Genomic DNA, 72,089 nt, shown 5'->3' on the forward strand with positions numbered 1-72,089 from the left:
AGTGTTTCCATATTTAATTTTAGGAATCCTGGCTTAAAAATTATGTTTGATGAACATAAACATTTCACATTATTCTTACAAAAATCTGAAATAACCACTTAATTATAGCATAACACATTTTTAATTTGAATTGTATAAGGAATTATAGAAAAAATACAAATTATACAAGATTTTGAATCAAAAATATTAAAATTATGTATGTTTCACTGTATATTAAATATTCTGTTATAGAATGTTTTAAAATGTGTATTTATAAAACTTGTACGTTGTATAAAATAAATATCACACTAAAATAGTAGTGTTTAACTAATGTAATTTTGGAAAAATTAGGCTTTATTATTATAAGTTATATGAAAAAAACTGAATGTTTACCAAATGGTTTATATTTGTTCCAACATCAAACACAGCTGACAGGATTGATTTGTTTACATTTGTATTTTCTGTTGTATATTTTTGAGTCATTGTCAAAAATTTTAAGATTTTTATTTTAAAATTATTTAAGTGACAAAATTGTATTTATTTAACTGGAAATGGAGAACAAAGAGGAGAAAGAGAATACTATTGCTGAAGACTTGGTTGTTACCAAGTATAAAATGGCTGGCAGTATTGTCAATCAAGTGTTAAAACAGTTAGTTGATAAGTGTGTGGTAGGAGCTTCTGTTCGAGAAATATGCATTTACGGGGATAAACTACTCGTTGAGGAAACAGGCAAAGTTTTCAAACGTGAAAAAGATATCAAGAAAGGTATTGCTTTTCCAACATGTATATCAGTGAACAATTGTATCAGTCACTTCAGTCCCTTGTACAGTGAGCCAGATTACATATTGAAACACAATGATGTAATTAAAATAGATCTAGGCGCTCATATTAATGGGTTCATAGCAGTTGTAGGCCATACTATAGTTCTTGGTGCCTCTCAGACTAACAAGGTGAGTGGGAAAATAGCCAATGTCATGATGGCAGCACATTACGCATCTGAGGCTGCTCTGAGATTGCTCAAAGCTGGGAATGAGACGTACACAGTAACAAAAACAGTTCAGAAGATAGCAGAAGCTTACCAGTGCAAACCTATAGAAGACATATTGAGCTATCAGTTGAAACAGTTCAACATCGATGGGGAGAAGACCATCATTCAAAACCCAAGCGATATTCACAAAAAAACATATGAAAAATTTGAATTTGCAGTACATGAAGTGTATGCTTTGGACGTTCTTATCAGTTCAGGACAAGGGGAGGGTCGAGAGATGGATACTAGAGTCTCCATATACAAGAAAACCGATGAGGCATACCAGCTGAAACTGAAAGCTTCTCGTATGTTCTACTCAGAAGTGAATCGTAAGTATGGAACTATGCCTTTTAACCTGCGGAACTTTGAGGAGGAGAAGAAAGCCAAGATGGGAGTGACAGAATGTGTCAATCACAATCTCATAGAGCCTTTCAAAGTACTCTTTGAGAAGGCCAATGAAATAGTTGCACAATTCAAGTTCACAGTACTGCTGATGGCCAATGGTCCGCATAGAATAACTGGTCTACCTTTTGACATGGGGCTTTATGAGTCAGAACTGGCTATCAACGATCCTGAGCTGAAGATACTACTAAGTTCATCGGTTAATCCGAATGTCATCAAGAAGAAGAAAAAGAAGATATGCATACCTGAAATGGAAGTACGGGATGATACAAATATTCAATAGGCTGGGAGAATATAGTATAAGCATAACTCTAATTAAATGAAAATTAAGGACAAAAAAGAAGATAGAAAATTGCTATTGTAGACATTGCTGGGGAACGACTGAAAGTTTTAAATTTAAATGTCTACACAATTTTATGGTTGTTAGATGAATCTTACTGAGTTATATTTAAGGTTAAGAATGTTCTTGGCCCTGAGCCTTTTTAAACTTGTTATGTTATATTTTTTAATGTTCAAAAAAATGTACTAAGATCCTTCTCTTTATAGTTCTATTCAAGAGCAACATTGTCTGAATGTTAAAAGTTCGACTTTTAGTTGTAAAATATTCGGTTGATGTTATTTTTGTCATTTATAACAGCGTAGTGTTATAAAAACAATAAATATTTAAATTTTTTTATACTTTGTCTTCATTAAGCTTTAATATTAAAACTCAAATCTATTAGTTAAAGTTATCCTAGAAGAGTTGATTGCAATATTATTATTTACTAAACTATGATGTAAAAATATAATAAAACTATATTTTTATTTGTTTAAAGAGATTGTGTACACTTACACTTGATACATATACTAAATTGAATACATCCAGTGTAACAGCACTGAAAAATATCACTTTCAATCTTCAGTGTTAATTTACATTTTTGAAAACTTGTCAGTAAGTACTGAACACTGTGAAAAGAATTGTCCACATATCTCAGGAACCGATAACTGATTTACTTTATAAGATAATAACATAACCTGGTTTCTGTAAATCAATAGAGGAATTTCCCCTTAGAAACAAATTGATTGTTAGTCACACTCTTGGTGGATATCAAAAGGTTAAAAATATGAAATTTTAAAGTTGTTCTTAGCTTACCACAATTATTAACACTAACAAATAAATACATTTTAAATAAGTGATATTTAACTATATACATACCCTTATAGTGGTGACTTTCAGTCTACCACTTCTAGATAAAAGATAAAATCTCATTGTCTAACAGTGCTACAACTAATATTTATGCATCAATTAATCAGATTTAAGTATGTCATATATTTAATGCATTTAACTTTATTCATACTCTCCTATTTCTATCCCCACTAAAAGTAGCATGGCTGACTATCAATGTCTCTTTTAGAAAAACTTCTGCATGCAACATGTCAAATCTAATTTCATTCTTGAGATGTCTCAGATACACAGACAGAAAATCATACAAAACAGAAATTGACAAAAAAATGCATCATAGAATTCATTCTTGTAGAAATAAAGCTTCATGCAAGATTCTACGTATGACATCTTTCTTGATGTATCTTGCTACATGATAAATTGATATTTTTTCATAAAATTAGGTTTTATATCAGTGTTTAAGTAGTGAAGCATACAAAACAAGACCCTATAAAATGATATATGTGTAGGGATAGTTAGGCTACGTCATGTACTAATGTGTCACATGTTTGAATCTCTTGTATGTGTATTAAGTTTTCTTACTAACTTATTAATTTTGATATTTTCTAGTTGCCATTATGATTACCCATATTACCAATGTAAAAATATTTGCTAATGTTCAGATCAGACAAATTCCATGGATTGGCATACATCATCTCCAAATACATAAATGAAGCCTCATGGGCAATTGCAAGTCTATATGTTAGTTTGATTTCAAGATATCATGTAGACAGACATACAGGCAGAAACAAAATTTCCAGCCCACATGAGTTATTACTAAAGCTCAACCAATATCCTTTATAATGCAAACTTCAAATAAAATGTTTAATCAATTTTAAAGATTAAATTATTAAAATGTTCTACAATTATGAAATTAAAAATATGGCATTTTAAACTTTGAAAAACTTGAAAATATTAAGCTGAAAAAACTTAAAACCGGTTTTGAATAATCAACTCTACCATCATTTCTATAGGTATGATTCAAGGTCCTCACTAAACATCAGAAATTTAGGAACTGGTTAAACCTTGCTATTAAATTAAGGAAGTAGGAGGGATGAAAGGGGAGGGGGTTAAAGACACCACGTAACTAAGTAAACATCAGGCTCAAGACTCAAGAACAAAGTTCTGAGTTGTTTATTAAGGCCCAGTTCACACGAGCAAGAATTGTGCTAGCTTATTCACGGCGGCTTGTATCTAAATATAATATGTTTATAATTCTTCTATTCGTTATCAAGTGTACGACAACTAATTATGAAAATAAAGAGTTTAGTAGATTTTGAAGTAATTATGTTAGACGGAAGAGACAAATTAGGACCTATTAGTAATTATTCGATTCTTCCGAAGACTCTAAAAATGCTCCAGTGGCGCAGATTTAACGTAATTATCAACCCTCACCAATTGGAAAATACAACTTTGTTGCAGATCCCGAGGTAGAATTAGAGCCTGTTACTCTTGAACAGGTTCAGGCCTACGTCAAGGACTAAAAATCGCGGGAAACTACCGGACTGTGTGGCGTTGGTAGCAAGGCCCTCCTAGCAACCCATGTACCCTACTGATGTTCTACCTGGTTTCAGACTTTAACGCTGAGGTTAGATTGCATCACTTCCCGTGCAGCTGGAAGTTGGCTAAAGTCATCCCCATTCCTAAGCCTAGAAGACCCGCCTGATTTCTCAGACCTTTCACCCTATATCACTCCATTTCCAAACTCTTCAAGAGCTTCCCCTGTGTCCCGAATCTCTCCCTAGCTAGAACAGTTTGGTTTTAGGCGTGAACACGCAACGAAACAACTGGTTTGAGTGGCCAACATGCTATAATGACAACGTTAACTTTAATCTACGTTCTGTTGCAGTGCTCCTTGACATCATCAAGGCGTTTGATAAGGTTTGACATGAGGGTATTGTGTACAACAAGCTGTCAGAGTTACTCCATAGTCCATCTCTTTCGCTCCTATCTCACTAGGCGCTCTTTATGCACATTTGTGGGTGGTGAGCTATTCGTACGCAATACAACTATACGCAATTCTTTTCGGGTTCCAACCTTAGGATACTTTGCGACAACGTTATCAAGGAAATTCTTCAAAACTGTTGCAACTTCAGAGAACTCTAGAATCACTCATACAGCAGCTATTGTAACGCCGTACGACGGATTCCTACAGGCGACGCTCAGCGCCTCTCCGTAGATAAACCATCATATGGGAGAGCTCGCGACCCCGGGCAGGAACGCATTTAACTAATCAACATTAATTATGTTTCAGCAATTCTCGATGCAGATTTCGAATTTGCCCATGTATCTACATTGATGTTTCAGTCCACAGTCTATAGTCAGTGGATCTAGGGTCTAGGTGTTGTACATACACGAAAGAACGTGACATCAAAATGGTTTAGTGAGTAAGAATATCACATAACCGGGACCGCTGGAGATTTCTTCAGCTTAACAAAAAGGGCATATATTTATGGAAAATTTCTTGGAGCAGGACTAAATAAACATAAACTCTTGTTCTTGCTTAATTAGGCGACTTTAAATGCCAATATTATAGATAACCTTTTTCACTGTCTCTTGGGCCAGTAATGTAATACATTTCAGGGACTGCATATGAAATAAAATACATGGGGCACACAATACTTCCACACATAATTAATTTCATTCATCTATGACTATGTGTCCGGTGTCTTGATAAACATGTTGGTAATAAAAGTCTAAATGAATTTGTCCGAAGTTTCATTCGCGTATAAAATTGACTAGCAAAAGCATACGTCTATGCAATTCTTCAAAGCTAGGCGCCACGCCGTATCTGCCGATCTGCGATCAAACGAGCAATAGTGGCATTGCCGTTTGTAGCAGTTGATAAACGATCAAATTGATCGGAAGACCTTTACTCTGCACAGTGTCGGTGATTAACTGACGCGGGTATCGAACGGGTAGCGGAAAACGGGTAGCGAGCGGGTTGTGCGAGGGTGCGCGGACACTGCGATGTGCCTTGTTCGGGGGGCGGGGGAGCTTTAAGTGGGTGGAGGGTTGGGGGGACGCTCGATACATACCTCAGTCATCCGTCCAGGCCGCCCACTACATGAGGTAAGCCCTCACACAGCTACTGTCTCCCTGGCACATTCTTGACGGCACCAATTCCTAGAATCTGATGTAGTCACATGTACCTCAAATAATACCCTCCTTTAAACCTGTGGTCATTCTCCTAGAACTGGCGTTGTTCTATATCACACCTTGTACAAATTCTGTAAAAATAGAAATATTAATTACTAGTTTGTTAAGTACCTGAACTAATTAGTTCCTAGTAAGATTTAAAATACGCATGCAGTTGTTATTTAAAACATGTATTAAAATCAATTATTGTACATTAATTAAAACGAATGTTTATTCGAAAATATTTTTGTAGCAAACATAAGAAGTGAGAATAAATTATATAGGTAGTACAAAAACTCATGCAAGAGATATGATGATAATTCTTTTAACAAAAATATGATTAAATTTACTGTTTTGAACTTGTACATGCTTGTATATATAGTAAATATTTATAAAGCCAGAACATATTATTTTATTCAAATTGTATAACTATAGTGTATAAACATAATGAGTATAAGTACATAGGCTACACTGTATCATAAGTATGTAATTCTGAAACCAATATGTATGTTACGAATGAAAAACTAGTTCGATGATTCCGTTCAACAAATTTAAACATTTATGCAGATAATTATTAATTAGTTTTACACACCTCAAGCGTTGCAATTAAACCTTTAGTATTGAAAATAACTCCTAATAAACGTACTTCCATAGTCCTAGGACTAAACTTTTATTTTAAAGTGTGAGCTACAATGCAATATTTTAATACACAATCAACATTTTAAATTTAATTAATTATATTTACAAATATGAGCTTCATGGATCGAAAAGTTTTTGTGCTGTAAGCGCGGTTCTATGTTTATTTTTTCCTACTCTCCTAACTGTCTCTGATAATCTCGGTACATGAGTGATTGACATGCACGCGAGTGATTCTTTGTTTTCATTTTTTACTTGAGATGTTCACTATTACTTCTTTAACACAGTTTCATGACAACTTAGGGCACCTATCCTGTATAGGGTCCTATCTGGATTTTTTGTATTTGCATTTTAGCTTTATATGAGAAAAAAGGCTCTATGAAATAAAGGGTAGGCTATACAACCATTTACAGACATTTTATGTGTTGATTGAAAATTTAAATACTGATTCGTTCTTTCGATCAGATGTTTTTAAGAACGTCCCAATCCCTGAATACACTCATGCAGTAAGGCGAGCTTTTTTTTAAAACCTATATTCAAGGTTAGGCAAACACAGAGGAAATGCTTTTTATATCAGTGATACATTCATTTAGTTCAATGTCTCCTTGAAGGATGGTGTCATCCATGCACTTCATCATTTCTCGGGTTGAAATGAGATGGAGCGAAGGCTTTTAGAACAATTGTTTTCATAAATATGTTGGTCTTAAAATAACTGATAAAGAGACAAAGTTGCTGCCATTATCCCATTTAAAGGGAAATTTACCTTCAATTTAGAACTGTCACTGAGTCCATACATTTTAGCGGCCTTATTACTGCGGGGCTGGAGTTTAGTTTTCTCGTTCAATGATTGATCTTTTTTAATCTAATAGAATTTCAAACCAAAGCTGTTAGTAGAGTTGGAATGTCCAAGAGGACACATAAGATAATTCTCTACATCTAACTAATCACAGCAATAACAACTAATTATCAGCTGAATGGAATGGCAGGTTTATGGATTTTTGAAAAGCCATGTACGGGACTTTGGAATTAGGGAGGAGTTAATTTAAGAAATGTCCTTTGTGAGTTTTGGTTACTTGGCGCTCAAAGTCATCGGTTAGATACGGTACTTGTTTTGCATAGTATGAGAACATTTTCCAAAGTTCAAAGTTTCGCAATTTCTTTTATACGTCACCGAGTCTAGTACAGCAGTAGTGTGTTCTTTCTCCGATTGTAAGATTTTTCTGTAAGATCTTCCCCAACGTCCGATTTAACCCGAATTTCCACTTGATAATATTTGCATTTATAAGAGAACTTTTCTCGGTGATGTTTTGATCGCCTCACAACGAACCGGTCGTTCTATTCCTGAGATAATTGGGAAACAGCCAACTCGATTCCTGTCACAAAGTCCAGAGCCTCAATTGATTTATGGGATGGGTCATGGAAAATTTCAACCCTTTGGGTAAAACAACAGTTTCTGTTTCACTTACGAGTAATATCCTAGACAGTGAATTTCCAATATTATGCGTACTGTTTGCACCCGTTCTTTCTTATCGGGAGAGTAATATTTGTAAGTCTGATTTTTTAATTTGGAAATTTTCTTTTTCTTATACAATTATTAAACATTTTTACATGTATTTTCAATGTTTTGAAAGATAGAAATATTATTGCAACACATATTAGTGCGTTTATTCATTGTAATTACATTAATCACAATGTTTATTCCTAAAAAATTCGCATTTAATTAAATGCTGATTTGTAAGACTTTTTTAAGTGGTGGTAATCAAATCTCTTTAAATGACAACTAAATAACGCAGAAGAGAAGAAGTTGTTATACTAGCTTTACTTTATAAAAGGCACTGAGAAAACCTGTTAGCATAAATTCAAATTCAAATTAAAGTATGTTTATTTCATATGACAACTACAGGTTGTATGACAAAGTCACTACTTTTCACAATTCACATTCAAAGAAATTACAATAGTTTAACTGACAGGTTGGCACATCCGTAATATAGATGAAGAAACGGTAAACTGGCACCTGATTAACATAAGTACTCCAAGTGAAGCCATAATTTATGTTGACCACCAAATATTTAATACATTTATCATAAAGAATGTCTGTTGTACAACTAAAAATTAAAATTTTAGTTTGTAGGTGAAGTTGATTTGATTGTTTAGAAAATTCCATAGAAATAGTTTTTTTATTCTTAAACGCAAATTTAAGCAAGTTAATAACTTGACATATTTTGAGTTAAGACAAAAGTATTGTGGATTTTTAACTCACCAAGTACACCAGAAAAGCAATATCATTAGCATAAATAACCAGATGCTTATCTGAATGGAACAGGCAAGCTGTTTAGATACAGACTGTTCAGTACTGAATCCAGAATCGATCCCTGAGGAACACGAAAGGTGACTGGGGCCCCAGATGAAATCTTGTCTTCGAATTGCATATACTGCTTTCATTTATATAGGACATATAATACTGCACTGCGAACTAGCTTGAGTCCCCCAGACTATCAATAAGATGTGGTGGGTTACACTTATTCGAATGTTTTCGTCAGATTTACTATGGATCCTACCGCCCGCCTTTTTTGTCTATTTCATTCACAATTTCTGTAATAAACCATCCCATTGCAAAGCTACCTTCAATTAATTACGTGTTGCAGTATAAATTTTAAAAAATCAAGAGACGTTTCCGCTTGGATATTTATAAAGGTTAAGAAACAAGAAAATAAATTTGAAGATTTTATTAAATGTGGATTTTTGAGATATAGGACTAGATGAGTCTAGCCACATACTATGGTCATCCTTGTGCACTGGGATAATAGCTAGCTGATCGCACATAGATTGGTTTGACAACACTACTTCGAGTACCATCAATCCCTAAGGATGTATAATTTCCGTATATCAACACTTTTTCCTTTCAAATTTATGGTTAGAAGTTGTAAAGAAGGTGTGAAATCTGTTTTTTAGTTCTCTTCAGACAACAATAACAAAACCGTGGCTATATGGACACACTTTATTAAGTACCAAACATGGCAACAACAGAAAATGAACAATCATTTTACAACTCTAGTTAAGATATATTTTAAATGTTTATTAGCTTACGGTAAGTATACGGAAAAATTGAAATGCCGGCGCCAGTTACCGCGATAACGTGACATCAGACCACGTGAAGAGATGATTTCCTGCTGAGGGGCATGGGAAATAATTTTGTTCTGGATCAAAAGGTAGGACAGAATAAATACAGGAGGTGCTTTCTACGAGTAGTAATGTTCATCGTTTATCTCAAGGATGGTAGGCTAGTGTACGTACCAGAGTTTACGTTATGATACCAGGCGACCTTCCTTTTTTAAATTAACTATAATCAGTTTTGAAGAGGCAGGATAGAATGAAGTGCAGTGATGTGGTTTTCTGTCAAAATCCATAACTTACCTTATGGGTGGCAAAACTAATTCCCTGCTCATATTATGGTTGTAGGGCAACTTCTATGATTGAGAGCAAATACGGTAGGCTTTGGAGCGGCGAAATAGGGAGGGAAATTCCTTGAATATTAGTACTTATCTTAGATTTAACTGGAAACTTCACTTTTCATGTAATGTTTTAGATCACTTACCTCTAGGTATTTCGTCATGGAGCAACTATATCGGATGTAGTATAACGAATTTGCCGATCTGCGTTTTTTCCAATGTCCCTCACTTAAAGGAAATGAAGATAATCAATTTAGTGACCTAAAATGACATAGGGAGACTTCTTTAAGAATATATGTCGTAACGTATTACAATTTATTATTGGGCGGTATACTGTATAGGGGAAGTAAGATCCATCTCTAAGAACTGAGAAAGGATGATTTGCAGGGATGGTAATTTCTGTAGTCACAACTTTCCTCCAGGACGGTAGATAATAACACAGTGTGAAGTCCTATTGAAATCCAAATGCATTTAGTTCTGAAACAACTATAAGAGTACAGAGACGGAACTTTACTCCAATTTTCATAAATTTCTATAGGAATGCTCGGAAATAATTCGCCGAAAATAGTATTACTCTGGTTGACTTCCGTGTTATAAGCCAGCTAGCTGTATATAGTATAATCGTATAACCCATAATTGCTATGTGGAAGAAGATTACAAAAATGGAGTTGTCTTCTAACGTCCAACACTTATCTGAAGAATAATGATGGTAATAAATATTTTAATTTTCATGTTATGATTCCGCGTGACCTCACATTAGGGAGCGAAATATATCCGTTTTGTAGCAGCAAAAGAGTATGTAGTAAGAATGTGGGTTATTAGCGGTTTTCTTGCAACGTTCATCATTTACCCAAGAGATTGTAGCGAACATTTCTCTTTTCATATTAAGGTTGCAGATGTCTTTACGGTGGAATGCATGATAAATCTTTCCTAAAACAGGGGTATAGAATTAAAATTTTAAAGAATTTTCTCCCAAAGACCATCTCTAATATCAGGAATACTATGGATATTTCAAAGTTATGGGTTTGTTCCAAACTACACACTATTGGTTGCCAAGAGTAGTCCAACCTGAGAAAGCAAACTAGGATAGATTTCAAAATGTGGAATTCCAACAATTCCGATCATTTACCTCATAGATTGCAGAGAATAATGTTCTATTTATTTTATTGATCAGGAAATTATAATAAGATTAGATATAATGGTGTACAGAGACGAGGTTTTCCCCAGTATTATAACATCTCAGGTTTATCAAGAAATAATTATCCTTTTAGCATGATAAAAAGGTATTTTATAAAAAATTAAAATATTTATTACCATCATTATTCTTCAGATAAGTGTTGGACGTTAGAAGACAACTCCATTTTTGTAATCTACCTTAACAATTCTTGTTTTTAAGCCCGAGACCGGTTTCGATGTCAAAATACCATTATCAGTCAGGTTTTAGAAACATAAATGATTTTATATATCCTTTGCAGGGTCACCAATGATGTTAAAATAGACTTGAAATAAAACACACACATGCACAAACATAAAATACATGAAAACTTGAAGTGTATGTTTAATGGTTAGCCAATTATACTTAACCTCACTGATATCAGTTATGCAGGCAGACTGATATCAATTGTTGAAATTGATACATTGTTTAATGAATACATTTGTTTCATTCTTCTTCTTATCACGTTATTTCCTGTGTGTTGTCTACTTGAATTTAAATATCTAAGATAATGTTGTTTTCGCCACTAAAATAGAATCGTCCCTCAGAAGCTAGAGACAAAAAAGAGATAGGCCTACAATGCAGACATTAATATTTCTTCTGTGACTATGAGTAATTGATATATTAATAGTAATCGAAAAATGTTTACTGTTAAAATCAGAGGTTCTGATAATATAACGTTTCAAGGCTGCATGAAACTCGTCCTTGAACAACACTACAGGACGAGTAGTTAAGAATTACTTGTAAAACAAGGCAGGAGTACACCACACCAAGTGTTGCGTAACAGGCTATTCTATAGATATTCCATCCTCGAGATGTCTGCAGACATACGTACAGACAGACAATTAGAGAGAAAAGAAATTTTTACATCCCCAATTCGACAGCCGAGAAAATTTTCCAGATTTTTGTGATTCTTTAGGATAATGCGTGTTACTCAGATAGTAATACGAGGTCCAATCAAAAAGTATCCGACCTCGTCGTGTATCGCGGCTTCTGCTGCCAATAATGAGATAAGATTTGTTGCGACAATAGTTCCTACTATGATAAGGAAAGGCACAAAGTCTTATCTTGATCCCCCGACTGGTTCGCCGGAGACGGGTCAGTAATGTACTGATAAGTCAAGTGTGCGTATCGGTTTTCTCTAACTGTGAAGATGACGGAAAAAGTGGAACAACGTTATTGCATTAAATTTTGCGTGAAACTCGGAGAAAAAACAAAGTGAGACCATTCGGAAAATTCAGCTAGCATTCGAAAATGAGGCAATGAGTGTTACGCAGATTAAAGAGTGGTATAAGCGTTTCAAAAGTGGTCGAACCTCGGCAGAAAGTGACGCGCGTTCGGGCCGACCAAAAACAAGTCGAACTCCGGAAATCATCGAGAAAGCAAAAGTTTTGATCTGTGAAAATCGTCGAATGACTGTGGAGGAAAGTAAGTACTGAGTTAGATGTCAGTTTCGGATCAGCTGAAGCAATTTTAACGGATGACTTGGGATTGCGCCGGGTAGCCGCAAAATTTTGTGCCAAAATTGCTGACAGACGAGCAGAAGCAACGGCGATTGGATGTTGCCGAGGACATGCTGCAATGTTGTGAGGATGATGCGGACCTTTTGACATCGATAATAACTGGAGACGAAAGTTGGGTCTATGGATATGACCCTGAGACCAAATTTCAGTCACCACAATGGCAGTCTCCCCAGGATCCTCGGCCAAAAAAAGCAAGGCAAGTTCGAAGCAATGTCAAAGTGATGCTTACTGTTTTTTTCGACCACCGTGGAGTTGTGCACCATGAATATGCCCCTGAGGGTCAAACTGTGAATGCACAGTACTATTTAAGTGTCCAACGTCGTCTCCGAGATGCGATTCGCCGCAAAAGACCTGACTTGTGTGGGCGTCTCAAAATTGGCGGCTACACCACGACAATGCGCCACCTCATTCTTCCCAGCTCATTCAAACTTTTTTGGCGAAACACGGCACTCCGCAAGTTCCTCAGCCTCCGTACTCTCCAGATATGGCTCCATGCGAATTTTTGGCTCTTCCCCCACCTCAAAAAACCATTGAAAGGCACCAGATTTTAAAGTCGAGAAGCAATTATGAAAAAAAATACGACGGCTGATCTCATGGCGATGCCGAAAAGTGATTTTCAAGACTGCTTCCAGAAGTGGAAACGTCGCTGAAATCGTTGTGTTGCTTCTCAGGGTGCTTATTTTGAAGAAAATTAACGCCAGCTTTTTTCAGGTAACTTCAGTTTTTACGTTGCACCAAAAGGTAGGATACTTTTTGATTGGACCTCGTATAATGATGTTTTGAATTGGTTTAAAAATAATCTCAATTAGTAATCCATTTCATAGCTTAAATTTTGGTTTGAGTAGCCTGTTGATAATATCTACTACTTTAGCATTACGGTGTAAGAATATGTTAGAGGCATCACTAGAATGAGTTCAGGTATGTAAACTAATGCATGGTCAGGCCAGATTTGGAAAGTAGGTTCGGTGGTACACGGGTGTCGGCGTGGACATACCCTATAGAAACTTAATATCAGCCACTCTCATCAAAATTAGGCGTGGACCTTCAGTATTGCGATCATATTCGGTATCCAGCCTACTGAGGTAGACATGCACCTAATTCGAAATTACTTCGACTTTGGTAAAAATGAAGTTTTGTGCAAAATTTAAGTCTGCAGATTAAATATTTTTCGAAATGTTCTGCATATAGGATAGTTAGGCTCGGCCACATAGATACCATTTAACACGACGTTTTCTGTGTAGAAATGACGTTATATGTAAAATTTCAAATTCGTAGCTCAATTCGCTCTTGAGATATACAGCAGAAAGTTTACAGACAGGCAGACAGAAGATGAATTTTACCAGCTCCCTTGTATGAGCAAATTACAAAAAATATAGTTCAATTCATTCTTAAAATATCATCCTTTAAAAACATGCACTTACATCGAACTCTATCTTGTGTAACACAAATAAACTGATACAACAAGTTTTAAAGGACTCGATAGATTGTATCAAAAACTCTTCTCAAATCGTCCACCAAATAAACCGTGTTTTAATCATACGATTGACCAAGGTCTGATTTGAATTTCTTTTATTCTATGATTTTCTCGTTGACATCATGGTTACCCATAAGTAGTAATCAATGATGTTCGCTAATGCTCAGCCGTTAACGACCATGATATGTCGGCGATGAGAGGGAAAATGTTTTGAGTCATGTTTTGGTGTCACGTGATTTCCTGTGAGAGGACGTCACACATTTACGTCCTGGAATAACAGAATAAGAGAAAGAGTGCGAGATAAAGATTTCCCTAAATGCCCATGTACCGTTTATCCGCTGCATTCCAGATAATCTCCCTGAGCAATAACATAAGATAGCAGTTTAAACGGGGGTTTCTTTCGATTGAAAATGGTACTGCTTTATGAAGAAACTGTAATACTATGCGGAAATTGTGATTCTACAAGTGACTATGAATAATTACTTCAATAGTACTAGAAGTAGATAATTTGAGAAATGTAAAACTATATAATGAGAAAATATTTGGTTATTTTTTAACTCAGGTTTGCACATTCGCTGAATTAAGTTATATAAGTTATACGAACAATAAGCATTTTGAATATATTTTAATAATATATATACTTTGCTTTAAGGTAATTTACTTCCTTTTGAAATTAAATTAAGGAATTCAATTTTCAATAATATGGGCCAACGGTGTAATTTAGTTAAATATCGTAAATTTCGTAAAACTGTACAAGAAAACAAATTTATGTAGTCTGCTATAAATTGTCATATTGTTCTAGAAAAACTGGACAGTGCAAAGTATCGTAAAACCTGTATATAGACACCAAAGCTTATTACGTAGTTTAGTAAATGTAACCCTTTCCACTAAATTTAATAATCACGACCGCTCATATCACGCCTGTCACGTTGCTATAGCTTGTCGTCTGATTTTGTATTTATCGGCACTTTATACGTTGCGTTTCGTTTTCCAATTATATAACTTATGCGTGATTTTCGTTTTCGGCATTATGGTTTTTAGTATTATGGATCTTGCTGTATATTTTGTGTTTTTATATATATTTTCACTTAGGGGGTCTTGTATAAAAAAGTGTTAAGGTTAATCACTTATAACTGCGTCGTTGTCTCTAATTGTTCCTAAGTCTCTAATTGGTGCAGTAGTGTCTCATGATGCACACTGTCTGAGAGGCAGAGGAAAACTCTGAGCTCTTGTTTACGCTTCGTCTGCGCAGTTACGGTCTGTTTCTTCTGTTAGCCTCAATGGTGAATTAGAGATGTAATTTCTTACAATTTCCACTTTACTGCAAACAAAGGGTTATGTTATAAAAGGTAACGAAGCATGGTATTACTTATACGATTTAAACTAAACATATTTAGTGAGTTATTTACTCGTATTGAGGTACTTAATCCCAATGTGAGTGAAATTATATTTGTAGTCTACTTATGTCTGATTGTATGCTGGGATTATAATTTAACCGTACTTAAAATTATAAACAGTTTATAGTTTTGTTTTTAAATGTAAAAACCAATAAATATATATTTTTGTGATAATTTATAAAAATAAATATTTATTTATTCAAAGTAAATGGTGAAATAAAATTTGAAAGATTTGCTGAATGGAACGCACACTCCCCGTTTTTTAGTACATACCAACTACCCAAAAAATAAAATAAATGATATTAAAAAATATCGTTAAGTAATTATTTAAATTTAACGAATTTATAACAATTTACTAACTAATTGCAGTAATTTAAAACTAGGTATGACGTAAAACAACAGTTCTGATTGTTTAGCCACAACTTCACATTTTCAGCCAAACTAATTACAAGTAATTGGAGAACAGCATTACAATGTAGTACAGTGAAAACGGAAATGGTTTATAAAACTTTATTGTCTGTAATGTGCTTATATAGACCGTCATGGATAGAATTTGAGTGACAATTATCTTCTGTAGTGACCTCGTAAAGCACACGACAAAAAAACGACTGTGCTGTGTGTGTGTGTGTGTGTGTGTGTGTGTGTGTGTGTGTGTGTGTGTGTGTGTGTGTGTGTGTGTGTGTGTGTGTGTGTGTGTGTGTGTGTGTGTGTGTGTGTGTGTGTGTGTGTGTGTGTGTGTGTTTTCGTTAGGAAAAATATCACGACTTTGATATTTTTCCTAGCGAGTTGAAATTCTTTACTCATTTTCACTTGTCCTTGCCAATTTTACTATAATGTACTTCATTCATTTTATACTTCAACTATCTGAAATTTATGGTTTCACAGTTTTATAGTGAAACTTTAGTGAGAGTATTTGCAGAAATTCATTCAATAATGCTCTAAGATATAAAATAACGTCAATTTGGTATGCCAGACTGCGGATATTTGACGTTCTTTGTTCACTTTATGGTCGCTTTCCGAACACTACATCAAATTACAAACATTTATATTTTTTATTGTGATACAATTATTATTTATAGTATTTTATTGAACTGTGCATAATGAAAATCAATAGTAGAAAAACCATTGAAAATGAACTTTAGATCGAAAAATGTTAGCGTTTCGGAGGAGATACTTGTCGATAGTAGTAGTAAATGGATGAAAAACAGCAGTGTAACAATATTTTACTTATTAGCTGTTTTACGGAATGCACCATTACTAACACTCACTTATAGGTACATAGTGGTCTGCTAGGACGTCGCGGACTATACGAGATTAGTTACAATCAAAAGAGTATTTAATTAAATATAATTAGTAAACATATTATTTGAATGGTGTCCAATTATTTTTTAAAGAAATGCCACTCTCCTGTTAGTCTCACACAGCCCTCTCCTCGAGTGCAACTCAACAAGCAGGGTAAGGAGGGGAGTCAGTACAGAGCGGTGCTGATAAAAATGTACAATCGGGCAGGATTTGAACCCGCGCTATCTACTACAACTCCAATCTGACGATTTACTTGCATCCTTTGCATCCCAGTTTCTAGACCTGCAACTACAATGTGCTAAATTTTACAAAACTTTAAGGTCTTTACTCTAAATGCAAAATCCTAAGAAACTGTCTCACAGTATTCTTTATAGTTATTTTTAAGGCTCCACCTATCCCCTTTTTAAGGTTTATTCTGCCCATCCTTATAGGCTTGTGATCTGGTTATAGGAAGAGAGACATTTTAGGCCACCGGCTCTCCTTTAAATTGAATATATCAATTATTAGTCTATGCAAGAGTCATTTTGCACAACCATGTAACAAAATTAATAGGTTTCACTCAATGTTAATAATACAGCAATCTTATTTCTCCTTAATATTTATAACTTTGAAAACATTACACATTTTACATATACATAAAATACCTGACATTATTACTGTTAAAAAATAACTTTTATGTTTAAGTACAGGTGTTGTTTGCCATTTGCCATGATAGTTTTCTCTGCTGGTGGCAACATTTACATTTTACTATCTTAAATCTATAAAAGACTATCTTAAAATCTCTGTAAAAGCGATCTGACCAAAGCCTAATTAAAACCATGTCATCGGTATGTATCTGTGTATGGGACGGTGAGAAAAAAATGAGCGTATGTAGGGGTTAAGGAGATGAAGGGAGTGTGATCTTTTTAGACGATTTGCAAGACTTTGGCTTGAATGGGGATCATTTGCTACGGCCGTTTTCTCTAGTGGTGGCAACATTAAGCAAATGTTTGGTATCGAACTCCGGTATACTGTTTGTTGTAAGACGACATGCCGATTTGCACCATAGAAAAAAGAATAAAAAATATTTATAATTTCTGTTATAGGAACGTCATGTAAAAAAAACCTGAAAGACACATTTAGGATGTCAAGATACCTTACGTGTGATTTAGCATAATTTCTACATAAAGTTTTAATAGATACGAAATTTTAGTATCTTGCTGAAGATTTGATTACTGAAATATTACTAGCCATTTTAGTTAACTTTAAAACTATTCCAAATTAAAAGTAAGCATCATTTTCGGACAATGCGCTCACTGACGTGTACCAAAATCAAATGAGATCTTTTTGTTTTGCTGTTTTTGTTTTAGCCTATATTTATTAAATGAAAATTTATTTCAAATCTTGGTGCATATTGAATAACTAAAACCTAATTAATTATCATACAGTTATTTATATACAAAAAATTTACACTGTTCCTCGTTTTACAGCCTAATATATACAACAAATTTTAAAACACAGAACAGAAACATACAAAACATAGAACGAATAGTAAAATGTCGCTCTTTCTTAAGAGCGTAATGCTAATTTAGTCTCTGGTCCTTATTATTACTTTATACTTAATGACTTGTTAATATTATATTGTTAATCAAATCTTGCATGAAGCAGCTTTTATTCATATATCTTTACTTTATAACGTTTGAAATAGGTATTTTACAGATATTTGACTCGATTAAAAGTGTAAAAACGAAAACATGACTTTTCTAAAAATGGTTCCTGCTTTCTTATTCAGGTGAAAATTCTAAAACCTTTGCTTAAAGCAGCTTTTATTCATATATCTTTACTTTATAGCGTTTGAAATAGGTATTTTACAGATATTTGACTCGATTAAAAGTGTAAAAACTAAAAACATGACTTTTCTAAAAATGGTTCCTCCTGCTTTCTTATTCAGGTGAAAATTCTAAAACTTTGCTTAAAGCAGCGTATTCATATATCTTTACTTTATAACGTTTGAAAATAGGTATTTTACAGATATTTGACTCGGTTAAAAGTGTAAAAACGAAAACACGCGACTTTTCTAAAAAATGGTTCCTGCTTTCTTATTCAGGTGAAAATTCCTAAAACCTTTGCATTGAAGCAAGCTTTTATTCATATATCTTTGCTTTATAACGTTTTGAAATAGGTATTTTACAGATATTTGACTCGATTAAAGTGAAAAAAACGAAAACATGACTTTTCTAAAAATGGTTCCTAGCTTTGTTATTCAGGTGAAAAATTCTAAAACTTTGCATAAAGCAGCTTATTATTCATATATCTTTACATTATAGCGTTTGAAATAGGTATTTTACAGATATTTGACTCGGTTAAAAGTGTAAAAAACGAAAACATGACTTTTCTAAAAATGGTTCCTGCTTTCTTATTCAGGTGAAAAATTCTAAAACCTTAGCTTAAAAGCAGCTTATTCATATATCTTTACTTTATAAACGTTTGAAATAGGTATTTTACAGATATTCGACTCGGTTAAAAAGTGTAAAAACGAAAACATGACTTTTCTAAAAATGGTTCCTGCTTTCTTATTCAGGTGAAAATTCTAAAAACCTTTTCATAAAGCAGCTTTTATTCATATATATCTTTACTTTATAGCGTTTGAAATAGGTATTTTTACAGATATTTCGACTCGATTAAAAGTGTAAAAAACGAAAACAGTTGAAGACTTTTCTAAAAATGGTTCCTGCTTTCTTATTCAGGTGAAAAATTCTAAAACCTTTGCATAAAGCAGCTTTTATTCAAATATCTTTACTTTATAGCGTTTGAAATAGGTATTTTACAGATATTTGCGACTCGATTAAAAGTGTAAAAACGAAAACATGACTTTTTCTAAAAATGGTTCCTGCAATCTTATTCAGGATGAAAATTCTAAAACCTTGCATAAAGCAGCTTTATTCATATATCTTTTTACTTTATAGCGTTTTTGAAATAGTTATTTTTACAGATAATATCTGACTCGATTAAAAGTGTAAAAAAACGAAAACATGACTTTTCTAAAAATGGTTCCTGCTTGTTTTATTCAGGTGAAAATTCTAAAACCTTTGCATAAAGCAGCTTTTATTCATATATCTTTACTTTATAGCGTTTGAAATAGGTATATTTTACAGATATTTGACTCGATTAAAAGTGTAAAAAACGAAAACATGACTTTTCTAAAAATGGTTCCTGCTTTCTTATTCAGGTGAAAATTCTAAAACCTTTGCATAAAGCAGCTTTTATTCATATATCTTTACTTTATAGCGTTTGAAATAGGTATTTTACAGATATTCGACTCGATTAAAAGTGTAAAAACGAAAACATGACTTTTCTAAAAATGGTTCCTGCTTTCTTATTCAGGTGAAAATTTCTAAAACCTTTGCATAAAGCACTTTTATTCATATATCTTTACTTTATAGCGTTTGAAATAGGTATTTTACAGATATTCGACTCGATTAAAAGTGTAAAAACGAAAACATGACTTTTCTAAAAATGGTTCCTGCTTTCTTAATTCAGGTGAAAATTCTAAAATCTTTGCATAAAGCAGTTTTTATTCATATATCTTTACTTTATAACGTTTGAAATAGGTATTTTACAGATATTTGACTCGATTAAAAGTGTAAAAACGAAAACATGACTTTTCTAAAAAATGGTTCCTGCTATCTATTCAGATGAAAATTCTAAAACCTTGCTTAAAGCAGCTTATTCATATATCTTTACTTTATAAGCGTTTGAAATAGGTATTTTACAGATATTGACTCGATTAAAAGTGTAAAAACGAAAACATGACTTTTTCTAAAAATGGTTCCTGCTTTGTTATTCAGGTGAAAATTCTAAAACCTTTGCATAAAGCAGCTTTTATTCATATATCTTTACTTTATAGCGTTTTTGAAATAGGTATTTTACAGATATTTGACTCGATTAAAAGTGTAAAAACGAAAACATGACTTTTCTAAAAATGGTTCCTCCTGCTTTCTTATTCAGGTGAAAATTCTAAAACCTTTGCATAAAGCAGCTTTTATTCATATATCTTTACTTTATAGCCGTTTTGAAATAGGTATTTTACAGATATTCGACTCGATTAAAAGTGTAAAAACGAAAACATGACTTTTCTAAAAATCGGTTCCTGCTTTGTTATTCAGGTGAAAATTCTAAAACCTTTGCATAAAAGCAGCTTTTATTCATATATCTTTACTTTATAGCGTTTGAAATAGGTATTTTACAGATATTCGACTCGATTAAAAGTGTAAAAACGAAAACATGACTTTTCTAAAAAATGGTTCCTGCTTTGTTATTTCAGGTGAAAATTCTAAAACCTTTTGCATTAAAGCAGTTTTTATTCATATATCTTTACTTTATAACGTTTGAAATAGGTATTTTACAGATATTGACTCGATTAAAAGTGTAAAAACGAAAACATGACTTTTCTAAAAATGGTTCCTGCTATCTTATTCAGATGAAAATTCTAAAACCTTGCTTAAAAGCAGCTTATTCATATATCTTTACTTTATAGCGTTTGAAATAGGTATTTTACAGATATTTGACTCGATTAAAAGTGTAAAAAACGAAAACATGACTTTTCTAAAAAATGGTTCCTGCTTTCTTATTCAGGTGAAAATTCTAAAACCTTTGCATAAAGCAGCTTTTATTCATATATCTTTTACTTTATAGCGTTTTGAAATAGGTAATTTTACAGAGTATTTGACTCGATTAAAAGTGTAAAAACGAAAACATGACTTTTCTAAAAATGGTTCCTGCTTTCTTATTCAGTGAAAATTCTAAAACCTTTGCATGCATAAAGCAGCTTTTATTCATACATCTTTACTTTTATAACGTTTTTGAAATAGGTATTTTTACAGATATTTGACTCGATTAAAAGTGTAAAAACGAGAACATGACTTTTCTAAAAATGGTTCCTGCTATCTTATTCAGGTGAAAATTCTAAAACCTTGCTTAAAGCAGCTTATTCATATATCTTTACTTATAGCGTTTGAGATAGGTATTTTTACAGATATTTGACTCGATTAAAACTGTAAAAACGAAAACATGACTTTTCTAAAAATGGTTCCTGCTTTTTTATTCAGGTGAAAATTCTAAAACCTTGCATAAAGCAGCTTTCATATATCTTTAATATCAATTTTACAGATATTGACTTTATAACAGACTTTTCATATCTTATTCAGGTATTTATACAGCTTATTCATATATCTTTACTTTATAGCGTTTGAGAATAGGTATTTTACAGATATTTGACTCGATTAAAAGTGTAAAAACGAAAACATGACTTTTCTAAAAATGGTTCCTGCTTTCTTATTCAGGTGAAAATTCTAAAACCTGGGAGCTAACCAAATGAATTAAAATAGCGAATACCTACGCTTAAATTGCAGGGTTAAAATGCAGTCACAGCTCTACACGCCAGCAGTGAGAGATTATTCAGAAACAATGGCGATACGACGTACTTGAGAAACCAAAGAATAAGCACAATTTTAGCGGTAGGGAGTTAAACCGGGGGTGGTTGACCGTTGTCACTTGTACTGATTCTTCGCTTCTTAATTCTTTTTAGTTAAACCGTAGAAACCTTATTTTAACAGATTACTGACTGTGTATTTAGTCTGTTAGTATAAAGTCTTGGCTAGTTTGTAGTTGTAAGACCTCTCTTTATGTTGTAATTCATTGGATAATAATAATAATGTTTATAATAATTTACATTGTACGAAAATAAAAAAGTTTAAAAAGTGTTAAAAAGGTTTATTATTATATACATATTTATCAAACGCTTTTCTAGGCTACGTCTCTAGTAATAATAATATTTTTTTTTCATTCCCACACTAATACACTTTTTACAACTTTAGTCTTTTTTAAGATTCTAATCTGTTATTTACATTCATTCAGACTGACAGCAATATAACGAAAACCCACAATCAATGAATGACACATGACTCCCACACCCGAAATTTGCCTGATTTTAAGCCAATGTATATAGTTTTGTAACTTTTCATAATATCAAGCGTGTAAAACCTTTGATTGTATTAGTTAAACATAATATAAATATAAATCATTCGTACGGACGTGTTGTGATGAGTTCCGGGGGATTATATCGGTTAATTGTGATGTCCGACGGAACAATCACAGTTGCGTCACGTAACTTTGATTGTTACCGTTCAAATATTTGCTTCCTGATGTGTTACTCCACAGATAGCAGTCCGAGCGACTCATGATCGCCGCTTACAGTCTTAGACTTTGAGAGGTCGAGGAAAATGCTAAGTCCCTGTCTCGTCTTTCCAACTCATCATATACGTCTATGACATTTACAAGAGCTATTATTCCATCGACCGTTGACTTATTTTTCCTGAATTCAAATTGTTGGGCACTCAGAATTCCACAGTCATTAGAAAAATCTTCCCAACACGTTAGCTTATGGACTGAAAGAATTTTAATTCGAGAATAATTACTCCTATGGCAAGGTATAATTTTTCTTGAACACAAGGTTGACTTTACCTGTGTAAGAATGGTTGGAAAAATCATGTTCGGAATTTAAAATTGATCAGTTATTTCAGGACTACCGAGATATGTTTGGAGTAGATTCTACGCAACGACACTGATATGTCAATTAATTACGTCACAAGATTTATTTGAATCCATTCCCTGTTTCAAAGGCGCTAAATTACTTTAGTCATATGTTCTCATGTATTTGCTTTTGTTTACATAGTTAGATATTTCATTCTGTCTAAAAACCTTGCTGAGTTCTTGAAAAGTCTTATTCTAGATAAATGTTATTACTGGATTTCATTACAATGTATTAAGCTATATAAAACCTTCGTTACATGGAGAGGTTTTTAATATCTGAAAGATTGGAAATGGATCCTAGTTTAGCTGATGGATATAATCTTCAATGGGTTCTTTTGGTATTCGACTTTTACTAACTTATTACTACCACAAAAATAACTGATGATGAATCAAAATTATATCTTTTAATGAACTACGTAAGTTATAATATTTTTACATTAATAAATGAAGCAAAAAGTTTGATGAAGCAATAACAGATTAACAGGATTTCTATATAAAACCCAAAAACATAATCTATACTAGACACTATCTGGCCGCAAGCATACAATAAGTTGATGAAACAATTGATACTAATTTTCAAGCTCTAAATAATTCAGTGAGTAAATATTGTAAGTTTCGTTGTGTAAGTGTCGAAGAGAATCGTTCTAATTGTGTATTAGATTCTTTCATTATTGGCATAACTGCAATTATTATTTACAAAAAACTATTAGAAAATAATACTCTTACTTTGAAGGTGGTTTATAAACAAGCACTTTCTCTTGAATCAGGATAAAAACTCTCACAATCTTACACTCGACTACTATATGAGATAAATTCAGCAGTCCTTGAAAGGAATTGATATTTTGTTATGTGAAAGCATTTGATCACCTCATTGATAACCCTAAAACCATTAATACACCATCATATCCCTACGATTAGGCCGTAAATGCTTCTTTTGTGGGAGTACGCCAGTTATTTCCGTATTGCTTGTTCAGCTGGAGAAGCATCTTGTAATAGGGAAATTGGACACTACTAAAAGGTTTATCGTTCTGGATCTCGAGTGTTGTCTGATTCAACAGAAGACAACACCACTATTGCATCTGCTGCCGCTCCTGCATGTGTGCTGATGGCTGTTGAATCTATTAAAGTTAATGGTAACTCACATCGATACAGTAAGTTTCATAAATTATTTCAACAAGGTCCATAACCTACAGTTAAGAACGGCTCCTCAGCCTGGACAAGTTTGTATGGCATCAACTTCATTAACTTCTTCAATACTTGGTTATTGCCTGTTAGATCTTGGAATATATGGCGATATCTGCAATGGAGTTATATTATCTGTTATGAAGGAACTTTGTGTTGATGTTATCTCAGATCTTGATGTAATTAAAAATCACTCCTCAGTTAAGTTTGAGTTTAAAAGCCTTTTAGAACGACTGAACGTTTATAGTTTGGCGGTGACCGCCATTTCTTCAGTGTTTCTCTTCTCAAATGTTGTTAAAGGAACAAAATTGCTATAAAATCTATATGCCACACATCAGCTTTTATAAAAAAAGATCTCGTTAACTCCATGTTTTCAACTATTTATAGGAGTATTCAATTCTCGATAGAATGGAATACTATGGAATACTCATTGTTGATGAATACTCGAGGTTTCCTACTGCATTGTTCATATATTTCTTCATTGAGAGTACAAAGTCATATATGCAATGTATTTTCTTTATCTGGACTTCCTGCATATGTTCATTAAATAACAGAGAACTTCATTCTTGTTAATTGATTTAAAGAACCTTTTGCACAATTTGGGAGTTGCTACAAGCCATACTGCACCGTACAACCCAAGAGAAGTTGGTCAGTCCGAACGTCATGTGGAATACAATTAATCTTGCTCTGAACTCAAGAGGATTAGAAGCTAAGAAATGGGAGATAGTGCTATATGATGCTCTACATATAGCACATCGTACATGCTATAGTTTGCGCAGCTACTTATGCTACTCCTCATGAACGGATGTTTTTCCATTCCAGAAGATAAACTAGTGGCATCTCGCTCCTACTTGGTTAATTAACCCTGACCTGTACTACTCAAGAAGCAATATCGAAGAAGTAAATATTAGCCATTAGTTGAGGAAGTTGAGAAGTTGATTGAAGCTAACTCGAAGTATGCACATATTACATTTCCAGATGGTCGTGAGACCACTGTTTCTACTAGACTATTGGTACCTGCAGGAGAACCCAGGGACTGTTCATTTAATACCAACCACTGCTTTACTCAGAGATCGATCGAGTCTTTGGCAAGGGAAGAACCTGCAACCTGATAAGCTCACTCAACTGGAGGTAGGTGAGACCTCAATTCAACCTACTCAAGTGGAGACAGATGAGACCTCAACACTACCTCCCACTTTGGTCGAGACCTTGAAGTCAACTGGATCTAATTCTGATAGGTTGAGGAGAAGCACTCGTGCCAAAAGTTCTCTTACTTGGCTGACTATTTTCTATAGAAAAGGGGAATACTGTGATAAACCAGAGTCACGTGTTTTTATTTTGGTGTTGTTTTTATTTACATAGTTATCATTTAATTATTTCTAAATAAAACCAATAGCCTAGTTGTGTTCTCGCTTAACACAAGAAGCCTTATTCTAGCTAAGGGTATATTTCATTACTGGATTGCATTACACGCGCCATCTCTGACTTATCAACAGGAACCAACGTCATAGATTATACTGGATGTTTTCCAAAACCTGAAGTACTGCAATTTAATTGATATGTTAGATGAGGTACAGCGACGGAAGAAAATCGTCTATTAAATTCTATTCCCGCTCAAAACGTTCTACAAGAAAATTATTTTGGACATTGATATTAATTGAATATTTACTTTGTAAAGTATCCCTTAAGTTTTTGGATTTATTAATAATTCTACAACTTGTTTTCTTTCTATCTAGTTCTCGCAATATTATGTGATTATTAATCTAATCCAGTTGTATGTTCCAGGTGAGGTATGAAACAAGGCACCTCTGGGCTGAGTGGAAGTCCGTTCTTGCAATATTACGGGGTAAGTTTCGATTCGAATCCAAAACTTTGTTTGAATCAATTGATTACATAGACATTCTTGTGGTGTCCGTTTGCGCACTCGGTTTTAACAAGCTGTCTATGCGTTGAGCCAAATCGTTTCAATATTAGCTGTGCAGGAACATTATTCACGTCAAATACATTGACGTGTATTTTAGTGTGACCTACTTGGAGTGACTAAAATAATTAAATTCTACAGGTTTGTTCTACAAAATTGAAGGAATTTAATACTTTAAATAAAACTTTTAAATAAGTAAAATTTTTAAACTGTTACAAACAAAACTAAAATTGTTAATCTTTATTATGAGATGATATATTCACTAACCGAAGAAGTTTTTTTTTAGAAAAGCCACATTTCATTAGCGGAAAAATTTTGTTGATGAAGAGATTGTATATTTTTTTAATTCTAAACTTTATTTATCATGCCTAGTTTCGGCAGAACATTAAATGGTAGTAGGGTGTTGAGCCTGACTCGAGCAAGCGGAGTCGCAACTCTGGAGCTGAATTTTCATCTAAATCAGGGACCATCGCGTTGTAAAACAAATTTCTCAGTCACTAAATTAAATTAAATAACTAAGAAAAATGTATAACTACATAACAAATGCAATTACATATTGTTTTAAAATGTGCCCTTTGAATTAATATGTAGCTTTATGCATAGCATCACATTCATTGATATACTATTCCTAGTACTCGTTTGTATATCGCTCCTCTTATTAAGCTAAACCACATGTCATATCCATACATGGTCGCCTTTAAACAATAAGGAACCAAGAGTAATTATCTTGCCAAATTGAATTATTACTGTAAAATGCACAGAAATATTCTACTTTATTGGTAAAGAACAGGATTTTGGATTCAGTGCAGTTAATTAGAACATAATATGTAATAAAAGTGTATTTTCTAAAAAGTGTAATTGATCACTATTTTTCTAATATCTCGGAAGATAAAAACATATATACTACACTTTACATACCAACACATTATCAAATGTGGTCGTATTTTTTTTTTTTTTTTTTTTATTTTTTTTTTTTTACCTCCGATATTCTCAAAAGTATTCGTACTTCTCACAATGAGGCAACACCCTCAAATTCGACATAAAGTCATATACAACAATTTATCTACTAATCCATTTTGAATTATATTTCTGTGATTAATGAAAAATTGTTAATTAATAAATTATTACATTGATCTCTATTAAATATTTAAAAATATTTACAATATACGAAATTTACTTACTGTAAGTCATCCGATAGTGAACTCCCCTCACTTTTTCAGTTTTTGTGTCAGCCATAAGTACATCAGCACGAATAATCATTTAAAATACCTACTTTATTATATAGCCAATGTTTTTTTCTAGTAAGCCGTCTATAAATGCTTATTAAAAGATATGATGTGATAAACATCACATTAAAAATATCCTGGTTGCATTTTTCCGCGAAGACGTCCTAAAGTAATGTTTCAAATATTGTTTTTAAAATCTGTATTTCCAGTGTTTTCTGAAACCTGTTAATGCGGAGAAAAACAATAGAAATCATCTCAGGATTATCGCAGGATGCTTATAAAACCACGGAGACAATTAATGAATAACTTCGTACAGTTGTATACTTAGTTGTTCGTTATCTCAAAACCACTTGAAATTTTAACAAAAACTGTATAGATTCTGGTAATTAACTCTTTGTTAATCCCAGTTATTTCTGAAGATAAATTGGAGTTTCAAAGAAACGGCATGTCTGTGTTCCCGTCGTCTGAGTGCTCCAACCGGGCTTCTGTCTATCCACAATCAGTTCCTATTTATCTCGGAATTCTCTCTGTATTTTTCTCTTATTTTTGTCTAATACCTCATTATCTTCAGACCTGACTTGCCATTTTCTTATTGGCAGTCGATAACCAACGTGGATAACCAACGAGGAGAAGGCAGCCAATGAATTTAATTGACATATAAGCAAAGCCAAATTCGAGGCGCATTGAATTAAATTATTTGGCAAGTATTTTATCAAGACAGTTGAATTCCTCTAAATGAGCTTCACAAATATAACATTTTTGAGGGAACGTAATCTTTAGTAATAAGCTGCAACTTTTGCCATCACCTGTAGTGAAATAAAGTGTAAAAGTTACGGTATTTTAGTATTATTTACACACATGATTAAATTATTAGCTCTGTATATTCACTATTTCACTGTGTATCGTATTCTTTTCAGCTAAAGAAATGTGCGTTGATTATTTCTTACTGAACTTTATTGGTCCGAAATACCTTGTAGATAATCGTTGGGCATTAAGAGAAACTAAAAGCACATTCTTAGTAGTATGGTTCCTAAATCAACAATCGCTAAGGCGTAACTGATAATATAAACATGCTGGAATCCGTTCTCTCTGCCTCTTACAGCTCTGTAAGAACACATTTTTCATAAATATGAAACTGGATAGGGTGCTGCATTCCTCATTGAAAAGTATTAAGTGAAACTAAAAATCTATTGTTGGCCCACTCACCCATGTTGTTGCGAGTTTTTAACATTCTTTGTATATTTTCAAATAATATAATCAGGAAAGCCAGTAAAGTCAGTATTGCCGTGCTGTGAAGATTCCTTACCGTAATAAGTACTAAAGGAAATTATATGTAACAAAAATAAGAAATATGTACAGAAATGAAAATATACTGGAACTAAATCTTGGCCAAATGTTGAATGAATTCTATCTAGTCCATTCGATAAAGTCATTCCACAAATTGGCATCCCTCCATCAATGGGAATGTTTCACTGAGGCTCAGTTGCTACTTGTGTTTTATACTTGAGTACGCGAATGAAACTTCAATTCGTTTTACAGAATCAAAACATTTCATAGAAGTTACCAGCTACCAAAAACCGAAATTAACGGCTATTTAGGTTTTCATGTTGTTGGTCAAGGAATTCAATATACTACTGCACTTATAACTGAATAAAGAAATAAATATTTAATTTCAAATATAAATTATCCCTGTAATTTTGAAAATGTTTAAACGTCGTTCAATAGGACAGCCAACAATATACTGCCCTTTTTCTATATCTTCGAATATTAATAACAAATTGTTAGTTATTATTCTTTGTTGATTTTTCAGAACATTTAAAGAAGTATATTTTAATTACTTACAATTTGGCCTCTTGTAGAGAAACTCAACCATCGACTGCGTAACACTTGCAGATGATATTAATTGAACATTTATTCACTAAAGTATCAAAAACACTTTCATTTATTGGGTTAAAGCTTCTAAATCATCAACATTTAACTAATAACTAACCAACAGAATTGTAACATTGTATAGAATAAAATTACAATATTAGTATGGGTTGAGGCATGGAAAATCAGCTATTGATTTTGTGTCACTCGCAGTGGAACTAATAACGTTTATAGCTTCTAAAACACCAACATACAAAATTAACGAGTATTCAACAGAATTCAATAATGTTTGAACAAAACTATAGTATGGTGTCATTATATCTAGTGAGTGTTAATAATTAGGCCTAATAATATAATTTTTAGTGAAATCTAATCCGATATGTAGTTGCTATAACTTCTTAATACAGTTAAATATTTATTAATCTTTTATAGTGCTTATTTTACATTTGGACATATTTGAACTTAGAATTTAAGGGCACGTTTTTTAACAAACCTAAAAATAACTCAGTAAAATCAAATTTAAAAGTTTATTAGAAACTGTATTAAAGAAAATACCTTACATAGCTTTATAAACTGTTATAATTATTGTTGTTGACTTAATTCTGCTGAGAAATTTATGTTAATATTTATGAAACTAATAATAGGAGCAGTAAGAAGACAAGAATACAACAACTTTAACAACAAAGGAAAAGTTATTTAACTCTCAGAACCATGTAAACGTTTTTGTATATTGTAAATTCTCTTCTAACGTGTCCACGTTAATAAAGCTTAGTAAATGTAATAGAATAACTATAGTTAAAATTGTCTATTATAACCATCTTATGTACATGCATTAGTCGCGATAATAATATGGAATTGTTAGAGTATTAATGAGATATAGATACAGCTCGTGAGTTACAGTTTCAGATTTAGGGATTCATAGATCTAACATAGGAAATAGATTCTAGATAATTCCTATATCTTATTATTCCATATCATTTTATGCTGGAAGCAGTAATACATTCACGATTTAAATATAAGTTATTTCAATGATATATTTGGTACCTACCTAAACGGCGTAGGTAGAATGCCGAGTGTCACGAACTTTAACACTCTCCCCACATTAACTTTTGAATAGCTGCGATTTTTTAAATATCATTTTAAGAATATGTGTAATAACTTCACCTGAAATCATCATTAAGAAACATTAACCCAAATGTTTCTTAAATGGCTTCCTCATTTACCGTGGGAGTGGAAAACTGATTAATTGTAAACGTGATGACCTATCGAATAATACCACAAATTAAATCTTTCGACAGGACAAAACCAAAGACACCAAGGAGATCTAATTTGAGACTACTTTATCAAAAATCAGTACTATTTGAACAACGGTAAAAAGTTTAACTTTAGAAAACTAGGTAGACTTGAACTTATGAAGATTATCTCTATATTTTAACCGTTCTTCTTATGTCATCAAGACCTTTTAAAATTAGGGCAGGGTTACTCCTAAAAACCTTTTATCTCTCCTCAAAAATGGGGTGTGTACAGGTTATAATAAGTTATGATAATATACCATATCTTACGTATCTATTATATACTACTTGCAAGAAATAAGATAAATTAAGAAAAAGCTGGTGGGAATTTTCGGATACCCTGTATGTTCATAATCCTTCAAACACAATTAGGAGTCAAAACTAATTGATACATTGAATGAATATACAATATTAAAAACTACTCATATGAATCACGCCCGTGGTTTTACACGTAATTTCCTATTCAACAATGGGTACGTAATAGGTATAAAATTTTTTAGATGGCGTAATAAGTACTCCAGAAAATAAATGATGGTCCTGGAAGATATTTCAATCTCCCGATCCATTTCAGAAGCATCGGAATTTAAGTTTAAAGTACAATAATTAGGTGGAAACTGTATTCCAAATCCTATGCGTGGTTGACCTTCTTCAAACATATTTACTTTGTCTATTAAAGGCATAAAAGACGCGTATTTAAAATTTAACCGATCTAGGATACCAGAAAGTTAAAAAACAATCTTAGTTTTTTCTAGGAGTTTCAACTTAAACCTATATTATGTTAAACCTCTATGGTTCTTTGATCTTTATGGAAATGCTTTACTTTTTTATATTTAAGTCTCATGAGCTACATGTGCCAAATTTAAAAGTATTACGAAGAATAGTACTTCAGCTACTTCGTCGAATTGAAGGCAGGACACTTGGTTTTTGATATCATACTTCCGGGATGAATGTTGAAAATCCCCTCTTATCACGAATATAGAACATGTACAGAATATTTTTACTGTTTCATAGTCCAAAACCTGCAGTTTTTGAGAAAATTTGATCAGTCAATCAGTCAACTTAAATATTTTTGGTACGAAAAATTTATGCTGTGACAAACCATGGATAATTTTGTGAGTTTACATGACTAACTATTACACACACACACATATATATACACACATATGTATGTGTGTGTGTATATATATATATATATATATATATACATATGTATGTGTATATATATATATATATATACACATATTTATGTATATATATATATATATATTCCGGCACAACAGAATGAAAGATGGCTGCATGTATGGCAGTCATCTCGAAATATCAAATTAAACATTATTATTATAATATACAGATTATAAGATGTCTCTTTATTTGATGGGTACGCTATAGTACTTTCAAAAACTCAGGATCTCCGTTATCTTGATACTTTAAATGTTTTAATACCCATAAATACCATTGATTTCTAAAAATGCAGATTCGGTTGTGATCAAATAGAAATTACGTTTGTAAAGAATTCACTTATGCTGCTACAATATTATCATATATTATCAAAACATTTGTACAGCATTCATGTGAAAAAGCACTATATATATATATATATATATATATATATATATATATTTATATATATATATATATATATAATATAAAAAAACGGAATGTACTATGAAAGGTAATAGAAATGTTGCACTAATATGATTGACCACCATCTTGAAAGTACTTATTGATTACGATCGACTAAAAAACGTTTTCAAGGCATTAGTAATTACCATCTTCTCGTTGAGTTTATTTTCAATTATTGTTTAAAACTTGTTTCAGTCATAGTCATGATTTGTTACACCTGTGTAATGTCATACTATTCAAAATGTACTTGAAATTTGACTTGATGTTAAAAAACTTTCAATAGCATGTTTTTTTGTAAATAGACTGATAAATTCTAGTTTTTTCTAATTTGGATCTGCGATGCAAAGCGAATTAGACAAAACTTCTAAAGATATTCCTTTTAGAATCTTAAAATTTGCCCCAGCTTAAAGCGTTGGACTTGATATCGTGATATAAAAATTGTTATTAACAACTTGTTTGATATTCCTCAAAATGTGTAAGAAATATTTCATTCTTAGTCTGTGTTTGAAGTTAATATATTACATAAATGCGAATGCAGCCATCTTGGAACGGTTTATTGATTGATACTGGGTAATGAACTTACTCCAGGAATATGTAAGTACGAGTACTAACTTCGTAGCAAGTTTTGATTGATTCATTTGAAAATTATAGCAGTCGTCGTGTGTACTCATGTTTGCACTACGTTATTGAATACTTCTTGTAACTTTGTACGGTCAACATATTGAAACTTTCTATGTAATAACTGATTATATAATACCGTGTTTTGTTTAGATGACATTTCATTCTTTAAAATGTTTCATTTAATTTCAAAACCCTTTCTATTTTGCTCTAATGATATCACACACGTAACAAAATATTATCATACATCTGGAAACTTTAAAAGATATGCTAACATATATTGTTACAAAATTATTTTTAAATTGTTCAGTGTTTCGGAAAGATAATATTCAATTCTTCCATCCGGTGCGGCAGCCGCTTATTATGAGAGAGGTTGGACTAGGGTTTGAGAACGGAAAACGTCAATACGAATTATTAATGAATTACAGTTGAGAGAATCATGTAAATCTGCTTTTAAAAACTAGAACTTCTGACCTTACCTTGTCTATATATTTTAACATTAATATTGCACTACAAATTTAAATTTATACCATAAGAACAAAGAGATTACCACGTTCATGACACTCGTATAATCATATCCGTACATCTCAGCAACAGAGGCTAAATTATTGCAAATCTTCCGCCTCGAGCATGAGTCAGATTTCACAACAAACTTCCAGAATGTATTACATTGCAAAACCAATGATAGTTAAAAAGAAAACAAAAACGTTTTTTTTTTGTCCAGAGCATTCTACACAGTGGACGAATATATGGAACATAACATAGTACCTTAATTTAATATACTTAATTTGATTTATTTTTCAATAATAAGATATTAGTAAGAAAACACATGAACGCTATACAATTGTTGTATTACAATATTGACATTTGTTACTCAGCTTAGTGATGTAAAATGAATAAAATTATTATTATTATCTTTAAAAAGAAATTAGATAGTAAATAGTTTTAGGATCGTAGCACAATTTATGGATATTATAAATTTTACACTATACCGACTCTACCCTCAATTATTTCTATACGATACTCGCACCTCTGAGGCAGGGCTACATGTACAAGAACCATTTGTTTTCTTTGATGTTGCGCGTCTGCTACAGGGGTCCGCCGAGAAGAGGGTCGTCACGTCAGTACCGCGACAATCTCGGTCACTCGTAGCAGGGAGATACCAGAGCATGCAAGCTCTCAAAGTTAATAACTTCCCTAAGGGATGGAAGGGAAAAATTGTGGTTTAGGGAGTAATATGGTTCTGAGTGACTACTTGCTATTCTAGACCCTGGAGTAACAAAATAGATTAGAGTGAAAAAGATAAGGAATTTTTGATATCCGTCATATAATCACCAACATTTGCATCTTATATATTCCAGATGATCTCGCTTTAGGATTCAAAATTAAATAGGTCCTGAAGGAACATGATAGGGTGCAGAGATAGGGCTTCTATCGGTTAATACATAATACCATATAAGGAATAAACTCAATTTTTATACTACGATTAACTATTTTACGTTGTGAAGCAGCAAATGGAACAGTTAGCAGTCATAGAACTTGAATGTGCGTCATTCACTCCAAGGTTTCCAAGGAACTTTGTACAGGTTATATATTACGCCTGAATAACCTCCTTTTGAACGCTATGTTTATTCTGTTCTGAAGCAGTGATATATTATAGAGTGAAGAGATAGAGAATTTTCTAATATCCGTTACTTACTGTATGGATTCCAAGGAACATTTATAAATATCTGTTATGTTTCCATGTGACCTCCTTTTGAAGGCAAAGTACTCTTATAATCCGGCTTGAAGCAGCGAGATAGGATGTAATACAAAGATTGGATGTTCTCTCTAGCTTTTTAACCTATATCATGGATAGTAGGGAAATGTTTTTTTTATTTTTTTATTTTATGATTCTGGATAACTCTAATGCTGGACATAAACTAGAATAGTGTGTTTTACTTTTTAAATTAAATTCAAGACAGAAGTGGTTATATTTTGATTAATTACTTAAGATTAGTCAATCTGGTCAATACGAAAAGACTGAAGTTTCTACGTAAATCCTTAATTAGTGATTATTCTCATGCGTACAACGGGTAAAATTATTAAAGTCGTATCCCATCAATTACGAGCTTTTCAATTTCGGGCCCGATTCCTCAATTGACAGTTGAATCTTCCCTTAAAATGTTGTAAGCAAAAAAAGAAGAAGGAAGGAAAGTTAAATAATTTTTGCTATGTATTGAGAGGGAGGGAGGGAAGGAAAATCGAATAGGTTGAAAACGTCGGCAAAACGAAGTAACATAAAATTAAAACTTACTTTGTAAAGATAACGTATTCAAATATTGTACACTGATCCTATTGAACTAAGGGATTCAACAAAATACATATATTTATTAGAGAAACCTAAGATATTTATCACATTAGTCGCTGTGTTCTGGCCCTTACCAGAACCTTTTTTGTTTGGAGCCGATACTCTTGTTCTTTTTGGAGTCGTGGTATGTATCAGTCACTGTCATTCCCGAGGATGACCTTTGCAAGTAGGACAAGACACCAAGATACTGCATTAACGAGCTCTAAAGCTTTCAGTGAATACCAGCCATGTGTTGGGCTAAAGAATGGTTACCACAGTAATCGATCAAGAAGTAACTGGAAGTGAGAGTCATTAGGATCGCTTGAGAAAGGGTGGGAGGGAACGTAATGTATTTTACGCGTAATGGAGGTTGTCATATTGAATACATTACATCTTTGCCGTTAGGTATCCACGGAGTCGTAATAAAATGGCCCTTGTATGACTAGCGTATTGTGTTTTAGGTTTTGATACATAATTAAAACACAGATACCCGTTCTCGAAATGTTATGTTTCTGCTATTATAACACACAACGATGGCCAGTGTCTGTAATCCAGTATTCGTTTTTAACATTTTTTCCACGCGCCAGTTTTGGTTAGGAATAAAGAAATTTAGGAGCAGCTTGGATCATAAACAAAAGGTAGAACAATTTTAGGCTAGTAAAGATTGATTTTGTTGGTAGCATATTATGCCACTTTGGATTAAATGCACATTATTTTACTGTTGGTAACCAACCCTTTTGTTGTTACAGAAAATATTCTATATAGTATGATTTTTGTTCACTGAAAACTAACCTTCTTATTTCGTACTAGCAATTTCACGTGGCTTCGCACACAATTTCGTAGGATTTTTACATGTATGAGCACTTCGCGTTCGAGTGGATTATATTTCCGATGTTAATATTGAGTTTTGCTTGATCCCACGACCAAGAACTTATGTCGAAAAGTGTGCATTTGTGGCCATTGTAATTTACTCTGGTCTTAGCATTTTTTTGCCATTATTGACTTTGCCTTGATGAAGAAAATATATACACATACACAGGTCTAAGAAGCCTATGTATATGAAATAGCAAGTTGAATGGATTTTGACATTCTTTAAATGTATAGTAACAGTTAGATAGTAACTTTGTATTTGATACCTGCATTACAGTACAAAACAAGCACTCCATACATAATATTTGTCGAAATTTACAAATAATATTTGTACTAAACCTTTTAATTTTCAAATTTCGATGTTTTCTTATAGTGTGCTCAACAGCGGTTGCAGAAATAAGAAGTTTTGTTACTATCAAGCTTACTATGCTTTCAAGATAAACGATTTGAAAACAGTGTAAATTAATCAGTTGCTGTCATAAAACAATGTTTACACAAAACAGTAATTAAATTGAAGACTGTCTCAAGTAATATCAAGATTCAAACTAATATTTTGTTTGCTGTAATGTAACTTTAGAGGACAAGAAAGGATTTTTTCGCAACTATAGATATCAATGGAGCGTAGCCCGGAAGAATTTTGGAAATAGAAATAGTCCTATTATGTTAACTAAGGACCATAAGAATTACCATGTAAATATTCAGTGCAATTAGTCCAGTAGTGTTTTGTGATAGAATAACACAAAGACAGACACCATTAGATCTTTATATAGAAACTAGCTGTTTTCCGAGGCTTCGCACGCTTTTCGTAAGATTTTCCCGTGTATGAGCACTTCTGGTTCAAGTGAATTTATATTTCCAACGCCGATGTAGAGTTTGCCTCGATGTCACGATCAAGAAAATCTGTCAAAAGAGTATTGTACACGTACGTGTACTTTATTACAAAGTGGTCTAACAATCAAGGTTTAAGTTCAACCCAAAAATGTATTTTAAAAACATAATACCTCAAAACTTAGCGCCTTCAAATAGTATTTTGGTTATTTAAAATACATAAACTGTCTTGTAATTGCAGTTTATAATGTGCAAGCGCTTTGTATTTTATTTTTTTCCAGCGTTTGCCTGGTGGCGAGTTACATCAATGGGCATAGCATAGCATATAAACCTTCTCTGTGGAAAAATACATGTACATACACAAATTTTCATAATGATCGGTTAATAGTTTACGATTCCATAAAGGACAAACACACAAACATTAATTTATATATATATATATATATATATATATATATATATATATATATATATATATATATATATATATATATATATATATAAGCCTATGTGTTAACTAGGAACACTAAGAATTACTATGTACAATTTCGGTGAAATCGGTTTAATAATATTTTTAGGGAGGGGGTTGAGTAACACACGAACACACGGACAGAAACAATTAGATTTCTATATAACAACTAGCGGGCCCGGCGCGCTTTGCTGCGCATTTCAATAATTTTTTTGCAAAAGTTGCCCGCGGCTTCGCACGCAATTTCCCGTTGAAAACAGTACACTATATTCACTTATTCTTTTTCTATCACATTCTAAACATTGCTGAGATAATTGATAGTCGTTCCATCGTGAGCCTCTTGGGCGTATTATGAAGGTATGTACCATATTCCTGCCTCTATCTAGCTGTTACCACGGCTTTCGCACGCAAATCTTAAGAACCGAAGTCCTTATATTACTTAGTAATTTTTTTTTTTTTTACTATAATAAATTTTAGATTAAATTAGTTATATCTCCGATGCCACGATTGAGCTTGCTTTGTTGTTGTCTCGATCGAGAGAATATGTACACACGGAGTTTTGAGAACCATACTTCTGTCAAAAAAAACAACTAAGGTTGATTTTATAACATTCTTTATATTTGTAGCCAACGTAAGATAGTAATTATGATATCTGCATTACTCTTCTGAATCAAGCATGAGCATGGTTTATATTAAATAAATATTGCAGTTAAAGGTGAATTTTTACGTCAAATTTGAATTGTATTATCTGGATAGTAAAGTCTATGTTTAACAGTGATTGCAAAAACAGTTAACTAAGAACGTTAACATATGTTTGCTGCAATGCATTTCTTATGGGTATTTCTGTAACCAGTGGGGCGGAATCCTGAAGCGGGAAAGGGATGGGCATAGCTTATAAACCTTCTCCGTGAAAAAATACATATACGTACAAATTTTCATCATGATCGGTCCAATAGTTCACGATTCCATAAAGGACAAACATACAAACATTCATTTTTATATATAATAGATATAGATCACTAGGGCTCTTTTGTTTTTTGATAATGTTTTATTGTTCTATTCGTGTATTTACTGCAGCTTTACGATTATTGTAAGGTATTAATGTTGTATAATTACTGACAATCATTTCACTTTTGTTTTGTTAAGGGGACTCTTAAAATCATTCTTTTATTTTATTGCAAGGTTCAAGTTTTATTTTGTCCTTTTATTCCTTTCACTATATCCCTGTGTTGTTGCAGGTTGTGACTCTTGTGCTCGTGTCGGGTCTGGGGCTGCTCGCCGTGCTCGCCTGTTGGCTTAGAAGGAACTGCAGGTAGGGCTTACATCCTTGTTGCTTGGTTCACTCTAATAATATTTCATCATCGCTTAGTAGTATCACATACTTTAACTATATTAGGTATTGGGAGTTAAATCTTCTTACAATCATTACGAGGATCATTAAACTACTTGATCACAACGTAAACAACAATTTTAGCCATTTAACGGTCATGTTTACTCTTCCTACAGTGAGTATTTAAATTAATACTGTCGAAAGAGCGAGACTGGTGCTGTATTGTTAGCAAGGATTGACGTAAGCAAGGAACAACGTCGCGCCGCACTTGATGTAAGAGTACTGCAGGCTGGACCTGAGCTCAGGGCTTCATCATTACTGCCTCATCAGCACAATGGTTACCCTCAAAACACTTCTTGGTCAGTTTTAATTATATTAGTAAGGATTGACGTAGGTAAGGAACAATGTCGCGCCACTCTTGATGTAAGAGTGCTGCTGGCTGGACCTGAGCTGAGGGCTTCATCATTTCTGCCTCATCAGCACAATGGTTACCCTCAACACACTTCTTGGTCGGCTTATAATTATATTAGTAAGGATTGACGTAGGTAGGGAACAATGTCGCGCCATACTTGATTTAAGAGTGCTGGAGGCTGGACCTGAGCTCAGGGCTTCATCATTACTGCCTCATCAGCACAATGGTTACACAGACAACACTTCTTGGCTGCTGTTAATTATGTTAGTAAGGATTGACGTAGGTAAGGAACAATGTCGCGCCACACTTGATTTAAGAGTGCTGGAGGCTGGACCTGAGCTGAAGGCTTCATCATTACTGCCTCATCAGCACAATGGTTACACAGACAACACTTCTTGGCTGCTGTTAATTATGTTAGTAAGGATTGACGTAGGTAAGGAACAATGTCGCGCCACACTTGATGTAAGAGTACTGCAGGCTGGACCTGAGCTCAGGGCTTCATCATTACTGCCTCATCAGCACAATGGTTACACAGACAACAAACACTTCTTGGCTGCTGTTAATTATGTTAGTAAGGACTGACGTAGGTAAGGAACAATGTCGCGCCACACTTGATTTAAGAGTGCTGGAGGCTGGACCTGAGCTGAAGGCTTCATCATTACTGCCTCATCAGCACAAAGGTTACACAGACAACACTTCTTGGCTGCTGTTAATTATGTTAGTAAGGATTGACGTAGGTAAGGAACAATGTCGCGCCACACTTGATTTAAGAGTGCTGGAGGCTGGACCTGAGCTGAAGGCTTCATCATTACTGCCTCATCAGCACAATGGTTACACAGACAACACTTCTTGGCTGCTGTTAATTATGTTAGTAAGGATTGACGTAGGTAAGGAACAATGTCGCGCCACACTTGATGTAAGAGTGCTGGAGGCTGGACCTGAGCTCAGGGCTTCATCATTACTGCCTCATCAGCACAATGGTTACACAGACAACACTTCTTGGCTGCTGTTAATTATGTTAGTAAGGATTGACGTAGGTAAGGAACAATGTCGCGCCACACTTGATTTAAGAGTGCTGGAGGCTGGACCTGAGCTGAAGGCTTCATCATTACTGCCTCATCAGCACAATGGTTACACAGACAACACTTCTTGGCTGCTGTTAATTATGTTAGTAAGGATTGACGTAGGTAAGGAACAATGTCGCGCCACACTTGATTTAAGAGTGCTGGAGGCTGGACCTGAGCTGAAGGCTTCATCATTACTGCCTCATCAGCACAATGGTTACACAGACAACACTTCTTGGCTGCTGTTAATTATGTTAGTAAGGATTGACGTAGGTAAGGAACAATGTCGCGCCACACTTGATTTAAGAGTGCTGGAGGCTGGACCTGAGCTGAAGGCTTCATCATTACTGCCTCATCAGCACAATGGTTACACAGACAACACTTTTCAATTGGCTGTTATTTATGTTAAAATATCAATTAATACTTTTTATTTTTATCTTTTTTCCGATCAGTGTTGTGTTTCACATGCACAACTTTTATTGGGTTATTACACGAAGACATAAACCGTACGAAAAAAACAGTCCTCATTAAAATATGTGGGTTTTCTGTCAATAAAATTTGATTTGATCAAAATAACAACGTTGAGCTCAACACTCTTCTTATAGAATATTTACGCAATGCTTGGCGATTAAAATATACGTACAAAACACAGGTACGTTTGTTCAAGTACTTGAGGTAACAGTTATGTGCAGAGGAGTAGTTGTATTGGTACTTACGTAGCTTTCGGAGCTTATTAACATTCAAGTCCTAGGACTTTAAAAGGCGCGTTATTTTTATGTCTTTGATCACATTGATGAGACAAAGCAAATCATCAATTAACGAATCCAGGCAACCATTCGCGTATCTAGGAGAGAGGAGGGGAGTGTATAGTGGATCCTGTAAGGATTGACAAATACAAAACAGCCACTGTTGCAGCTACGCTTCTCGCGTTTCGAATACGAGAGCAAGTAATCACAATGAACGCCTACCGATCATCTCTTGGATCGGCCGCTTTTAATAGCCTAACATATTTCTCAACTCTTTCGCTGTTGACGATATACCGTAACCTTATATTAGTTGTTTTTGTTAATAATAAGTGCCAATTAAAAAATAAATGTACAACCCCTTTAGTTTGATGGTTGTAGGCTACTATTTTAAAATATTTGTTTTGATTTGTTATCATCACGTTATAATCATGTTATGATCACTTGTTATTTTTAAACTTCTTTGTAAGTTTTCTACCAAAATTGTCTATGTATGATAGACAACTCTACTAAAAAGTCTTAGAGTAAGATATGTAAAAAATCAGATGTTTATCACAACGTGTTTTATAGCTGACCTGTCTATGGATATAAAATAACTCTTGATATATGAGAAGTCATGCAATGATGCGTTTAATTGATTTAAAGAAATATTTTTCAAATAAAATGTGCTCTAAAACTGGATATACACAACCAAATTATGGGAATGTAGTGGTATTTAATATACTATTTACTTGTGGCTCGCATTCTAAACATTTATTATTTTACATTACATTAGATCATTACATTTTTGAGCACAGCAATTATATGAAAGAAATATAAATAAATAATAGTAAAACAAATGTTATTTATTAGTAAATGTTAAGGTAATTGCAAAATAATCTCGAGAACTTCAACAAATTGTAAATACTTATCCAACCTGGTAACATACAATTTTGTCATAAATTATATTAAACTTACGGCTATTTTTATTTTCAGAAGCAAAATTAAATTATTTAGGGGTTACACTGCCCTGTTTATTGGAAGAAGAGGATTTTATTTTAATGAGTTGTCGGTAATGTAATTCTGAGGAAATATTTTGGGGTACGTGTATAATATTTTTCCGTTACGTTTTAATTCGCTCACCTCAGTCAGATGACGGAGATGTTCATTTTAAGTTGTTGAGTATTTTCTAGATTGCCATGAATGGGCTGCCGTCGGCAACAATCAAGTCCACGACATGGTTGGTTATTACTCTAGGAATAAGTTGTAATTTTCAAACGTTCTAATTCTGTTGGATCATTAACCATAATATATTTAATTTTTATTTATTAAATTTAATTTATGAATAAACAACTTTAAACTGATATTGCTTTGTGAATTAAAGTCAAGGATCTGTTGGAATGGTCTCTATTGGTATATAATTATTTGATGAACTGTTTTTTCAACATCTGTTTAATAGAAAAAAGAATTCCAATATTCTAGTTGCAATATTTTCAAAAGTTTCCTTTAAATCCAAGACTTGTATATTCACACAATATTGACTATGATGCAATGGTAGTAGTTAGTACGTATATTTACTAATGTTTAGTAACCAATATTAAAGCTTAAAACGATCCGGCAAGTTTATCAATCAATGCTAAGTCACCCTGTTTAAAGTGAGGGTAGTTTAACAGCACAATCTTTGCTCTTTTACTTTAATCTGATTTCCATATTTAAAGGTTGACTGCCACACTGATATTGTGTCCCAAAGCTTGACTGCCATGAGTATCAATTTTGATACTCATCTGTTTAGTTCCACAGGCCTTGAGTATCACATGTGATATTCACAGGTCTAAACATATGTTAGTATCTAAATGTAAAAAAATGTGTTATTTATTGGTAATTTTAATATATTATTAAACATATTTATTATTAACTATTATTATATGCTATTCCTTAACATTAGCCACTAATTTATTTGCTATATTGCCTTTGTTTACAACACATGTTTTGGTATCACTGCAGATTGTTTGGTCAGGCTTATTTGAGGCTTAATTATAATAGTAATTAAAGTTTCATTACTGTTTTGGTGTTTATTGATTAACCATGGCTAATAAACTTGACGATGAATATATTTTAAACATTTTAAATGAAAGTTTAAAGACTAATAATGGTCCTTTAGACTATGACAGTGACAAAAAAAAATTAAAGATTACCTTTAGTGATGAATGACAAATTCAAAAGAGCTTTGATACCTACTGAAAAAGTTTGTGTGGACGAATCAATGGTCCCTTTCCTTGGTCGCTTGATATTTAAACAGTATTTGAAAAATAAAAGCCATAAATATGGCATTAAAATTTTTAAACTGTGTTCTGAAGGTAGCTATTGCTTGACATACAAAATATGTGCTGGGAAGGAAGATCAGAGAGTAAAGTCTAGCTGCTAAAGTTGTTCTTGAGGTTGTAGAACCATATCTTGACTTTGGAAGAACGGTATACACCGACAACTGGTATACCAGCGTACCATTGGCTGAAGAGCTAGGTAAAAGAAGCACGCACTTAGTAGGCACCCTAAACAAAGCAAGAAAAGACAATCCGATGGATATTGTAAAGGCCAACCTAAAAAAGGACAGGTAATAGCCCTGAAAAATGAAAGTAACATAACTGTACTAAAGTGGAAAGATAAGAGGGATGTGCTCATGCTATCAACAAAGCACGGCGATAAAATTACAGAAGTTTCAGGTAAAGGAGGTAAAAAGACGATGAAACCAGACCCTACTATGGACTACAATACAGCTCAAAGATCGGCTAAACAAGTTTTTACAAAGTGTGCAGTGTGTGATGTATATTTTTGTAAAGACTGTTTTTTTCTTAGTTCACAAAGTAAAAATATAAAGCTAAAAACAGTTGATTAAGTTTTATACCCAGTTGATTGTGTTTGTGTTTCCTTTTATTTCACTGATTCTTTGTTTTATTTAGCCACTAAAAGCTAACAACTAAAAGTTATAACACCTAAAAATTTGTGTTTTCTTACCTTTAATTTTTTCAGTTACAAAAAGTTACAAGCTGAGGCCATGAGTATCAAAATTGATACTCACGATAATTTAAACAATTTTACTTCAAAATGATTGTAGGTAACACTTATTTATATTAAAATAGTATTTACAGGTAGAATTATTCTTTTGAAGAAAAAAACATTTTGTGGCCCCACGGGATGGAACCTGAAAATCTGCTTGGCAGTCAGGCCTTGGGCGCTGAGTATCATATATGATACTCATGGCAGTCAACCTGTTTTAACAATATCTTGCATTATGTAAAATTATCCAAGAATAACGAGCAGTTACCAATTTCTTAATTGGTAAACGTACTAATAACGTTTTTATTCATCGATAATCAGGGCTTTAGTTAAACCCCAGGGATAAAGCCTATTTTAAATCCAGAACAAGAAGATGGGCTGGGTGCACATATTCAGTGCTGGGCTCAGGTACAGTTTTATCAGCTTTAACTTTCGTGTGTTCTAATTGTTGACATTTTAACTGAAAAGGGCAGATACATATTCTAAACGTTGTAATTCTGATGTTGTTACACAACACTATTATAGTGAATGTCTGTAATCGTGATATATTTTCAAATTTCTCATCGTAAATATAAAATTTTAAACATAGTTATTTTCATATTTTAATTTTATTATTTAAAAACAAATTTTTAATATTAATTTATTGGTATTAACGTACATTTTAAGCAACAATGTACATTATATTTATTTGTTTTGCTCATTCAGGGTATAACTAAGCATTGCATTTTCAATTATGCAACTAATGTTATAAACGTTTAACTTCAAAACGTAACCTATTATTGTATAAATTATGCAAGAACCTTGAACAAAAGACGTTATCTTCGTTTTCGTCTTAAAAGTTGCCTCTCAAATCTTATTATTACTATAACACTTTAAGTTTACTTTCAATCTTTAGCAAAGTTTACTTTAATTAATAATGTTTTTCTAATTATTTCAGCACCAGTTACATCTGCTATTACATAATGAGCTAAGTTTTGATGGCGTCAGATCCAATGTTCCGTTGCAAATTTCTCATTAAATATGCAGAAGGTATAGATATACTTCTATAGATATCTTTACCGAATATAGATTAATTCACAGTAATTACTAAAATGCAGGAATGCGTTTTATACTCCTTAGTTTTGACCATATATTAACATTAACGCCATAACTTATTTAAATGTTATTAGTGGTCAAATCTAACGTGTGATGTAGAATAGGTTGTTAACAATAATATTTTAACTGCGTCATAAAATTGATAATAACAAACAGCTAAAATAAAAATGAGGTTCAATTCCAGGCGTTCCAGCTGGCGACGGACCAACACTATGCATTCTAGATGAAGGAATGGCTGTCGACGTGAATGAATTTGGTGCTCTGGTTGTCATTAAAATAACACTTAACACTAATTATCCATAGAAGTATTAATAGACTAGCAACAGTATTCGAGAGTTATCCCACACTGTTGAAGTTGAGCCTAGAGAATACACACTTTCCACCAAACACCCAGGGAGTTGAGCGTTATTCCGTTTTCAAACATTTATTCATCTGCAACAATTTCGATGAATTATAGGCTAAGATAGCAAAGTGTTTGTATGTGATAGTTCAGGTTCTACAAAAAAGTAATGTACATCTTATTTCAAATAGACGTTTACTTGGAAAGACTATGATACAATATATTAATCTATTACGTAAACATTTTCAAACATTTCGTTTCAATAGTCTAGGTTCGGAGGGATTAGACTACGACTATCCCCTTTTTATTATATCAAAGTTTAAGAAAATATTAATCATCTCTGTGTTCAAATATTAATCATTAACTGTTCAAAAATTTGTTTAGTGATTAGCACATATCAACAACTCTGTCCGCATTTCTATGCAACAATCCGTGTGCCTGATCGGATAGCTCCCACAATTTCACTAACACTTGGTACATATTTATACCAATTTAGAGAAACTCCAAAGTCGAAAAAAGCACTTATGATGTTTTATGACGATATGGTCCAATGATATTTAAAAAATAATCGTACATCAGTTCGGGCTGTTCAAGTCGTACATCACGCATCAGATACCCATTTTTCAGTGTTCATGATTAAGAGGACCAGAAGCTCAAGAAAAATTGGGAGTAATTTTTATTTCAATTTTGAACTCTAATTCAAATTTATTATATTACTAACAAATATATGAGTTTGCTATTTTGCCTCGAGAAACAATATATAGACCTACCGGTACATATAAGTTTGTAATAAGGTTAGATTCAAAATAGTACAGTTTAATAATTGATGGATACAGATATTGTTTTTGAAAAGTAACAAAAGTTAAAATCTTTACTTACATTATGACAGTTGTTATCCATTATAAAGATGATACATGATGCAGTAAAATACAAGTTCTTGCTTTCCAATCCATGCTCGCTATATCATACTGTTTCCTCGGTCCAGTCTAGGAATTATATCAGTAAGATATCAATTTATATATTATTTAAGCAGTATCGTATATCTCATCAGTGAGAAATATATACGATTTTCTGTCATAAAAATGGCATTTAGTGTTTCGTGTATTGCTTTGTGATTCAACTTGCTATAATAGCGGACTTAATGCGCTCGCTTATTTCCTAGAATTATAGTCACAGACCGAATGGTTTGTTGAATCATGCTAATTCCCAGTCCCTCCGTTTTTGTTAGTTAACCTATTGTAAATAGGCCGTCCCATAGGAAGCAAAATGCAATACCCGACATGTTAACTTACACAATTTAATTCATGGAGAAAAATCCACAGTAAAATAATTCGTTGCTTTACTACCACGATGTTGAAATACGAAGTATTGTTTTGTTTTCATACTATTTCAGAGATCAAGATGGGATTTTTAATTTCCTTACAAACCAGTTGGGCGTAGCTATAAACGCTTTTCGAATTAAGAATAGTCCTATATTCACCACAGGGGCCCTAAGAAAATCCATATAAAACTTCAATACAGTCGGTTGTAGAGCAAATTTCGCAATAATAATATTATTAACATTTGTATAGTCAACTAACTATACTATGTGTTGGTAACCCTTACAGTGCCAGAGTTTCGTGTAGACTGTGAATAACATCTAGATAATGTCAAGTAGCGTTGGCACTCAAGGTGTTATATAGCGATATTCAACTAACTATACTATGTGTAGTTAACCCTTGCAGTCTCAGAGTCGTATATACTGTTAGTAACATCTAAATAATATCAAATAGCGCGAGATGTTCGCACTCAAGGTGTTATATAGCGATACTCAACTAACTATACTATGTGTTTGTTAACCCTTGCAGTCTCAGAGTCGTGTATACTGTTACTGTTACTAACATCTAAATAATATCAAATAGCGCGAGATGTTGGCACTCAAGGTGTTATATAGCGATACTCAACTAACTATACTATGTGTTGTTAACCCGTATAGTCTCAGAGTCTTGTGTAGACTGCAAGGTACATCTATATAATTTCAAGTAGCGTGAGATGGTGGTACTCTAAGTGTTAATTGTAAATAATTAATGTCATTTTAATGAGATATCTTATGATCTAATGAGATATCTGTTGATCATAAAGGAAGGAAATACTCATTATGAATATCTGTGTTGGCGACGAACGTTAAGTATTTCTTGAGATGGTACCTAAGAGATAATGAATCCAAATTTCAGATGATCTGTTTAAGAATGCACGTTTATACATATATTATTTGAGTTTATTAGTTGCATTTATTAAGAGACCTGAAGTGGCTGTTACTCTTTGGGAAATAAATGACAGTAGCTTTTGTGAAGGTGACTTTTTGTGTTAATATTCTTTATTATTTATAATGGATTTTATTTCATATATATATATATATGTGTGTGTGTGTGTGTGTGTGTGTGTGTGTGTGTGTGTGTGTGTGTGTGTGTGTGTGTGTGTGTGTGTGTGTGTGTGTGTGTGTGTGTGTGTGTGTGTGTGTGTGTGTGTGTGTGTGTGTGTGTGTGTGTGTGTGTGTGTGTGAAATAAAATCCATTATAAATATATATATATATATATATATATATATATATATATATATATATATATGAAATAAAATCCATTATAAATAGATGTAAAATTAACAGCAATAATTGAATGAAATTACCAATGACTCTATAGCAAGAATCATCTATTTAACGTAATGACAATCCAAATAATGATTTATTTTTGCAATACTAGAGTGAGGCTAAGAATAGCAACTGCATTATGTCTTGACCAACTTTGTAGAGATTGCCGGCTGCAAAGCAACAGCTGGCTTACTGCGGCGATATAAACCTTAATTAAAGTCTTGCTTACGTAAATACAGTGCTTGAAGTGCATTTAGAGGAGGCTAGAATTAGATTATCTAACTCAAATCGTTTCCCAAGTTCTTTTGTGTACACCACTTGATATTTTGGTATTTAGTATTATATATTAAAGCACCTATTACTCATGGCAAAGGCATAGCAAACAAATGCACAGTACTGAGTAGTTTAAATGCTTAGTATGTTGTTAAAGTTTACCGCATAAGTTGAAAACAGCTTATAAAAAGAATTGCATCGTATAGTATGTACTCTTAAACTAAAGTATCTATATAACGGGAAGAAAAGTTAAACAGTAAAGAAACTAAGTAAAAACAGCACACATACTATATTACAGTATCATGATAATACATGATAGAATGAAAAATATATTACGTTATGACAAACAGAAATATAGTACTATAATAATGTTAAATTAGTTTTAAATGTCATGACTTAACTTTTTACTTCTAGACATCACAGTACATTGTCTATGTACATAGTTCCATACAAATATTAATAAATTCAACTACCAATATTAAAAAAAAGTTCTACGAGTAATTCATTATATAGTTTATTTTCAAGAGAAGCGTTGTTTCTCTGGTTTTTAAACATCAACTATCAAGCTGATAGAGGCCAGTGTTAATTCCATATTTCAAGTGGTGTGGCACCACCCTACTTTCATAGCTTGATATTACGTAACTTTTGAAGGAGTGAATCCTATCCGATTGCGGTAAAGTTCATACGTTTGCATAATGGAAGTAATTATTAAACTTCCTGTTAATATGTGGTTGTTTGTTACAATTTAGTTTTGGTCCTAGACTGATGTGTCAGCCTCCATCTACAGCAGCTGCCACAGACTGTAATTTATTGCACAAAGTTTGTTTTTGTTGTATGTTGCTGAAACTGATTACCTCGAGATTTTTGTCAAGTCCAGTTGGCTGCCTGCAAAACTCCAAATTTAAGTAGATTTTGTGTACAAAACCATTTTATTGCAATTGTCCTCTAGGGAACATTTACCGAAAATCTCTGCAGAACTTCACCGAACATAATCTCTAGAGTTCATTACCAACCTCCGTTCAAAGATAAAACATGAGCTATATAAAAATGTATTAAAAAACTATGTATTAAATTCCTTAATATCACTGAGGTAAATGACGGAAATGAGGTTACTTGAAATAAGTTATAATGTTAGGAAACCCGACAACTATACTCCACATGCTTCAAAACGTGTTACATTTTCTGCAAAATTATTAAATACAAAAATGTTTTTTTTACTTAGTGTAATAGAAACCATATAGTTGTATTTAATATTTTTAACCATAACTTTTTTTATACGTAAATATATTTTAAATGTAGAAATGTTTTAGAACTGAACTTCCCTGGTGAGTTTTTGGAAGGGTACCACATTTATAATAACATTTTAAGTTTAATAAGTTGTTCAAAAATGTACAATAAAAAGGATTTTAAAACTGTTTTTTTTAGATTTTTTAGATCAACACCTTATACATTTAGAGCAAGATATATTGGTAAATATATATATACTCGCCTTCGGCTCGCTGGGGGCTACGCCCCCAGGGCCCCCGAGGTAGATGCTTAAAATTCGGGGATAAGCGGAATTCGGTGACTGGTTAAGTCCGGACATTAGGTAAATGACAAGGGATTTAAAAAATTGACCTTTTTATTGATTTTTTTTCCGGATTCGTCCAAACTTTTGACTTTGAGGGCATTTTGCGGCTAAACCGTTAGAGATACGACAAAAAAGTGACCGGACCTTTCTTGTCGGAAATTTAATTTTTGTGTTTCGATTATGCCATCAGATTTGAGCTACGAGCTCTGGTTTAGGAAGTACAGAGTGTGGTAGTAAAGTCTGCACCTGTCAACTATTGTAAATTGTTGTGAGTGGAAAATATAGTAAAAACACCTACCCTAAGTCAACATTTTTAAGTTGCTTAGGGGGTTTTATTTGCTCAGGAGTGTATATAGTCATGCCAGGAAATTCCCAGGGGGGAAGTTAATCTTACCGAGGTTAAGCCATCAGGGGGTTTAATTTTACTCAGGAGGTTATCTAGTCATAACAGGAAATTCCCGGGGGTGGTTAAAGGATTTGGTGATTGGTAGATCTGATTGTACGCTAGCAAAATCGGGGATGAGAGGGATTTGGTGATTGGTAAAATTCGGACATGAGGTCATGCCGAGAAATTCCCTGGGGGGGTTTAATGTTATCGGGGGTTAAGGACATCAGGGGGTTTATTTTACTCAGGAGGTTATCTGGTCACTTACCAGTAAATTCCCCGGGGGGGGGTTAATGTTACCGGGGGTAATGACACACTGGGGTCTATTTTTGAGGGTGTTGTGTCTGTGAACAAAACAAAACTTCACTCTGTCCATATCTACTACTGACGCTTAGCTAACGCTCAGCTAATTTCTAATGTGGGGTTGTATTCACTCGTTAACCTAGCAAAGCAAGTGCAGTCTGAATCTGGAATGAATTACACAAATATTTATCGCACATAAATTTAAAACTCAAAAAATTGCCAATCCCACGACAAATATTTTACCATTTTATAGAGTTTTCCAGGCTTATTAAAGGATGTAAAACTAGGGTGTTTGCCTAATTAAGGGATAAGAGTGGTTTATTGATAGGTAAAATTCGGACATGAGGTCATACAAGGAATTCCCAGGGGGGGAGGGGTTAACGTTACCAAGGGTTAAGACATCAGGGGGTTATCTGGTCATCCTGGGAACTTCCCAAAGGGGGGTTAAGAGATTTGGTGATTGGTAAAATTCTGTCTAGTTATTGAACATTTAGGATTTAAGTTATGACCAATGGTTCGGCTGCTACTGCCTCCAGAAACAAAATGTTCATCTAAAAATAATAAAACATTTCCTTTTAAACAGGTTTTTAGGCCAGACCACTTAGGATAAGGCAAAAAGTTACTGGACTTTTTTTATAGAACACGTCGTTTACTAAAAGTTGTTAAATGACGTGTTTTGAGCTACGACCAACCGTTTAGCCGCTATCAAGGCTGGAATGAAAATTTGTAGGCGAAAATTTTCCAAATATTTTCACTTAATCGCGTTTTGCGGTCAAAATAATGGAGATATAGTAAAAAGTAACTGAACCTTTTTTGTAGATCATATTATTTACTAAATCTAACCTTTGTTTTATTTTGACCTCCGACCAATTGTTTCGCCGCTATCGACCCCAAAAACAAAGTTTTCACGTAAAAATTACATAAATTTTGCACATAATCGCGTATATTGCGGTCATACCGATGGAGATAGGGCAAAAAAAGTCACTAGACCATTTCTGTAGATCACGTAATTTGCTAATTTGATGGGTCAATCAGATTTGAGCTACGACCAACGGTTCGGCCGCTATCGGGCTCGAAACATTATTTTTATCAAAAAAATCTCTGGAATGTCAAATGTTCGAGCGTTTTGTCGCTTAACCATGGAAGATAGAGCAAAAAGTCACTGGACCTTTTTTGTTGTTCACTTCATTCCTGACTAACGATTTTCGTCAGATCGAAGCTAGCTCCAACGGTTCGCCCGCTATCGGGCTTACAAGAAAGGCTTGCAAGGGTAAAGAATGCGCGATTTTTCGGGAATTTTTTTGAGGGGTTTTTAAAAGTAAAAATTCCCGGTTTTCAGACTTTTCCTGTTGGTTATACGGCAAAAGGTACCTGCGTGCAAAATTTCAAGTTTCTAGCACTTCTAGAAGTAGGTTAGAATTTGTTATACATATATCAGTCAGTCAGTTTCACATGCGGCTGTATATATAATAGGATATATATATATATATATATATATATATATATATATATATATATATATATATATATACAGAGAAGTGTATAAATGCACAAAGGCTTCTCATAATAAAGACTTCTTAATTATTCCTTTACTATTTTGACGCCTGCCATTATCAAAAAGGTAAAAAGTTTAACATATATATATATATATATATATATATATATATATACATAGCAAAACCTCTTTACAAGATACGCCACATCACGCCGCGTAAATTAGCAAATTTATTTATTCTATTTTCTCGTTGCCGTCAGAGTTAAAAATATGTAAAAATATTTTCTAACTCTAGCTAAATCCCTTGGAGCGACATGCACTATCATTAAACAATTATTCTATATATTCAACCTGAAATATTTGCTGAAACTTTAAGCTACATTTCATGTCTATAGGTTAGTTTATTTTCCAAATATCGTAATACAAATAGACAGAAATTGTTAAATTGTTCTAGCCCCTCAAGAGATGGACTTTGTTAAAGTTCAGGTATGTTGTTCCTTAGAATTATTACCACTAACAAAAAACTAATTTGAATAATTACTTAAATAATAATTTTAATTAAATTCTCTGTACTTGGTTCGTTTTTTATTCATTTTTACTTTTAAGCTAAAAATATAATATGCTAGTAATATAATACATAGTTAAATGTTCTTCTAGAAAAACAGTCCAAAACTATACATTATATTTGTGACCTTCTGGCAAATTGAACTTTTAACCTCTCGTTTTGGGAACCGCAGACCTACTCACAGGTTATGTAGGGGTAAATAATTAAATATGGATGTGGTATATGCGGGTCTGAGAGCGAGGTTGCTGTCGGAGTGATGTTTGACCTGAATGTTTCATCGGAATAACTCGCCAAAAAACAAAGACGAAGGTTTGTCAAGAATTCAACCTCATTCCGTTGGACATGCTTCATAACGCTTGCCTACAGACTTTACGACTAGGCTAAGAATTCAATGAAATCAAGAACAATTTCATAGACTCTATTATTATACACCCTTTTTATTTCACTTTTCAAACACAAGGGTAGGTAGTTCTCTCTTAAACGTTATATTTATGTTTTATGAAAGAATTCAACATTTTTTAATTCAGGGTGACTTTTACAATTCTTCTCTTTTGTCTACTTCAACTTTTTATTGCGGAGAAATATTTAATCTTCAACCAATAAAACATTTTTAACAGTAAAAGATTTAATATGAATAATCAATTAAAATTTAAATTTTATATTATTTTTTCAACTAAAATATTTGTTAGAATTAAATAAGAATTGTTCATTATGTATAATAGTTCATGAAGTTAAGTCATTATTATTAAAAAAAAATTTTATTTCAATAAATATATATTTATCTACAATATTTTTTATTAATTTCACTAAATCTGTATATAAATGTTATACAATTTTTTTAGTCTTACTCTAGTTTTATGTTTGGTTTATTTATACTAAACATTTTATTTCTTTAAATAACATGCGTTACAAACTTTGATTTAGGTAATGTTATCATAAATATTTTATGTGTCTGATATATTTTTATTAATTTAAAACTCAGCTAAGCAACTTCACATCGTCACATCCCGAAAATCCCATGGGTATTTCATGGGTAGATAGTACCATCAAATATGCAACGATGGTAACATATCAACTACCAGTGCGGGCATTCGATTTCGATAGTGATGAACACAATTTAGTTGTTCCAGAGTATATACTACAAAAGCGATCAATGAGTAATTGTGTGATAATATCACCATGTCAGGTGTTATAATGTGACCGTCTGTTCCACTGACACTGCAGTCGAGATCGATATATAGGAGGTAGAGCACCACGGCATTTGCTGCGACATTTCTGACCTGACCTTTATCCCTTTGAATGCCGCTACTTACGCCTTTGTATTATGCAAGAAGAGAAGTCTTGTTTAAATATAGATCTTTATACTTCAACGCTCGATTGCGAGTAACGTACCATAAGTACAGGGTACTTTAAATTATTTCATCCTTGGAATACTCCTATGGGTATCCATTCTCACCTCCCTTAATTTCTTCTCCCTATGATGACGATATTCGACAAATTCCTATTCCTCCAACATCTGATCTTCTCCATATCTATTCACCTACAAATCATCAAGCTTACACGCTTCCTCCTTGATCGCCGTTTGTTCTCTGCGATATGAAGTTCTTCAATAAAGGTTCTGCCTCCATTCTTAGATTTTCCTTGACACTCAAAAGCCTGAATATTCCAAACGTTTCATTTGTGATGTTTTTTAAAATTTTTAGGTTTACGGACGATGATAACCCTTACCACAGTCGCAGGAACGGGAATATGCCAATGGCTTTTCAGCCAGGTTTGGACAATTTTGAATCAGAAACCTTTTATAAACAAATTTACTTTCATACAGTTATGAAAAGCTCTGAAACTCATAGGCAAGCTGTTCCATATGATTTCTTGGACAATTCTAAATCATAATCAATGCAAAAATTACAGTATGCATATTTCAAGTCTATTGTGTTATGAAAGAATAAAGTCGTTAACTATTTAAAAACTGAAAACTAAAGCTAAACTAGTAATAGAATTTGAGTTTAACACGCTGTATCTCGGTTAAATGGCTATTCTAGGAATGGACAAACGTAAGAATTAAAATCAATAATCAATTAATTATTTTTATGAAAATAACAGTTCTAATCGAGGTTTTTAAAAGTGCCCATTAAAGTAATTATCAGTTGAACAAAGTTTTTCATTTTCTATGTAATTGTAAACAAGTTCCTTTTTAAAGTGTTTCATTATCAAATTCTATAATGACAATGCGACTTTCATTTATGACTTACGATTAATTTTGTACGGACATACTTTAAAAATTTTATATTTGGAAACATGCTAGTGATAGAATATTCCTGATTTATATGTACAGCTAGCAAATACCTGCGGATTCGCCCGCAATTTCTGTGCAACACTCTGTGAATTTGTTTGAACAAGTCCCACGATTTCAGTAACACTTGAATTATTTTATATCATTGTAGACGAACTTAAAAATCGAAGTTCATAGCTTTCTTAGTAAAAGCACTTGTGATGTAATATGAGAGAGAAATATTTTAAAAGTGGAATTAGCCATTTCTTATTTCAGGTTTTGAACTTCTTTTTCAAATTAATTATATTTCCAACGCAAAAGGAGAGTATTTTATTTTGCCCCGAGAAACAATTTTATATATATATATATATATATATATATATATATATAATTAAGAATTCTTCTTTTCTAATAAACTAAAATATATAAGAATTTTAGATATATATATATATATATATATAAAATTCTTATTTTTTTAAATTTTATTAATTTTAATTTTCTGTGTTGATGATTATTTTATTTTGTTCTTATAGCCCTATTTATAATTTTTAAGTTCCTGAAGACGGCTTAAGCTAAAATATAGAAACTGTTTAATTTGAACAATTGAAGATTTCTTATTGGAGATTTATATATATATATATATATATATATATATATATATATATATATATATATATATATATTTGTAATGAGGTTGGATTAAAAACAGTATAGTTTTTAAAATTGTATGGATATAGATATTGTTATTGAAAATTAAAAACTAAAATCAACATCAATAATAGTTACACCTTTTAGTACTTACATTATGACAGTTGTCATCTATATGTAAAGACGATACGTGATACAGTGAACTTTCCGTTCCTGCTTCACAATATCATACCATTGTTCATATCATTGTTCGCAATATCATACAATTTCCTCGATCCTGTGTAGGAATTATATAAGTATTTATATGTTCTTAATCCCCCTAGACGATGTTCTGTCATACAATTTGCATTTAGTGTCTCGTGTATTGCTTTGTGATTCACATGCTATAATCACGGACTCACTGCGCTCGTTTGTTTCCTTAAATTACAGTCACGGAGCGAATGGTTTAAAATAAGCTACTGGGCAAGCTAATGCCCGGTCCCTCCGTTTATGGTCTTTCACTTTCTGTAAATATGCCGCCCCACAATACCCGAGGAAAGACAATTTAATACTGTACATGTACAGATTCCCAATTTAGTTAATTAATTAAAATCCAGAATAATTTAACTGGTTTGCCTTGTTGCCACGATAAGAAGTGTTGCTATTTTTGTCATGCTTTGACTCTATAAATATGAACAAATTGAAAACATTTGCTAAATTAATCATACAGTACATATAATCCTGTTGTCATAATACAATGTTTAAACTGAACAGTTTATTACATTTAACAGGCTCATTGAATTTATATTACACAACTTTATAGGCCCAGATGGGATATTTTGCTAGTTTAGAGACCAGTGGGGCGCAGCCCAGAGGGATTTTTTAAATGATAATATGCCTATATTCATCCCAGGGGCCCTAAGAATGTCCATGTAACATTTCTGTACAAGCGGTTGAATGGTTTGTGCGTGAAAGCGAAAGAAACAAAGGCGCTTTCACATTTATCATATAAATAGGATGGAATGTTGATGATATATACAAAAATATATCTTTTTCTGTGACTCGACCCAGTTTAATCTTGCCTTACAACGTATAGTTACATACGATTAAACACGCAATGTATTCTCCTCTTCAGGGAGAATGAATTCACTGCCGTAAAACGCTACAACAGACAAAGCGAGAGCTGTGAAGATTACGTCATAAATATTTACAAGGAGTCGCAGTGAAGATGACTTTATAATACTCACTTCACTTTGCTGAACACTCTCCGAGATTCACATTTCTATTTTTACTCCTACTTCTATCTATAGGAAGCTCGTGTCACAACCGTTTCGTCTACATTAATAATTGATTTCAGTCTACCCGTAGTTATAAGAACTCAACTTCAGACATTCGCCGCAAATGATTCATTGAGTTAGTATCTTGAACATCATGGAACCAAAGTGCTATCATGAACTTGCATATAGAAACTTACCTCTTTAAACTACAAAAGAAAGAAAATTATGGCCCACATTTAGTTTTGAGTAGATAACTATAACATCTCTGAACACATATAACACATATCATTTTTTATTTATAAGAAATAAAATAAAGGTCCAAAATTGCAGTAAAGTTTTTAACTTAAGCATGAATTTTGGAGCACATTTTATATGTTCACTTTACTGCGGAAAATTACTGTTGGCTTGTAGGGATCTCTTAGTGTTAAAAAAAATTTTTAAGCCTGATCATAGATAGTATTACCCCCCTTTCTGGTTTACTCAAAGTGGCTGAAGCAAATAACCTTCTTCCAAGATGTCATGACAGTAGTGCCCACTTGTCATGGACGATGTACATCGTCACCATAATTCATATTTTCATAGTGCATATAACATTGGATCTGGACAGGAGGTAGATCCTACCCTCAACCTTATACATATAAAAATTCCAGAATCAGAGCGAAGGTTCTTTTAGAACTAACTACAATGAGAGGTTTCTTCAGCTTCTTGTCCAAACAGAAAAAAAACCAAACATAAGATTCAAACTATCAAACAACTTTTTAATGACTATTTGATCATTTTAACTTAATTATTACACAACTGAGGTTGAAAATAAGTAAATCTAGTCCAGACCTAGCAATGATGACCAAAAATTATAAAAATGTATATTTTTATTAGTACCATACTATAAAAAGGCCAATGTGTATTTATTGCGTTATGTTCCAAATACTATTTCATAGTAGATGAAAATCTAGGCTACAGCCAATGATATACTTTGAACGCCAATATACCTAAGTTCAGACATAAGGGGAACGTTCATCTTACTAGCTAATGTCGGGATTTATTAGCAAGTTTTATTTAGGTAACCTTTATCTACTTATAGCATCTAAATGAGTCCCAGAGTTACCTTAAGTTTGGTGGATTCCATAAATCCAAATCCGATGACAAGGTCCACAATTTCACTCCACCCGAACCCCCAATAGTGATCTCTATCTCTACTATTGAAGACGTTAGTGCCGAAGTCAAGTCATATGACACAGGTAACCCGATTCTACAGAGTACTCGAAAATCCGATCTTTAAGTAGCTAGATCACCGCAAGTAATGACCTCCACCGAATCTTCATCCAGTTTCAACTCGACGTTACAGTTGAGTTTGATGTATTCCAGGGGAGAGTTGATTACATTAACTACCAAGTGATTCTGATGGGATGATCGAACAGTGGCAGGATTAGTGTTTGTATAATTGCTGCCATCAAGCCACCCTGTTGGCTCCACTCCAAGCTCCACCCTACCCTCTCTGCTCTGCCCACGCTATAGCTATCGTTTCAATATCGAACAGCAAACAGTGGTAGGTATTGTGTAATTGCAAAAACCTGTTGCCAGGTTGCATTCTATTTGTTTTGTGTTAACACATTGTCACCTATCTTAGTTGTCTTTTGACGACAGAAATATGGTTATCAGACCTGCTTATGTATGTTTCTTCTTGATCAGAGCAACAAAACAAACTCAATTGTGGTACCAGAAATATCTTAGACTCGAAGTAAATTACAATGCCCGTGAGTATACAATCTTTGACTTGATTACTCAACCTTGCTCTGGGGTCGTGTCTATCACATCGTAGTGCACTCAACCGTTCAACTGATGAGACAATGAGAATTCCTATTAACCTTATATTATACTATATTTTTTACTCTAGGAGTCTCTGATTTAGAAACTATAGTAAAAGTTCGTTTTGAAACTTCTTGAGGTGCTTTAAACAATTTTGTTTTCAAGGAAACCTGTATTCAGTGTTAGTTGTACGATTGTCTCATTTGAGCAATTCAGTGATATATAAGTAGGTTTTACAAAATGAATGTAAAGTGATGAGAATTGGTGTACTTTATTGAGTGATATAGTTTTTAAAAGAGAAGTTTATATTCTAGTGTTGCACTATTCAAATTTTTTTGTGTATTCGAAAGAAGACTGTATACAGAGTTATTTTACGAATGTTAATCCCCCAGCAATCTTTCAATGCCATATTCAACGCTTTGAGGACATTTTATTGTATATCATAGCCAATTTTATTTGTCACAGCACAAAACCCAGTATGCATTATGATGGTATAGGACGTTCGCTGCCGTCCTCGAGAATCCTATATAATGAAACCATTATGAAATTGTGAACATCGTTTTTACACAAAAGGTTCTTGTTTGAAAAAATTCTAATTCATTATGTGTTGAACATATTTAATAAACATTAAAAAACGGTAATTTTTACTGATTTTTGACAAAATGTGTATATTTTAAATTTTAACATGGTCAACTTAATGTAATTTTTAGTACTGCCTTGAACCACTTGGGTCTAAAGGTATTTGAAACTTGTCAGGCGATGTATACCTATATTATTTTATTAAACCTCCAATTAATTACCTGTAATACAATATAGGCTTTATATAGATTATGATACGTCAAATTTAGAAGATGGTACAGAGTATTGAAACATCACTCTTCCTTAATACGCTCCTAAGTAACCGACTGTAAAAAACATTCCATAAGAATCTGTAGCCTCTTTTGCATTTTGTGAAATCCAATCCCATAAGAGACAACGGGATTTCATATTCTAACTTCGATATAGCACGTTAGCATTACCTAAAGACACAGAACGAGAACAACTTTATTTGTTGAACAAACCATAAAGCTTGGTTTACAAATAAATCCATTTTGAAATTTAGGGAAATAGACTGTCAAAAGTTCATTATATTGTCGAAAGTTATTGGTTACAATGCAGTAATGATTATCAAGATACAAAAAATAATGCATTTCATATAAATTTAAAAAATAATATGGAGAGAGAGGGTGTTTAGAAATTTTAAAATCTTGCTGTATATTTGGAAAAAGTGTTATTTAAAGAAAATGCATAAAAATGGGCTGCTGTAAAGGCTTGGAGAGTTTGATATTGGACGGTTGCCAAGCCATGTTATGGCTCACTTAAGTGGATAAGCCGGAATCCATTTGACACGGTCAAATAACATTTGGCTGAATATCGGTTATTTCTTACCATCCTAACTCGTGCTATAATAACTGTGCATTCAATGTACAATGTTCAACACAAATCGTTTCTTTTACACAAGAATAATTGTACGTTTATTATAATCGGAAACTGAAGAATATTTGTTTTCTATTGACGAAAGTTCGATCCGATAATTTATAATCCGAATAGTCTTTAATCAATTAAAGCAAACCGTTCGTCCTTAAGCAAACAGAAGTAAACAGTGGACGAAGAAAATAACGTAAGACGTAATAAAGTAAGAAATTAGGAGCTGAATGTTGACGAAAATTAAAATATAAAGTGTAGAATATTATACAAGGAAAATAATTGCAAAATGAGATGATATAGATGTATACGGAAAATCTTAAGAAACTAACCTTAAGAAATGGCTTTGAAAGAAAAAGCTTCGGACCAAAGACCTGTAGCCCTTGTTTGGAGATCTTTTACACAAACCCACGTATTTTTCCAACAAAGAGAATTCTACAAACGTTGTATAATTATAACTTCGGTATTAAAGCGTCTACTTTCGGTCAATATAATTAACGTAACTGAGTCTAAGATATTTCTGGTGCACAGCTGAGTTTCCTATGCTGTCCTTATCAAACACATACAAGCAGGTCAGAGAAGCCTACTGCTGTCGAAAAAAAACTAAGTTGGGTTGTATAACAATCTTTAAATTCACAGTAAAAGTTAGATAGTAGCTTTCTTGCTCAACAATGTCTTGATAGTTTGTTTATTAGTTTTTCTTCATTTAAAACACCTGATTTGGTTGCTGATTGTTGGTCAGCTGTTTTCATGAAATATTATGCTATTGTTTTTTTAAGAGCATTGTGAATAGTTTGTTTCTTTTTTTTGTGTGTGTGTAACACATTGATTACTGTAAATGGAACAAAAATTATAGTAATATTTTTTTAGGTTATAATAATTGTTCAGTATTTTAATAAAGTACCTTAAAAAGTTTATTCGTAAAAATCCACTACATTGTTGTATGTACTTGCAATGCATGGATTTAACCTGTTTTTACGTTTGGTGCTGTAACTCAGTTACTTGTTATTCAATCTTTTTGAAACAAAAATTGTTGAATTGGTAATAAAATACGCTAAAAAAAGTTATACTGGTGAATTTGTTGTCAAAGTAGGTGTTTCAAAGCTAATACAATTTGAAAATTTTGAACGGCCGCCATTTTGAAATGCAATGAGATATTTGTTTTATTTTTTTCACTGAAAAGTACCAACACTAGGTTAACATAACTGTTAAGTTTTAATTCTGTATCTTAAGTGGTTTTTGAGTAGTAATTTTTTTCCCAAAAAACACGTACAGACAGACAGATGCTAAACGAAGTGAAATAGGGCACCTGTTATATTGCATTATTTGTTAGTTTTGGCCTGCTGAACAATGTGGCAAAGTTTGTTCGAATGGTTGCTGGACACCCTGTATATATTATGAGTGCACCTATTATAAGGTGAGTTCACTGTTAATATTATGACAACTCATCTATATATAAGTAACATATTTATATTATACTGTATATATATATATATAAAATTATATACTGTATATAATATATATAATAGGTGCAAGCTAGAGGACCAAGAAAGTGCTGACATCTAGTAAAAAATGCCAGAACTACTGGCGTGGCGCTGTTGTCATAGAAATGCTTCTTAAAGCAGACAACGGAGTAAAACAGAAACAATATAACCATGCGTAATATTACGTCAGTAACACGGTTATACGTAATCGCTATGAATGTAATATTACGTCAGTAACACGGTTATACGTAATCGCTATGAATGTAATATTATGTCAAGAACCGTGAAGGGGTTAAAACTATATTGTGACTCCGAATTGATTTATATTCTATTTTTTTGTGAGGTGGATGGAAAGAAGTGAAAACCAAATAAAAGTTTTTGGATGAGTGTATTAAGAGACTGTGTATTAAGAATGTCCTTAAGACTAAGGATTTTCGAAGGGAAGAACATACTGAAGAGTATTAGTATAGTAATAGTATAGTAAGCTGTCAACGCGACATGTGAATGAGCAGAGTTTATACCCAGATCAATATGGATTTAAAAAGAAGACTAGAAACTGAAAAATTTGAATAGGATCCTAGATAGAACAGATATCCTCATTCAATTTTAACTCAGTGAAAACGAAACAGAAGAATCGTCCATGAGTCAGAAAGTCAAAATAGAGATACATTTAATTTTATGTCAGGCTCTTACGTGTTGGGATTACCGAAGAAAATTAAAAGAATAATAATGAAGTACAAAGTTACCACGTTTCAAATATACTTCATTCTCAAATAAAAATATACAACAATATTTTTACACCGGGTTTCAAGAACCGTATTTACAACAAAAATTGTAACTATAGATAGGCGATATAAAATATCTTTAAACATCAAAATAAAGGGATACAAAGAAAACAATGGACGAAAAGTGGATTAACAGAAAAGAAAACATTGCTCGTCGTTGTTGGTACACGGTCCATTGTAATCTGTGATATTAAGAGAAAAGGATACCAATCAAGGCTTTAGTTTTATATATAATAATTAGTATTACTTTTATAAAGTATGAAAAAGGCATTGGTATGATTTGTTTAATCTGGTTTTTAATTAAGTGTTAGCCTTATTATCGATCTACGGAAGAGATTGGATAGAAAGTGTTTAAAACATTGTGTTACTCTTTTTGTTACACTTAACGATGATAAATACTCCAAAAAATTATGAGAAATAAGCAAATAAGTTAAAAATAACTTTAACCGTTAAAATTATACTAATTGGCTGAGCTCTATCGAAGCTTATCATTCATGGGGTAGGAAAAATTTCATTTCTGTCTACCTGTCTGTCTGTCCGCACGATATCTCAAAAACGAACTGAACCATAAACTTGCAATTGTGCATGAAGCTTCATTTGCAATTGTGTAAGAAGTTTTCATATATGAACACTGCATTCGATGACGATGTATGCCAATCCATGGGATTTAGCATTAGCGAATATTTTTATATTGGTAATATGTATAATCATAATGGCAACTAGAAAATAGCATAATAAATAAACTAGTAAGCAAACTCAACACATTATTTTATTGTGGGTAAATTTGAAATATTTAAACACTAATGTGAAAACCCAATTTAATAAACAAAAATCTAAATGTAAAAAAAGTAAAGAATGTCTTATTTTACCAGGCGAAGTTAGGGCTAAGAAGCCCTCTCTAACACTTAACCTGAGGACCAACGGCTTAAAGGTGACTTCCGAACCACCACCAATGGCCGGGCAGGCGGGCAGGACAGGATCGCTCAGCGGTCACCTATCCAAGCAGCGGCCACGCTCGACGTTGCTTGATCTGGTTATCTTGCGTTAAACGCCGTACCCGCTACACTGCGCCATTGGCAAAAAATGTATCATGTGGCAAGATATGCAGGGAAAGATTTCTTATTTAGACTTAAAAATTTTCTACAACAATGAGTTCTATGAGAGTCATTTTCATGTCAACTTCATTGTTGTATGATTGTATGTCTGTTTATCTGTCCGCAGGACATCTAGAGAATGAAATGAGCTATAGATACGAATAATAATAATAATAATTCTTTATTGCAGTAAAACAATCAACAAAATTGTATTGCAAGCGGCATTTCAAAATATTGATTAAAAATGTATAAAATAAACCTATCTTAAGTTATCATAGGCACAGTCAATTCCACATATTAATGTGTAAACCTAACAATATTCTGTATTTTGCATGTTTTGAATATCAGAAAAGGAAAAATATAATAATAATTAAATGCTAATTTTCATCCCATCGGAGTAAAATGCCTTTGACTATAAAAAGTGTCTTAATTGAGATTTCAATTGTTTGGGTTCATTAATTCCTTTGAGGGGACCTTATTGATTATCTTGACACCCACTTCAGATGGCAAGTGTTCGAACATAGTGGTTCTATGCTGTTCAGTTCTGAAGTTGTTCCTGCCTCTGGTCTTGTTCTGGTGGACGTTCCTGACCCTAAACCAGTTCACATTTGAATAGGCAGTACAGGGTGACATCGAGAATATAGAGGCTGGGTAAGGTCAAAAGTCCAAGCTTCCTGAAGGCAATTTTACACGTGCAATTTCACGAATAATTACAATTTCAGTTACGCCTGTTACGACACGTGGTGTAGCGCAGTGGCGTAGCTACCTTGGGTGGCACCCGGTGTGGAAGTTGGTGGTGTCATCCCATCGAAAGTAAAAAGCAATACATTTTATATGATAAAGGGGATAGCATATATTTTTTCTTTTTATTATCTAACACTATAGAATAATACACGTTTAACAATTCACGTTAACCAAACACAACACACTTCACGAAACAAATGAGAAAAGTTGCAACTAAAACGTCAAAGATCGCGAGTATGGGACGGGGAATCCCCCATGACAGCGTCAGGCTCTTTTGCGGGACTCCCCGAATTATACATAGAGCTGAGCTAGTGCTAGTGGAGGAATCCCTGAAAAACAAATTTTTGTGCTAGCGATTCTTTTTTGTACATTGTTCTTAAAGTATGGGTGGGTGTTACCCCAAAAAAGGTGACACCCGGTGCGGTTCGCCAACGCCGCCCCCCCCCCCATTTGCTACGCCACTGGTGTAGCGTACCTTTTAATATACAAAATGTTTAGAAGAGGAGACTTGGCATTAGTTAATTTTGTCGTCGATAGTGTGAATGTGCAGATCTTTATTTAGAGTTACTCTACTATAATGGAAAGTGTCAGTTATAACTTAGCGCACAGTGTACCCGAGATGAAAATATTTACTGTCTCATAGTTTAAAAATTTTCTTGTGTATCCTGATAAAATGTATAGGTATCTGAAAATAAGACTGGCTATTAACGACGATGATGATATGTACAAATCAGGAAGCCACCAATTTAGCCAAGTTTATAGACGATCTGTGTTCGCTTTGTAATTGCATGCGACTTGTAGAATGCAATAGTATTTTGCATGTTATGGTGTCCCAACAGCTAACACAGGTGACGGGCCGGGAGCCAAATTGTCGGTGGATCCAGCAACAAGTTCCAGCCAGTTCGTTTGTGATATCTAATTGGATAACAACAGGTCGAGCATGTGACATAGAATTAGTTTATGCTCTTGAAAAGATGGAATTGGAATATACGAGCTATGAATATGTGTTAAAACAACGTCAAAAGTTTCATGAGTTGCAATATTAATTAATGTCAGATGGCAGATTTAATGTTGTTAATCAGAATAATCATGTCTGAAAATATCTTATGTATAGCTTTAATCTATAAATATAATTTTGAAGATGTATTATTAATGTTGAAGGTTAATCTGTACAAAAAAGACACGACAACCCTTTGTTAGTCTTTTACGTTACTAATAGCAGATTATCCTATAAGTAGTTAAAACTTATTTTAAAAGAGAGATACAAATCTCTTCATCATGTGTTCGATTTACCATACAACTGGGTCGGATTCAAGCTTCTTTATTATTAAACACATTTTTAAATGTTCTCTTACACAAATCCCTGTTTAAGTGCAAATGTTACAGAGTGGTTATTCTCTCATAATCTATCAATTGAAAAAAAAATCTAATTTGTTCATTAAATTCTTTAATTGGTTCATTTTCTATTTTGTCTACTTCTTTCGCTTCTTTTGAAATATGACTTGAAATTACTTAATTAATTATTTATTTTATACATATGACTTATTACAATTCCTTAAACACGTATACCATAGGAAGTACTATAGTCGTGACATACGGAAATATCCGTAATGTCTTATTTTGTTTATTCTGTACATTACAATTTACAAAACTGTCGCGGATATTCAGGAATGCATCGAAGTATTGATTTATGACCGTCGGGAAGTAAACTGTATTTCATGTCGCGGTGTAATCTCTATGCGTTGCGTCGTTTCATCTGGCACGAATATGTGGCGCTGCATGCGGATTTAACCGTTCTTTATTGAGTCAAAAAGCTTCTACTTTCGGACCTTGTAATCCTCATACAGTTTAAGTTACACCAGGTGCCCTAGTAGCGTATAGATAGGCCTGTATAAATGCGCTGGGCTGAAACATGCCATTCCCTCAAAAAGTGTTTACTTCTGTCTATTGTAATGTATTTCCGGTTGGAAATATTTCCGGAAACATAGATGCGTTTCAATTGTTGCCCCTATCAAGTAAATATATACATACATATGTCTGGAGGGAAATCTCCTTCAGTTAACAAATCGACTATTTCTGACCATTGTAATTTACTCCCACTCTAAGGTATTTTCGGTGCCGATAATCTGTTGAGACCATAATACGCATTAAGTCAAACTTCACCTTTGAAGAACAACGAAAAGTTGAAAAACAATACATGGCCCTTCAGTGAATTTCAAAATGTATCGTGTAATGCCATCAGGAAATTAAAGACAAAAATATAATTCTTCTAGGAGTTGCAAACCCATTTAAACCTCTATGGACGGTTGATGTTCATGATTTTTTTTATTTAAGTGATGAGACATGTGTGTGAATCTTCATCTTTCTGGGACAAAGGTAAGTTGGAAACCAAAAATATAGTTCTTCTACAGTTTCAACCCTATTAAGAATTGATTTCCATGAAAAAGGTTTATTTTGTCTGTTGAGAGCACAATGCACGTTTAGTTAAAATTTTATCGTTCTAGGCCATCGGGAAATTTAAAAACCAAAAATATAGTTCTTCTACGGTTTGCAGCCTCATTGCATCCCCTATGGGCGATTAATCTTCAAGAAAACACTTTTATTTGTCTGCTAGGAGCATTTCAAAAGAACAAGAAGTTTAAAAACAAAATATATAGTTCTAGAGGTTATAATCCCATTTCAACCCCTGTAGATATTCAATCTTTATGGAAACTCTTTAATTTTTCTATTTAAGTCATGAGGAATACTTACGCCAAATTTCAACTTTCTGAGATATCGAGAAGGTGGAGAATTTTGTAAATTGGAAATGAGTGCGTTGTGTGAATGAGGGCTTAGTCTTTTATAGAGATTATTAAATACAATTTTAAATTACATTCACTTCCAATACTTCGTTCTAAACTGCAGTTCGGTTTTATAATTGCAGTATGATGGCGAAGTATATGAATATACAAGAAGAATCAATGTTTTTATTGACTTTTCCAACTAATTTGTAAGCTTTTCATAACCTAATGGAGGCTATTATGTGCAGTTGCACGTAACGTATGTATATCATTTGCATCACTGAACATCTGCGAATATAACTTTAGAGTAGCGTGAATCACTCTGAATATATCACTAGAACGAGCTCAACACGCGAACCTTACAGCTCACCACTAGGCGACGCCGCGCCGGCACGCAAACATTGTTATGCTTAATCTTCAATCTGTGTCTAGCAGTTGATATTTATTGATTTCGAACAACGATAGCAAAACCAATGCACATATAATCATCTGAAAAGAATGTAGCACATATTTTTAAAGCGTGGGATTGTTAAAATCCTTACTGACATAGAACTAAGATCATTTAATTTTAGGTGATAAAAACATCGCTCACAAGCAACAGATCAAAAAATTTGTTGAACTCTTTAGCACCCTCAAAAGCTCTGCTCTCAGGTTGACTCCAGTTTTGACTTTGATCGCTGTGTTTTCTTGACATTTATTGTTGATAATCTTCCACATAGTTGGATATTTTTTTGAGAAAATTATTGATTTTGAAACATTACATTTGCCATTCAGATCAGCTTCTATAGATTTATTGTAATTTTGATAAAGAAATTTCAAATTCTCAAAAGAAAAACTATCTCGATAGAAACAATGTGTGTGTGTGTGTGTGTGTGTGTGTGTGTGTTTTTGTGTGTGTGACCTAATTGTTATTTGTCCTTCTTAGCAGAAGCCAAGCTAGCAAGCTTTAAGATGAAAATGTAATGTTATTAAAACATTCTAATTTCGGCTCGTGTTTAAAATTACTGAGTTGGATTTAACAAAAGCCATTTTTTAAGATTCATATTGCTCTTTCATTCTTGGCTTTCAATGGCCACCTTTTGAATTCTTTTCCATTAATTGTAACCTCTAGGAGTTCCAGATGGAGTTTTTACTGTCAATTCAAGGACAAACAACACAGTAAATTAACTAATCGTTTGGTGGGTGGGTGATTGTTGTCAAGAGTGGTTACCTTAAAACTACCCATCAGTATGTAATTATTTCTGTGATCTGACAGGTATGTCAGAAATGATTAAAATTTTGAAAATAATTCTCTACTTTCAATTGAGAGACCATTAACTTCCAATGATAAACAATGTTGAGATGTTTGATTGAAGTTTAGCCAAACTGCTTTAAAACCTGTTTCACTGGATTTCTTAATAAAAAAACTGGCAAGGATAAATTTTTCTTAAAATACAACAACACTCCCTCGTGTTTAATTGTAAACAATAACGTGGTTGCTAACTGATAATTTTATATTGTACACTTTAATGTTTTTGCTGTGAAAACTATTATCGGTAACAAAACAAGGATATCTGGTTTGAGATTTTGTTTTTTTTTATTTCAAATGTTTACAAATAGAAAATTTTAATGAAGAAATATCAAAAGATTTTGATTGAAGATTTTCAAGTGTTTCTTGAGCTTTTCTAGAGCTGAGGACCTTCCTGAAACAACTATCTAGATTAAGCTTACAAAATCAATGAATTAATAATTACAGGATTACTTTTACATTTCTCAAGCAGGCCATTAAGTGTATCAATCTTGCTGCGCTGCAATGAAGTTGACTTTTATAAGACAAATGATTTAGATACGTCATCATAACAGAGAGGGCAGCACGGGCTACGGGTAATACGTCACTGTAATGTACACTTTACAGTGACAGCAGAACAGTGATGAATGTTCTGTACTATAGGGAGTGGCAACACTACTACGGCAGATATACATCAATGTGGGTCAACACAGTTCACTGTTCAGCTAAATACTTCATCATTCTTGTTTTTTGAAAACTAGAAACTCATAAAGAACTGCACAGTGAAAATTGAAGGGAATGAACAAAGCTAACAAATAAAGCTACTAAATGGTGTGTTAGTGCAGAATTTTGTATATGGTATCTCATACTTTTACCTATTATAACCTAGCTCTATGTTGACCCTACATTCAATATGACTTTAATATTGATTTTCTGGTTTTTGCAACATATTTAACACTTCATTTCTGTTACTTTGTCAGGTAGAAAGAATGTGACTCCTTCACTTGTAATGACAAAACCTACCCAAACTAAAAGAAAAAATAAAATTCTCATCACTGTCATGCATAGGATGACAAGTCTCATCTTATACCTTATCATATACTTGACTGTATATTCAAGTGCACTCATATGAGTGACCAATTTGAATGTTGACTTCCTATAATACATTAATGGTCTAATATAACATTGTTTCTCACTTAATATTACTAATTCTATGAAGGTAATCAAATCGATTTTCAGTCTCAAACATACTTGTTATGTTAAATTAATAGCACTTTTAAATTAACTTCTCTAAATACAGAATAAGTACAGAAAAGTTTTTCATTCCACATGAATTACAGATAGAAGGATTCAGGCAATTTATAATCAGGTCCCAATAAAAGAATGAAGATAACAATGTGAAATCTGAAAAGAAGTGAGTTGTAGATACAGATAATGCCATGTTTCTATTTATAATAATTCATTTTTGTTAACAAATATTTAAACATCCAATATTCATAAATAATATGACATTTAAAATATCAAATTATACATTTCACATTTTTATCATCGGCAATTTTTATTTGAGCCTGATTACAAAATCGCCTATAAATTTCTTCATAAAATGATTGTAATTTCACGTGTCTTGATAGAAAGTTTTCTACTTATTCTGTATTAAGGGAGGTTATCTTACAAAGGGTTTTGGTTTGACGTAAAAATATGTCCATACCCAAAATCAATTTCATCATCATGTACCACATATGATAAAAAGTGTAACTAAGAGGTGAAAAAGGAAAGATCTATTCGTTACATCTCAGTTGTTGCCATCTTTCAGCGTGTCCTAAGTAAGATTCCAGCTGTGAACTTGTTGCAGGAGGACCGTCGCCAAATTGGCGAAAATCCCAAAAGCAGAGTGTCGCTGTAGGTTCAGTTTATTATGTGTGTGAATATAACGTTATTATTTCTCACGAATAATTATTTGAAACTAGTTTAAACCATTCAGTTCGTTGGAACACGAAGTATAATTTATTACATTTTCCAGAAACATTAACAGACATCAAGGTGAGTAAGGATATGAGAAGTAAACGAAAGAAATAGTAGATCGGTATCCACAATAAAGTTATTAATCCAACTGACTCCCACGGGTGGTGGATATATACGGATTACTTCATCCAAACATATTTACAAGTAAACCCTCATTGGGTTTGTGTCATATACCTAACAACAAATTCTTGGAACATATACTTTACTAACCATAGGTATACTTTAAATTAAGTATAAAGCAAGAGTATCTCTCTATACCAGTGTAATATACTAAGTTATACCGGTTTCATAATCCAACTGAGCTGTCATCATGTGTCATCTCTATAGGCAAACAACCAATATCAAGTTCATACGCCGATGACCTATACTAGCCACAGTTTCTTTTATCGACGGACTCTTCGATTCTGTAATATTCTACAACGAACGTATCACCGATAATTAATTATTTTAATGCCCAAAAATTTAAAAAAATAGATTTATGAAAAAAATTTCCGCAATATTACAACCAAACCTAGTGCATTAAATGTATTTTCTGTGTAGGAACTTGCGACCACATATACTGGTTCGTTAAAAATTTAGTTGTTTTTGAAGCCATTAAATTTTAATAGTTAAGCAGATAAAATTGTATTAATAAAATACATTTCAGCACCCTTCTAGAGTATGCTCTAAAATATTTACTTTCCCCCTCTCCATATATATTTTAGAGTAATATTAATATAGTTTGGCTTCTTTTAAACATGAAATTCTTTTTATAAATTGTATAAAAAGTGTTAGAATTCTATTCCACTAATTGTAATCACTAGGCCACAATGGTACGATCTTGTTGTATGGACTTCTGTATGTTGCCATGTTGATAATATTGTTGTCCATAATCGATTGCGTTGAGGCTATCATTCTCGCTGGAGTTTTAACTGTCAATTCAAGGATGCACAGCAAATCAACTAATCTTTTAAAACCATTGACCTTTCCAATGTGTGTTTTTTATTTTACTTTATAGGCTTTGTGGTTCCTGAGACTTCAACAATGAATTACCATTAATTATATACATTAATCGACCATATTATATCAATATTCAAAATAATCATATGCTCAACGTTTTTTTATCATAGGTTATCATTTATTGGCTAAAATCTCCCAAAATCAATACGTTGGAACATTTGCACTCATAGAATTCGTTTTAACTTTTAAGAGGTAGGTTAAAAATTGCCTGCTTTATTGTTTTTCATAAATATATATGGAAACATCGTTCTAATAAAAATTGTAATGAAATAAAAAGTAGACAATTTTCAATTTTTTTGTGGTGAACTCCTAATACAATACTTCAAGCGTATTTAAAACTCGCTGGTAAGTGATTTATAATTTGTATCGGCCAAATGTAGTTTTTAATACGTAAAAATATTCACTCGATAACCAAATATCCAGCTAGAAACGTTCAGTACGAACATTTACAAATTGGAAACCCATTGTGATGATGATAATATGCTGCAGCTTTTCCCTGCGTCATCTATTGGCGCATTTCATTAGACTTTTCATGCATGTATTGATATATGTTTATTACCATACAACCATACAAACGTTTCAATACCTTGATATTTCTATTGATTAAAATTAAAGAGAATACCCAGTGTACATTTCAGTTTGTCACAAGTCTGTACATTGGAGTCTGATCCAAAATATAAAAACGTATTTTATTG

General features: G+C 33.0%; 1 protein-coding gene and 1 long non-coding RNA gene across 2 annotated transcripts; both read left to right on the plus strand.

Moving 5' to 3' along the window:
• The first annotated feature begins 425 nt into the window (after positions 1-425).
• LOC124363886 (proliferation-associated protein 2G4-like) lies at positions 426-2,079 on the plus strand. The gene has a single exon (XM_046819160.1). It carries the CDS (start codon positions 531-533, stop codon positions 1,689-1,691), a length of 1,161 nt encoding a protein of 386 aa, XP_046675116.1. The 5' UTR covers positions 426-530; the 3' UTR covers positions 1,692-2,079.
• Positions 2,080-5,627: 3,548 nt separating this feature from the next.
• LOC124363887 lies at positions 5,628-39,027 on the plus strand. Its single transcript, XR_006922563.1, has 3 exons — positions 5,628-5,681; positions 26,279-26,339; positions 38,777-39,027. It is a non-coding gene; the product is annotated as an uncharacterized LOC124363887 (long non-coding RNA).
• Positions 39,028-72,089: the final 33,062 nt, after the last annotated feature.

This window comes from Homalodisca vitripennis, chromosome 5, assembly GCF_021130785.1.
Source record: "Homalodisca vitripennis isolate AUS2020 chromosome 5, UT_GWSS_2.1, whole genome shotgun sequence".
NCBI lineage: Eukaryota > Metazoa > Arthropoda > Insecta > Hemiptera > Cicadellidae > Homalodisca > Homalodisca vitripennis.

Bases quoted from the DNA above. Each gene is read 5' to 3' on its own strand.
- LOC124363886 (XM_046819160.1), top strand. From the start codon at position 531: ATGGAGAACAAAGAGGAGAAAGAGAATACTATTGCTGAAGACTTGGTT.